This window comes from Chenopodium quinoa, unplaced genomic scaffold, assembly GCF_001683475.1.
Source record: "Chenopodium quinoa cultivar QQ74 unplaced genomic scaffold, ASM168347v1, whole genome shotgun sequence".
In the NCBI taxonomy this organism is placed as follows: Eukaryota; Viridiplantae; Streptophyta; class Magnoliopsida; order Caryophyllales; family Amaranthaceae; genus Chenopodium; species Chenopodium quinoa.
This window is the reverse complement of record NW_018743331.1, coordinates 6324788-6396876: the sequence shown is the minus strand read 5'-3', so window position 1 is coordinate 6396876 and position 72089 is coordinate 6324788. Positions and strand designations below refer to the sequence as shown.

Genomic DNA, 72089 nt, shown 5'->3' with positions numbered 1-72089 from the left:
TGAATAACTTGTTATAAATTTTTCATAAAAACTGTTAGAGATTGTTAATCGTGTTTGGTTTGTTCAATTTGTTTGGATATTTGTGATTATATGTTGGTTTAGTGTGATTGAAAAACTATTATTAATCTTGATGCATTGTTGGAGTATTGTTGAATTATTGTGGGCTTTTGTGAATTTGTGATCGATTGATTGCTTGTTTGTGTGCTTGAATTGATATACATTGATTGTTAATTGAACTCATGGCATCCTCATCTCATCAAAGAATAAATAGGCCTAGGAACACCTCTTCCAAAAGCCTCAGAACCCCTCCCGTTCCACAACCTCCTCCCGTACCACTTGTCAATATTCCACCCATTGAGACTTTTGGGATCGATTTTAAGGGTAATGAAGATTACATAAACAATTTTCTTCGCATTAGATCACGACCCTTAGTGCCTACACGGTTTTTTGACCAAGAGGCTATGGAAAGCTTAGGTATGGGAGGTGAGGTCAAACGCATTCTTAGCCGTCTAGGATGGGATGGATTCTTAGCCAAACATGCCAACACCTACTCCAATATCACCTACGAGTTCCTTTCTACCTTAGAAGTCCGTCGTAGACCGGATGGCCACACCCCTAGGGACGTTTCTTTCAACTTGTTTGGTGAACGTCACACCCTTACGGTGAGGGAAGTTAATGTCTTGTTAGGCTTCCCCACCTTCGGCCAAATAGGTAGGCCAAATTACAGTAGGTTGACTGGCTACAGTGACCTTAACATGTGGCGGGATTTGACTGGGCTAGATGACTACGACCCTAGCCATTCTAAGACCTCATGTATAGTTCACCCGGCCATGAGACTTATATGCCGACTCTTTTCCTGGACCCTTTTTGCTAGATGTAACACAGGAGGAGTTTTCTCGGCCAAGGAACTCTATTTTTCTATGGCATTTGCTTTGCCACCCCGACCCCACTAAGGCAGATGACATGATTAACCCTGGGGCATGGTTTTTAGATCACCTATATAATGTAGCCATGGGGTCCGGGGAGATTGCTATAGGTGGTATGCTTTCTTTGTTGGTTGTTGGCTATGTGTAGGACTGGGCAGGTATCGACCAGTACAGGGTTGGAGGCTTCACCACGTTGAGCTTTCAGAGCTTCCAGCAGATGTGTTGGGTAAAGAGGCGCCGCAATTCCCAAGGTTTTGTGTGGTTGGTCGGACGCCCCACTCTACCCCGACCGGTTCCTTATGCTTACCTCCCGAGGTTCGGGATCCCTCAGGTGGCTTAGAGGGATACATGGATTATCCCTCCTGACTTCATGTGGCCACAACAGAACAGCGAGGGAGTCCCACTTCCTATGGGGGAGGGAGTCCAGTTGCCTGGTGGTGAAGGGCATGCATATGGCGGTGAGGGGCATGCGCACATGGAGCAGGATGCTCCACATCAGGAGCCCCACGCGCCACCTACTTTGGAAGAATAGATAGCTTCCATGAGGGCCGATTTCAACCATGTCGTGCTAGGCATGGGTGACTTGAGGAGGGACGTCAATGAGACCCAGAGAGCGGTCACAAATCTGTCGATGTCCCATGATAGCATGGCAACCACTTTCGGCAACCTGCGAGATCAGCTTGCCGCCTTCCAGGCCGAGTTCTATGACATCGGGGGCATGATGCGACAACACTTCCAGGGCGCTCGTAGCACCGACCCGAGGTATGGCTTACCCCCAACCCTCCTGATTAGTAGGTTGTCTCCCTTTCCCCTTGTTTATTTGCACTGATATTTGCTTACATTGAGGACAATGTATGATTTAGCTTGGGGGAGGATTTGCTTTTCACCATTTATATACTAGTTTTATTTTAGCTTTTGGGTAGTTTATTTCTTTTTAGTGCTGATTAATATACCACGATATGACTATGCTTCTATGATAACAATCATATATGTGTGCTTTACGAAAAGAGTTTTTGAAAACCCATTCACTGATTTGCTTGGAATTGAGTTGGTTTGTGGCCAGGATGGTCTCCTCGCTCTACTTATGTGAATAGTTTGTGTACCCGGTGAGAGTCTTGAGCCTTATTTGACTGATTTCACTCTACCTCAGTCATGTTTCTTCTTGTGTGATTTAGATTATCCTTCATATAATCGAATTCTTGGTCTTGCTTTGTGACTATTTGAGACTTTATGATGCATGTCGGAAAAAGATGATTGAAATTTCCTTGTAGATATTAGAGCCTCCACATTTTAGGCCTCCATTTTTTTTCTTTGTTTTTATTTTTCATTCATCCATAGGTTGAACCAATTTGAGCTATGTCAACCCCTTCTTGATACCCTACATTTAAAGCTTTAGAGCTATTTTTCTAGGTTTATTTTGAAGGTGTTTTACATTTGTTAAAGCCCTATGAGAGTGAGTGATGTGAAAAAAATGAAATGATGTTTGGAAAAAAAATTGAGAAAAAGAAACAAAGAGAAAGAAGGGAGATTATGAGAAAGAAAAGAAAAAAAGAAAGGAAGAAACAAAAGAGGAAAAGAAATGTGGCCTTAAAGGCCTCTGAAATAATTGAGAGTTCTTCCATTTGTTTTTATTTATTTAATTCCTTTCTCTTTGTGAAAAAAAAAATTTTAAGGCAAAAAGAAAAGAAAGAAATAAAAGGGCTATGTTCATAATTGCATGGAGTTGGAGGAAATAAGGTTGGTTTGAACCCGACATTTGAATGTGTAGTGGGATTAGAATTTGTTTTATTTTGAGCACCACATTCCCAAATTACGTCGTCCAACCCTTATTTACCAAGCTTACCTTTTATGGATTTCATGATTTTCGTGTTTGCATCAATCATCAGAAGTGTAGAAAGTCACATTGCAAGCCTGAGGCCGGTTATGTGAAGTTGATATGCATGCTATGCTTAGGTTGAGTGATATCGTATTTCACCCCGTAAACACGTGAGCGTTTATTGTTTTATTTTTATTTTTCACAACTAAAGTGAGAACTATTCATGTTTGTGTGAGTTGGTATGGGGAGATGTGTGGTAAGATTGTTTGTCAAATCCAAGTATATGAGGTTTTTGGTGGTTTTTATGCATGTTGACTCTCGTTTTCGTTTTCCTAGTGATTTTAAACTTGATGGCACATTGTGATTGTTTGAGAGGTTATCTTTCTTCTCCCTTGTGATTTGTGGTTAAATGCTTGAGGACAAGCATTAGTTTAGCTTGGGGGAGTTTGATAATTCGTGTTTTGTGTATATTATTTGGTTTGTTTTTAGTTAGTTTTGTTAGTTTAGTTGAGTATTTGAGTCCATTTTGGCGTATTTTGCTCTAGTTTGGATAATCCGATGCTTTTATGGGTAGTTTTGTTGTTTTTGATGAATTTTAGGAATAATGGAGCTAATTTGGATGAATTGTGGATCCATGAAGTAAGTCAAAGCCCATGAAGTTCGGAGATTGAAAAAAAGTCAAGAAAATGGCATTTTAGAGGTAGGCACGTCCGTGCCTCCACATTAGGCACGTCCGTGCCTCTACGTTTGAAGCTGCGCCAAAGGGAGACCCTAGGAACGTCCGTGCCTAGCAGAAGAGGCACGTCCGTGCCTAGGTAAAGAAGCAGGCACGTCCGTGCCTGGAAGACAGACTCAGCAGCATTTTTATTTTTAGAGAGGCACGTCCGTGCCTCACACTAGGCACGTCCGTGCCTCCTGGAATTTCAGTGCGCCAAATTTAGGAGTTAAATCTTATCGTTTTGGGTTTGTTTAAAAACCCTTTTAGCCGTGTTTTTTTGGATTTTATTAGGGAATTAAGCCTTGCTTTTATTTTATTATTTTCTCTTTAAGAACTAGTTCTTCTTTATTTTTTTCCAAGTTTTTGTAAGTCAAGATTCAAGATTCAAGCTTTCTACTTTCAATTTTAATCAAGATTCGGTATTTATTTTTCATCCTTTGTTATTTAATTATGATTTTATTATTTATTATTGTTTTTGTTTCTTTAATCATGTGTGAGTAGATTCTTTAATTTAAGATCTAGTGTAGCCAAATTATTATTGATGCATGAATTAAATCTTTAAATTCTTTAATAACTTTAACAATTGAATTGCTAAATTGATTGTGATTATGCCAATGCTAGGTTAGACGTAACTATAGTATTGCGATTATTCCATTGTTTTTATCACAGCGAGAGTTGGGTATAAACGGATTTGAGTAAATTAATTTAGGGTTTGATTCATAACACGAGAGTAGTTATGTTTGATAATTGGGAAGTGAGAGTAACGTGTTTAATGTCTTTAATATGCATGATACCATGAGAATAGGATTGATTGTATGTAAGGGAAGCCATTGATACTCGAGAGAGATCCTTGGTAATTATTAGGGTTTACTTTACCCCGTTCAATTGAAATCGTATGTTAAGGGTAGAATTACAATTGCATCGATAATAGTTGTGGTGAAGCTAGATCTTGGATGTTTTTAATTGCTTGACTTAATCATCTTAATTAGTTTATTTTCGAATTTTTCCTATATTTTAGATCCTTAGTTATCGATTATATTTGATTTTTGGTTAGTAAAGATTCGAGTCTATTTAATTGTTTCCGAACCTTAGTCTCTTGGGATCCAACCCTTACTTGCCAGTCTACATTAGTATTGGTCTGTTAGGTTATTTTTGATAGGTACGCGACAATCCTACCATTTGTGCATAGAGTTGTGTGAATGTGAAATTAGTTTCCTATCAATGCAAAGAATGATTTGACATATTCCGAGTCGACTATTAAGTTGAGTGCTTGCTTTTCTTAAACACACGAGTGTTGTGAGTTTGGGAGGGCATTGTTCACAGTAAAGGGGTTGGATGGAGAGCGATCGGATACATTTTATATCCGCCACATAAATGAGAGTTGAGTGTGTGATCACTGGTCTTGAATTCTATATATGCTCTTGTGGTTCGCTGTATTTGACAATTGTTAGGAAGGATGAGTAGTTAGATGAATCTGATTGGTTAATTTTGTTTCATATTTGTTGGATTTGCCCTGAATCGGTAATGCTTGGTTTTAATTGATTTTTGGGGTGAAGTATGTTTTAATTATTCATTGATGAGCTCTTTGCTTTGGGACAAGCAAAAGTTTGGCTTGGGGGAGTTTGATGTATTCATTTTATATAGTATTTTATCCCCGTCCCGTGATCATAGTTAGGAGTATTTTTGGCTCTTTAGAGCCAATTTTATTACTAATATGCGTTTTCTAGTGTTTTCGTAGTTGTGGTATTATTCTACAGGAAACTGCAGATTTGGAACATTTTCCGGCATTTAATGGAGCCACCGCGAGCATTGGAGTTGAAACATATTTTTATGATCGTGTTTCAAAGCCCAAGACCGTAATTGATGATTCAATCCGGTGATTAAGGGCTCAATGAGGAAATTTGGAGCTTGGGCAATTCGATCCAAAAAGGATGACGAATTGGGCTAAGGTAACATGGCCCAAAAGACGAAGGAGAGTAAGCCCAAGCATCCGCCCGACTGGGCAGTGCCCTCACCCTGAGGCGCGCCCGGCCGGGCGAGAGGAGAAGGCCCGGGCACGCTTCGCCCGGATGCACGCCCGACCGGGCGCGAGGAAGCTTCATGACATACAAAAGGCGCGCCCGGCCTGGCGGCCCTTTGCCCGACCGGGCGCGTGTTTCTGAAGGGAATTTTTTATTATTTTTGTAATTTTTATCTTTGGTTTATTTTAGTAGGAGTATAAATACGTTTTTTAGTAAGCAATTAAGGGAGTTTTTTACGTTTTCCATTAGTTAGCCTAGTATTATTTTTCTCGAAGATTAGATTTTCAGCTTTTTATTGTTCTTGAGTACTTTCTCTCTCTAAACCTTTTGATCAATAAATTCCTTATTTTCCGTTAATTCTTGGTACGATTTCTTTCTCACTTTATTTTCCGTGATTTAATTAATTTGTTATTTTCATGCATTCTTGGATTATCATGTCTAGTTTAGATTCAATTATGTTAGAGTAGATTTCTATTCTAGGGTTGTGGGGATCCATGAATAATATGAAGGGGTAAATTATTATTGTGTATAAATTGTGGAGTGGAGTAAAGGGGGGTTAACTAGTAATATGAGATTGCCAAAAATAGAATAAAGTAAAATTGAGTCTTGCTTTCTAGACAGACCAAAACATAAAGCAAGTCAAACATTCGAGAATGGATGGAGTACTTGGATAGTAAGCTGGTAGTTAATTTTTCAAACACATTTGACAATTGGTTATAGCTAACTTATTTTTGTGCAAATTTGATTAATCGCTCTTAACAATAACCATAATAAGAGCCATATATTTAGCATCAGAACTACTTGAAAAAAAAACAACTCTATTGTTCTAATAACATAATTCATGATATTAATAATTTTTTTGGATCGGAACCACTTGAAGTACAATAATCATATGTTTTGGATTTTCTCTTTGGTAACCAAACTTAATTTTAATTCTCAATTGGTAACCCTGTGATTTTAGTTGTACTTGAAAAATGTGATATTAATAACTTTTTTCCGTTCTAAAAATTGGCTAAAAGGTTTGTTTTCAAACTAATTAAGGTTCTTAAAAAAATAAAATGACATAAGTTTCCTTTGAAAAAATTGTTATTCCTTCGTTTCTCATTGAAATCCTATTTCATTCAGGTTTTTAAAGAGACACAAATGAAAAACAATTTATAAAGGAAATAACCTTTATTAAGCCACATGTTCATGTATAACCGAAGGGTTTTGTTTGTTTGTTTTTCTTTTTTTTTTTTTTTTTTTGGTTAAAGAACCGAAGGGTTACCATCGAGAAATTCCCTTGTTTTCTTCAATAGCCTCACCAAATAACCAGGTTGTTTAGGTTGTTCAGGCTAACACATCCTTCACCAACCCAACATAATGTAACCCCTAATTATTCAAATCATCTATTACGATCTCTTAAGCTCAATTAAATAATTAGGTGTAGAACAAAGAGCTAACTCCTACTCAAGATTCAAGAAGCAAAAAAGGGATGATTACATATTTAGCACAAGAAACCTTTTTTTCTTCTTGGAGGGTTAGCATAAGAATAACCTCAACACCAACTAAAGAAGTATCCTCAAAACAAAAAGTAAAATTGCATCCCAGCTGATAGATCAATTCAAGAGCAGGAAAAATGTACACGTTAGAAAATAGGGAAAGAGGAGAGAGAAATTATATGAGATAGAGGCATACGGGTAAATAGGGAATTGAGTGGAGAGAACATAGGACAGCTATGGAAGCAATCACCTACCATAGACAAAACTAGATTGAGAGAATACTTACTATGTATATTGGTCCCAAGTATGCTAATTTGCAAAAGTGTTAGGATTTACCGTGATTTCACAACTAGAAAAACACTTAAAATGTGTGGGAACAAAACCTAAGAAATCTGATTACAAAACAATAATGTTATGTAATTAAACAAATACTTCGAAAGTATTACAGTCAAGTATTAATAACTAAGAAATTACAGAAATTTTCTAAAGAAAAACACTAATGTGAAGATTATCGAACTTGCCTTAACTCCAAACTGAAACAACCACACGTGAACATGAGAATTCTGATGTCCCTTGAGACTACAACCTTGATACACTGTCAAAGGCGTGTATACACTTTCCTAAGGAGATTAATTTCCCCCACACGGTGCTTGGGTTATTCCGGAAATTCTCTTTGAGATACAATTGGCAGCGATTTCGTTCTTAGCACAAAGAATCGAAACAAAGATGAATGATTCACAAAGAAGGCTAAAAAACAAGAAAATTTCTCACAAAAGTTTGCAAGAAGTTTGAGAGAAATTATGGAGAATCCTTAGGGAGAGTTTTCAGAGAATATTCTTCTGTATATAACCCTGTTCGAAAAATCAAGTCTTATAATAATAGACTCAACCGTCAGGAAATAACCGCAAGACAGGGTGGCGCGGGCGCGCCTCAATGTGGAGCGGGCGCTCCTACTTCAGGAGCGGGCGCTCCTCACCAAAACTACGAAATTTCCATAGGAAGGCAGAAGGGGGCGCGGTTTAGGCGCGACAAGCAGCGCGGGCGCGCCACCCTTGCCCTTCCAAAGTTCCAAATTCCAGAGAGGTACGCGGTTTAGGCGGCTCTCTGCACGGCCGCGCCTATCTTGCGCGGGCGCTCTTCATGGTGCGCGAGCGCACAACCATCAACACTCTAAATGTCTAAAAATCCTCCCCCATTTAGAGTGTTTCTTTAAAACATTCTCCAATTATATCAATTTAGCCACATCTCATGCTTCAATGTCAATGTCCCTTCGGATTGAATTGACACCTAGTACAACACACTTAACGATGATCATATCCCATGATTTCCATATGGAGTGAATCATACGGATATATCCAACCATTTGAAGGTGAAGTATACACAAGACAAATCAAATTAATCATCACTTGACACTTTTAAACAGCCATGTGTCCGTATCTTTCATAAGTTCATCAAAGTCTATATGTTCATCTAGACTTCTTGAAGCGGCTAAACTTCGAACTCATATAGGTAGGTTCTCATATACGTAATAGTGCCTTTATGATAAGACACCTTCATTTAGAGCTTCTCAACTCTAAATCTTTGAGAAATTTAAATAGACGTTACCTCGCACATCACAAGTATCATAGCAATATGGGTCATCATACATTGCTATCAAACAACAAAAATGCAATTCAACCACATTGAATCTAAGACTTGATGTTTCTTCAAGCGTTAGATTGGGTTTCACAAATTCGTGTTTTTGGACATAAACCCATTCCATTCATGGCAAATATGATGGAATGCTTTGGCATAGCCTTTGTAAAGCAATCCGCCAAATTTAACTTTGTTGGAACAAGTCAAGACTTATGACCCCATCATTGATAAGCTCTTTCACTAGGCTATGCCTAAGTGAAATATGCCGAGACTTTCCATTGTCACTTGACTATAAGCCTTTATCAACGCCGAATTGGTATCACAATGGATTGCCACCGGTGGCATTGGCTTTGGAAATAAAGGCAACTCTATCATGAGATTCCTCAACCACTCAGCTTCCTTACTAGCTGAAGCAAGAGCTATAAACTCCGCTTCCATAGTGGAATCCGCAATGCAAGTTTGTTTCTTGGAAGACCATGAAATGGAACCTCCCCCAAACATGAATACCCAACCACTTACAAAAGAGTCATCCTCTTTGTAAGTGATCCAACTTGCATCAGAATATCCTTCTAAAACTGAAGGAAATCCACTATAAGATAGACCATAGTCTAATGTACCCTTAAGGTACCTCAAGACCCTTCTTATTGCTAACCAATGCTGTGCACCCGGGTTACTAGCAAATCTACTTAGTTTCCCCACAGCCAATGCAATATCTGGTCTTGTACTAGTCATGGCATACATCAAGGATCCAATTATCCTTGAATATTCCAATTGGGAAACCGTTTTCCCCAAATTCTTAACTAATTTAACATTAGGTTCCATGGGGGTGTTCACGGGACACTTATCAAAAATATTAAACCGTTTGATCATTTTCTCAATGTAATGAGATTGACTTAGAATAAGTCTTCCATTGTCCCTAATGATCTTGATGCCCAAAATGACATCCGCCTCCCCCAAATCCTTCATCTGAAAAGATGAGGATAAGAATTCCTTAGTCAATTCTACTTGTTGTAGACTTGTACCAATGATAAGCATATCATCAACATATAGACAAATGATGACACCATGATCTTTGTCATCAAATTTGCTATATATACACTTATCAGCTTGATTCACTTTGAATCCAAAGGACAAAATCGTGTCATTAAATTTTCGATGCCACTGTTTTGGTGCTTGTTTAAGTCCATACAATGACTTAATCAATTTGCACACCTTATCTTCTTGTCCTTCCAAAACAAACCCTTTGGGTTGTTTCATATACACTTCTTCCTTTAGATCTCCATAAAGGAATGCCGTTTTGACATCCATTTGATGAATCACTAGATTATATACCGAAGCCATTGCAATCAATAACCTTATGGAGGTAATTCTTGCAACCGGTGCATAGGTATCGAAATAATCAACACCATGCTTTTGCCTAAAGCCTTGGATAACCAATCTGGCTTTAAATTTCACCATGGAGCTATCCGACCTCCTTTTCCTAGTGAAAATCCACTTGCAACCAAGAGGTTTGCAACCGGGAGGTAAATCCTCTATGACCCAAGTATTATTTCCCATGATGGAATCCATCTCATCATTTATAGCTTCCTTCCAAAATTCACTATCTTGGGAAGTTATGGCCTCGCTATAAGTCTTTGGGTCACTATCCACATTGAAACAATATGGAGTAGTAGAACTAAGGACATCCCTAGATCCTTCAACCAAATAAATTATGAAGTCATCTAGAGGATTCCTAATTTTCCTTTCCCTAGTACTTCTCCTCACTTGAGGAGTTTCAACATTCTCATTATCGAATTTACTTTCATGAGTTTCAAATTGATCATTCAACTCTACTATCTTCCTATCATTGGCACTAATCTGTAGATCTTTCGGTCTACTCATTGATGAAAACCGATTTTCATCAAAAATTGCATCTCTTGACTCAATAACCGAATGAGTCGATATATAGGCATTTTGTTCTATTACATAGAACCTAAAGGTTTTGCTATGCTCATCATAACCTATAAAAATGCAATCCAAACTCCTTTCACCGAGCTTTCTCTTCTTGTTGCCGGGCACTCTTACGATTGCCCTACAACCCCAAACCTTGAGATACTTCAAGTTTGGCTTTCTTTTGTACCAAAGTTCATAAGGAGTAGATTATTTTCCCTTAGTGGGAACCCGATTAAGAATGTGACATGTTGTCAACATTACTTCACCCCAGAACCCTTCACTCAAACCAAAGTAAGATAACATGGACATGCTGTTAACATTGCTTCACCCCAGAACCCTTCACTCAAACCAAAGTAAGATAACATGGAATTAACCATCTCTTCAAGAGTTCTATTTTTCCTTTCAGCTACACCATTTGATTGTGGTGCATAACCCGCTGTAGTCTCATGAATTATACCCAAAGATTGGAAATAAGCTGGATCATAATATTCCCCTCCCTTATCAGTTCTAATTCTCTTAATTAATGACTCTACTTGCAATTCTACTTCTCTTTTATAAATATCAAACTTGGTTAAAGCTTCATCTTTGGAATGCAAAAGATACACATAACAAAACCTAGAAAAATCATCTATAAATGTAATCATGTATCTTTTGTTCCCCAAAGAAGGAGTACTATGGAAATCACACAAGTCACTATGAATGAGTTCTAAAATATTAGAACTTCTCTCAACTCTCTTAAAAGGAGTTCTAGTGATCTTGTTCAACATGCAAGTAGAACATTTATTAGGAGAAATATCACAAGAAGGAATCAATTCTTGTTTGGACATAAAAAGCATTTTATTATAATTCACATGTCCTAATCTTGAATGCCATAAGTCAAACAAATTCAAATCAACATGATTATCATTGACATCAACATTCAAACATAAACCATCATCAAATACATACTTGTCTTTCAAAAAAAGTTTAAACAAACCATTATCCAAATAACAACGACCAACAAATGTTACACCCCTAATAATTATGCATCTATTAGCTTCAACTACTAGCTTATAGCCAAGACTATTCAGGGAAGGCCCGGATACAAGATTTCTACTAATTTCCGGAGCATACAAAACATTCCTAAGAATAATTGCAGACCCTGAACTAAACACAAGCTCAACTTGTCCTCTTCCTAGAACGACCTTGATGGTAGAGTTGTTCCCCATGTAGAGATCTTCTCCATCAACAACCTTTTGAAAGGTTTTGAACCAATGTTTACTTTTGCACACATGCCTTGAAGCCCCCGAATCAACCCACCATGAGTCATCATCCTGCACCATAAAAATTTTAGGATCCGTTGCATTTAAATCCAAACCGGAATTAAATTCAACCTCATGAATTGGATTACCTTTAGTGGGTGGGTCCTTGCTTTCATTAGCACGACCCTCCTTGGCTTTCTCCATCCTTTTCTTAAAAGAAAATCAGTCCTTCTTGCGGTGACCAACCTTACCGCATTCCCAACAAGCAAACTTGTTATTGTTTGCTTGCTTTTTGGACTTTCCCTTGAAAGAATTATTATTCGTCCTCTTTCCACTAGTAGATGCACTAGCTCTTCCCTCATCTACCATATTAACGGTAGATGTGATAGGATTACCATCCTTAGCTCCTTCCATGGCACGAATCCCTTCTTCAATTTGAAGATGGGTGGCCAAACCGGATAATGTCATGTCCTCTTTCTTGTGTTTCAAATCATGCTTCACATTTTTCCAACTAGGGGGTAATTTGTCTATTATGCTAGATACAACAAACAACTCATTCATAGAAATACCATGTTGTTCTAAGCTACCATAGATACGTTGCAATTCATGAAATTGGTCCATTATGGACCGACCATCAACAAACTTATAATTATTAAAATTTCTAATCAAGAATTTCTTACTTTAAGTGTCTTCCACCATGTATTTTCTCTCTAAGGACTCCCAAAGCTCCTTAGCCGATTCCACATTTTGGTAGACATCGAAGAGATCATCCTCCATTCCATTCAAAATATGACCACGACAAATGAAATCGTCGTTGTCCCATTTTCATCTTTCCCGAACGTTCTCCAAGGTCTCCTTCTCATGCTCACCCGGCCTTGGAGTACTTATAACATAGGCAACATTAAGAGATGTAAGAAGAAAATACATTTTCTTCTTCCACCTCCTAAATTCAACACCGTCAAACTTCTTGAGTTTGACAAAATTAGTTGTTAATTCCTTCACACTAGACATACTTGACAATTCTAAAATTAATCTCTTTAGATTGTTAGGATTTACAGTGATTTCACAACTAGAAAAACACTTAAAATGTGTGGGAAAAAAACCTAAGAAATATGATTACAAAACAATAATGTTATGTAATTAAACAAATACTTCGAAAGTATTACAGTCAAGTATTAATAACTAAGAAATTACAGAAATTTTCTAAAGAAAAACACTAATGTGAAGATTATCGAACTTGCCTTAACTCCAAACTGAAACAACCACACGTGAACATGAGAATTCCGATGTCCCTTGAGACTACAACCTTGATACACTGTCAAAGGCGTGTATACACTTTCCTAAAGAGATTAATTTCCCCCACACAGTGCTTGGGTTATTCCGGAAATTCTCTTTGAGATACAATTGGCAGCGATTTCGTTCTTAGCACAAAGAATCGAAAGAAAGATGAATGATTCACAAAGAAGGCTAAAAAACAAGAAGATTTCTCACAAAAGTTTGCAAGAAGTTTGAGAGAAATTATGGAGAATCCTTAGGGAGAGTTTTCAGAGAATATTCTTCTGTATATAACCCTGTTCGAAAAATAAAGTCTTATAATAATAGACTCAACCGTCAGGAAATAACCGCAAGAAAGGGTGGCACGGGCGCGCCTCAATGTGGAGCGGGCGCTCCTCACCAAAACTGCAAAATTTCCACAGGAAGGCAGAAGGGGCGCGGTTTAGGCGCGACCAGCAGTGCAGGCGCGCCACCCTTGCCCTTTCAAAGTTCTAAATTCCAGAGAAGTACGCGGTTTAGGCGCGCTCTCTGCGCGGGCGCTACTCATGGTGCGCGAACGCGCAACCATCAACACTGATAGATCAATTCAAGAGCAGGAAAAATGTACACGTTAGAAAATAGGGAAAGAGGAGAGAGAAATTATATGAGATAGAGGCATATGGGTAAAGAGGGAATTTAGTAGAGAGAACATAGGACAGCTATGGAAGCAATCACCTACCATAGACAAAACTAGATTGAGAGAATACTTACTATGTATATTGGTCCCAAGTATGCTAATTTGCAAAAGCTCATTCTTGCAGCATTTCAGTTTCTGGATTTCAATAGTGAAAGCCGGCATAGACCACGTAGTTATTATTTTACTAATCACCAAACACCGTTTATATAGTCTACTTACGGGCGTTACGGCTAGCAAACCTACTAACCAGCTTACTAGTTACTAGTAAAGTCTTCTAAGTGCTAATTGAATATACTACCTTCTTTTCTATGATATCAAATTGATAAACAAGGTCAAGAATTCAGTAATGTCAAAATCTATTAGGATGCCAAAGCTGATGGTTTTGTTGAACTTTTAGGCAGCAAAAATTCCTAAAGTTTTTATAAAAGGGTAGCTTGAAATTTTTGAGTCACCTACAAGAGGAGAATAGTAGGCAGAATGAACAAAGGTAAACAAGAAATGATCACTCACAAGTCACAAGAGTCATTTCTAACATTAACATTATGCTCTTACTTAATTTTCCTTTAGAGATACTTAACCCGAAACTTCATTACTCAAAGTCTACCAACACCACTTAAAAGTTAAATCCGGGTTTTCACATGTGAAGATGCTATGTTTAAATGCTGTAGAGCATACAACAAGAGTCCATTTTGTCCATGTACTAGGTTGTAGATATCAAACATGTTGGACGGTCTTAAAGATTTTCAGTTCCAATTATGCTCATGCATCAAATTTATGACCGAGACTTTGCATAATCACTTGTGCGTCAACAAAATCTAGGCAGGAAAGACACTTAGGCCTTGATTGGTTTGATGTAAAATGTTTTCATGGAAAACGATTTTCCCTTTTATTTCCAATTTCCTTTGTTAGGTTTGTGAAGGGGTGGAAAACAATATTCCCAACGGTGGAAAATTGCATCCTTAACGATAAAAAACATTTTCCTTTACAAAACAAGGGAAGCACATTTTCATCCCTCCTCCTTAGCTCCCTTTTAATTTCCTTTTATCTATCCTCACATTCCCATTCCTATTTTTGATTTTTCTTTAACTTTCCTCATATACAACCAAACTAAGGAAAACTAATTTGCAATTGTGCTTTTACTTGAAAATATATTTTTCCATAAAACTAATTTTCCATTGAAAATGTTTTACATTAAACCAAACAAGGCCTTAGTGAACGAACCATTAGTATAAAATCATGAATGCAGTTGTCTAATCTGCATTATGAAAACATTAACACGCTATTCTGCGCATTTACCAATAAATGGCACACATTATCTTTTTCTAACCAAATCATATTCTTTGTAAACCAAAATGACTTCCCTTTTTGATTCAGGGTTCACCATTCCCCTATTTAAACTAATTTCTATCGGGTTTATCTTCGCCGAATTTACAAGTGCCCATGGGCACACGTTAGACAAACTGTATTCAGTTATACAAACAATCCCACTTGTTAAAAATACAAAAGCAAAACTTTGATAGGTTTGAGGCAATTAAGCTTTAAACAAAGAGATTACTAGTATTGATTATCCAAAAACACAATAAAATTAAACAGCGATTAAAACATGAAATTCAAAAGAAAAAGGAGAGAGAATTATTACATGAGAGAGAAAATTGGCGTATGAGTAAAGTGGGATTTGAGCGGAAAGAAGAAGGAATAACTAACAATGGAAGTAATCCTCCGCCATCAATGCCAATTTTTGATGCCATAAGCTACTGCTTCACCACCATTTTATCACTTAATTTGTCCAAATTTTTGCTTAATATTTGCTTCAAAACCAATTAATTCTTCATCTTGGATAAAAATTAAAGCACATAGAATTTGGGGGTTTGGATTGTAATTGAAAGTATTTGCGTTTGGTGATTGGTGGTATCACTACTAGTGATGTGAAAGATGATAGATGAAGAAGAATGATGAAAAAGAACTAGGAAAGTTGTACTGTTTTGGACTTTTGGAGATATTGATTGATGACAAAAATAAGCTCATACCCCCTCGCCCATATGCCCATACCCAATCCAAACTCCCAAGGGGGATTCTGGCCTTCTGGAAGCATACCCGATTACTCTTCATACAACACGGGTTATTTTGGTTATTTTCTGTGAAATTTTATATTTCATCCCCATCCCCACCCCAATCCCCACGGCGGGTCCGAAAATTATCCTCATCCCCGCCCCGGTGGGTCTTACTCCAAAACCACCCCCGCCCCATCCCCGTCTCAGCCCCATACCCGCCAAATCCCCGCCCCATACCCGCCAAATTGAACCCAAAATCCTAACAATAAACTAATTGGATAATCTAATTTTTTTTAATCAAACTAATCATCAAAATAAACTAAACATCATCTATGAACGTAATATCCTAAAAACCAACTAATTGAAGAATCTAATTTTTCTAAAATCAACTAATCAAAATAAATTGATCATACATGGATTAATAACAGAAAAAATTAGATTGAAAAGAAGATAAAATTACCGAAAATATGAACTAATTTTGAACAATATATTAGTGAAACAATCAAAAAATTTTGAATATTTAAAAGCTAATCAGAAATATTCAAGGTGAAAATTCTGAATATTACCAATGATATACAACACATGAAATTCAACGAAGAAATTGGACGATAGAAAATAGCAGGAGTCGCCATCGTCAATGAAATCGAACTCTAAGGTGGAGTCGACGCTGGTGGTGAGGAGGTTTTGGTGAAGAATCGTCGATCGAATAGGTGACATTTGCTGTTTAAGAAGAGGAAAAGGAGGAAAGATCGTGGCCTTCGTGGGAATTTAGATGAGGAAGTGTTTGTGCAGAGAGGAGATGAGGAAGATGCATGTGGAGGAATTTAGATCGTGGGATCTTTAGAAAGGGATGGAAATGGAGGGGTGAGATTAAGGTTGGAGTTGGGTTTACTGATGTAGGCACACAAATAAAAGAGATGGTTTTAGGTTAAAATTGGCTCCATTTATTAAGTTAGATTTTTTTTTTCTCTAGAAGTCTAGTGTCTAGAGACTTCATTAGTCAGTAACTTTTTTTTTTTTTTTATTTTTTTTATTTGCTGAATGTTATTATATACATATGGGTCAGGTATAATGCGGGTATGGGGTGGGTCAAGCGGGGCGGGGCAAGTATGGGGTGGGTCAGGCGGGGCGGGTATTACATAAAATCCACCCCCGCCCCATCACCCATGGCGGGTATGGATTTTAGACCCATCCCCGCCCCACTGACATCCCTAGTCGTTGAGCTTGAAGCCTTGAAACGAGAGAATTTGAGGAGAAATTGAGAATGAAACTATGAAAGATTTGAGGAGAGAGAAAAAAAACGCCCCAAAACGGCTGATGAGAGCCTGAGACTAAAGGAGAGGTTTTATACTTAGGGTATTTATACTTAAGGTTTTATATATTTTTTGGGCTTCATCCGTGTAGGGCTAGGAATGGTAATCACTTAGGTAGGTATTTTTAGCTTTTTTTTATTTTATTTTTTATTTATTTTTTATTTTTTATAAAGACTTTTTTTAGGTCAGGTTCGGGTTGACCCGACCTGAACCCGACCAAATTTTGACCCAAAATTAATTTCGGGTTACGTGGGTCATTTTCGGGTTGAAATTTTCAACCTTAACCTAACCCATTTAATTTCAGGTCCGATTTATGTCAACCCATTTAAGCTTTCGGGTCGAAAATCTCAACCCAAACCCGCTATTTTCGGGTCGGGTTTTTGGGTCGGGTCAGCTTTTGACACCCTTGAAAGAGCTTTTAGCTTGGAAAAAAGTCTTTGAGCTAGGAAAGACAATTGGGCTAGGATTATTGGAAATTCAAGCAATCCTTAGATAGAGGTGTCAAAACTGAACCACCATAAAAAAACCATCTGTTTCGAACTGTAATCGATCCGATTTGATTTGAGAAATTGAAGACCCGAACCCGATCTGTAGCCGAACTGAACTCAACCCGAATCCGAATTTAGCCCGATTTGAACTTAACTCTGCACCGATTTGACCCGACTTGAACTCAACCCAAAACTGATTTGATCCGACTTGAACCCAAACAGAACTGGTTTGACCCAACCTGAACTCAATCCGAACCAAAATTGACCCGATCTCTAGTTTTAAAAAATTTACTTATTTAAATATTAAATTGGTAAACAACCAAAATTCAGCCAAACTGAAAAAAGTATCTGAATTAGAATTGACCGAATATTGAATCAACCTTAGTAGTCAAACCAACCTTAACATAACCAAAATCAATATAACCGGAACCAACCCGATCAAAAGTCATCCAACCCAAAATTAACCCGGTCAAACCCGTTTTAAACCCGATCTAAATTTCGAATTGAATATGAACCAATCTGAAATTGACCCGACCCAAACCCAATTTGGACCCGACAGATCTTGACCTGAATTGGACCCGACCCGAAAGTAACCCGATCCGACCCGAGGTAGGTTAACAGGGTAATTTTGAACGGAATATACCCGACCCGAACAGACCCGACCCGTCATGGATCAACCCAAACTCCATTCGGTTATCCGATCGAATTGACACTTCTATCCTTAAATCCACTCGCACCAAATAAAATGTCGATGTATATTGAAATCATCGGACTTTATTTGGGAAGATTATAAGGTGATGTCAGACCTTACCATTATCTTATCTATGTGAACTTATTAGTGTAAAAACCTGGTCTAGGTAGTGTCTTCACTAATTAATCTAATCTATCTATTATATACTACTAAAGGAGAAACCAAAAGCGACAGTTGGAAGTGTATTATTAAAAAATTTCCCTCCAGAATTATTTGCTTTAAAAAATTCTTCATTGCATAAAAAGAACGGTGATTTCACCAAATGTCATCGAGCTTTTTGAAAATTCATTAAATGCCATCGCGTTTTTCAAAATTTACCAAACGCAATGCCCTTAATGACTAACAGAGGTTAGCTCCGTTAGTCATTAAGTTTAATCAATAATAATGATATTTTTTAATCAATAATTATAATATTTTTTTCTTGATTTTTGTGACAAGAATTGCTCAGGCAAGGTTTTGGGGGTCATTTTGATCCTTTAAGGTTCCAAATGAAGCTCGAAATTGTCAAAAAAATAACGTAAATGCCTTGTTTTGCATGTCAAGGAATATCTCGATTTGCGTATTGTTATTTTATAACCATGAAATTGCTCAGATAAGGTTTGAGGGTTCATTATGAACTTTTATGGAAACAAATTAAGCTCGGAATTGGCAAAAAAAATAACGTAACTGCCCTATTTTGCATTTCGAGGAATATCTCGATTTGCGTGTTGTTATAACCAGAAAAATTGCTCGGGTACGGTTTTGAGGGTCTTTTTGATCCTTTATGGAGATAAATAAAACTCAAAACTGGAAAAAAAAAATAACGCAAATGCCTCGTTTTGTATGTCGACAAATATCTCGATTTGCGTGTCGTTATTTTTTAATTATGGAAAATGATCGGGTAAGGTTTTGGGGTCATTTTGACCCTTTATGGATCTAACTTAAGCTTATAATTGGGAAAAAAAATAACGTAAATGCCATGTTTTGCAATTTTCACGTTAAAAAAATAACAATCTGTACACGCAAAATGAGGCATTTACGTCATTTTTTTCCTAACTTCGAGCTTAATTTAAATCCATAAAGGGCCCAAACGTCCCCAAAAACTATACCTGAACAATTTTCATGGTTGAAAAATTATAACAATACACAAATCGAGATTTTCTTAACACGCAAAACGAGGCATTTATGTTAATTTTTTGCCAATTACGAGCTTATTTTAACTCATTAAGGGTCAAAGTATTCGCCAAAACCTTAACATAACATTTTTCGGCACGCAAATTGAAAAAAATAATATTATTTTTTATTAATTAAAATAATAATTAAAAAGAATCAATGATAAGGTGACATGTGTCATCATTAATCCTTGTGGCTAATGGAGCTAACGACCATTACTCATAAATGGCATTGGGCGGATTTTTGAAAAATTCGACGACATTTGGTGAATTTTTAAAAACGCTATGTCATTTGGTGAATTTTTAAAAAGCTCTTTAACATTTGGTGAAATCAAGTTTGTATCTAAACTAGCTTTTGGCCCGTACAATATCCCGGGTCATGAAAGTATATATAAAATCACAATTGTCATTAACTATTTGATTTAAAATGGGTTGGAAATATAGTAGTTTGATACTATAACCATAGCAAATTCAAGCATTCGCATGAACCAAACTCTAAAGAGATATTTAGTATAAGGTTAGTTAAAAAATAAAACTATAAGAAATAGGAAAAATTGATATTAATAATCCAAACTTTACTCTTTTTTCTTTTAATAATACCAACTTTGGATTATTTTGAAATAATCCTAACTTTAGGGGTTGTTTACTTTCTTCAATCCCAAACCGGTAAACAAAAGTCAATGACCTATTATATTAGGTTACTTGACACGTGTCAAGTCTTGATTAGTCCAAATAATTAAAAAAAATTGAAATAAATAAAAACAAAACCCAAAGAACAGAAAACACCAGCTCCCTCCCCTTCCCCACCATCCTACCTTAACACCAGCTTGCCGCCAGCCCGCTGCCCATTCCGCGCCGGCCCGTCGCCCTTCTACCACCGTACCCGTCTCCGATTTTCCCCCTCCCGAAACTTCAAACACTCTTGCTTAAATGAAGCAGCTTCATCTGCTGCCTTTATTGTCTGGTCGGCTAATTGAATTGGCTTTTTAAAGATTTATTTAACCAATCCACCATTTTTATACCTCAAATTCTCTCCTTTTTCAACTGGGTTTTCTATATTTTCAACAAAATTGAACTTGAATACAAGGTGTTCGACATTTTGCCGCAATGAACCCAGAAATTAAAAAATCTAAAAAATGTGAAGTGGGTTACAACTTACAAGTTAGTTGGCGATTTGGGTAGACGTGGGACACCCTTGAATCACTCCTAAATACAATTGGTTGGAAGAATAAATTCATAATTTTTTTTCTGGTGTTGGAAGAAATTGGGAACTATAGTGGTTGGTTATTAAAGTTTCTTCATTTCACATTTATTTAAACTCGGAAAAATTTCCCTTCAAAAAAAAAAACAAAACCCGAAAAATTGAAGTTCAGGGAATACTGAGGAGAGAGAAAATGGAGGGCGGTGGGGATGAGTTGCCACACCGGTGCAGGGGGAGAGGAGAAACCGGCGCAGGGAGAAGAAGAATAGCGGCAACCGGCCGGCGTCAAGGTTTCAGTGGTCGGGAGTTAAGGTTTGGCTGGTGGTTTTTTTTCATTTAATTTTGTTTTTTTAAAATTTTTTTAACCAATTCACTTACGACACGTGTCATTTAAAGAAATTTTTTTAAACAAAACCTATTCAACAGGTAACCGGTCACTGAGATTGAAGAAAGTAAACAATTCCCAAAGTTGGAATAATTCCTGACTAATCCAAAGTTGAGATTACTAAAAGAAAATGGAGCAAAATTGGGATTATTAATATCAATTTTTCCTAAGAAATAACATATAATACGTGTAACAAAAAATAGTGGCAAAGTATTAGTATAAGTTAATTATAGCTAAATAGTAAGGTAATATTATTAGGGTGGCTAAATAGACACAATTATAAGGAAAAATTGCCCATAATAATTAGACCTTTGTCTCATCCGCCCAAAATAATCCCAACATTCGATTATTTTTTAATAAACCGACCCTTAATGTCAATCCGCGTTAAATAGTCCCAAGTGACCTGTACCCGGTTAAGTAGGTAATTTTTTTTATTAAGTTTTTTTTTTACACGTGCCACAACGTGATTGGTCAAAAATAAGTTTTAATTTTAAATTTTTTAAAGAAATGATTATTACTAATTAACATTAATTAACCACTATAAAACTAACATTTTTAATAACAATTAAAATGTAAAAAAAATTAAAACCACCACCACCATCCCCAGCCACCTCCCCACCCCTATCATCGGCCCAGACCAGGCCCTTTGCCGCCGCGCCTAGACCCCAGCTCCTGTACGCCAGTCGCCGCCCCTCCTCAACCACCTTCGTCGCCTCTAAACTACCAGACCCATTACCGAAACAATGATGGTGTGTACGTTGACAAGGGCGAGGGGAGGGGGCCAAAATCGAGGGGACGGGTGAAAAAAGGACAAGGGAAGGGGAGGGTCGAAAACTTGGTGGTAGAAGGGGAGGGAGGTCAGGATCGAGATAGGGAAGGGTTTTTCTTAAGGGTGTTTGGTTGTTCGGGGGAGGGGGGAGGGGAGTCGGCGGTTCAAGAGGGAGGGGGAGGGTGGTCGGCGGCCATGGAGGTTGGTTGGCAAGTGGGGGTGGTTTTTTAAATTAATTAGGTAATTTTTTTTATATTTTCTTTGAAATTTTTTTTACCAATCAGATGTCGACATGTGTCATGTAAGGCCTTGTTTAATTCAACTTATTTTTTTACTTATTTTAGAAAATATAAGTTAAGTTAAGATCAGATCATCATTTTATGTGCAATTTTTTATCGCTAAATATCTTTAATTTCGTAATAAAAAAAGAATGAAAATTACATTTTAATAAAATACACTTTAATAAAATACACATTATTACAAATCTAACAAGACCCCACTTGATGTATTTTTTCTTCATGGATTGTCGTACACATACGGTCAAAGTTTGGTCAAATCAGAGAATCAGATCAGATTAATCAAACCAGATCAGATCAGATCATGTAGACACCTAAAAATGTCTCTCCGACTGTAACCCGATGATGAAGGTTGCCTTTCATTGCCATATGGTTCGGGTTTAGTATTGGAATAAAGGAGTACTTAATTTTATTTTAAAACCCATTTAATCTAACTTTTGTAGCCCACATTTATTTTAATCTTAAGCCCAATCCATTAGTTTTCATCTTTATTCTTATTTTCATTCGTAATCTTATTTTCCAACTCAATTTTTTAAATATTATCTAAATCATAAATTAATTTGAGTTTGAAATAATCTTCTAAAGGTCTAAACGCGTTCAAAATCGTATTGAAAAAGATGATTTTTTGTATACCAGGACGTACAAAGACTAATTTCAATAAAACTCAAAAAGATGTAATCTGGCGTGGCGACGTAGCCGAAGTTTGCATCGTGTCGCGCCAAGTTGCATTGCACCACAATACATCGTGTCGCGACGCATTGTATCGTGGCGCGATGCAAATCATCGCAACTCGATGATCCCGAGATGGCGCATGGTCTTTATGATTTAGGTGATTTAATTTTTATCTTTTTCCCGTCTATTTTTATATAAATACCGTGGCCATTCGTGGGTTACAGGCACTGTTTTCTGCTCGCATATTCTCTTATTCTCTAGACATCTCAATGTCTCTCTCATAATTTTTCAAAATTCCTCCTCCGAGTGCTCCTAGACATCAATACTTCACCCGAACCTCTATCGGCGGTCCACGGCGTGAAAGGTTGATCATAAACCTTGAGGGTTTCAATCTAAACTCGATTTAATTTGTTTTCTTTAATTAATTTAATTTATTATATTTCGAATTATTATTGAAGTTAATTACCGTTTATTCATGATGTAGTTGCAAGGTTTCGCAACCGAAGTAAGTAGCTAGATTTGATTATTCTTTTGTTTAATTAATTCTACAATGTTTACTCTTACTAGCATCATGTTTAGGATTGTTATTTTTAATTATTAGTATCATGTTTAGGCTTTATATTAATTTTGTTAGTATCATGCCTAGGATTTTATTAATAATTATATAATATCATGTTTAGGATGCTTTTAATTCGTTCTATAATTATTGAGTTGCTTTCAATATTTATATGTTTGCTTATTATTTAATCTATTTGATTATTCTATTTGTTTTGATCACCTATATAGCATGTTTAATTGGGAATATGTAATTGAAAATCACGCCTAATAAGATAATTTGGACAACCGGTTTAGGTTCCTAGTTATCTTGTTGCTAAATTCAAGTTGTCACGATAATTAGATTTGTGTATGCATTAAATATTCAACCGACCTAGATTAATTAGTTTGGAGTGAATTGAATATTGTTTTCATGTATGTCTTTTGGGTTGCAGTTAATACATGTCACTATAAGAATCGAGTAGAGGCCAATACGGGCAGCATTGAGTTCTTAACTCAATCTGTGCCATCATCCTGGAATATCTAGTTGTGGTTCAGTTTCACTATGGAGTTAGTAATATCATGGATTATGAATGGGGTGTAACCTTCATGAATCAAATTGTTGTCGCTTTCGGTTTTGTCCCTTTTTGTGGTTACCTTTAATAATCCATAAACGGTTGACAAGTTCCTTAAAAACTTGTTGGCGGCTCCCTACTTTTTTGTCCCTATCGTTATATGTCAAATCCAACTTCCTATGATTTCCAAACATATTCACCTATGCTCCACGTAGGCGCACTTTGTGTGACGCTTACAGATCAAATAAGCATAAAAAAAGGTGAACTCAACAGGCCCTAACATGCTATAACAAGTTAAATGACCGGTTGGGACCATTTAAAGCGGATTAACATTAAAGGTCGGATTATTAAAAAATAATCAAAAGGTGGGATTTATTTTGGGCGAATAAGGCAAAGATCGGATTATTCCGGGCAATTTTTTTCAATAATAATAAAGTCTAGACATTAAGCTATTTTTGTTTGAAATAAAAGGTTTTATGGACATGTCATGCCATTATTCATGTGGTGACAGGTCATGGTGAGGGAAAGATGACACATGGCAATATCATGGCTGCATTGAGTTTTAAGAATATTACTGTCTTTTTGATTCGTTCGATGCATGAGGTATTACTTTTAAATTATTTTTCTTAAAATGTATTGCTAATCTGTGTTATATGCGTCGGTGTTGTTTTGTAATAATTTCATTTGATCTTGTAAAATGAAAAAAATGAATATTTATTAAATCCCAAACTAAATTGAAATAAGTTAAAGGGAAATCCTTGAAAATTAATTACTTAAGAGAAACTATGCCAGTTGTGGTACCTATTTTTATTTTTTTACTAATTTAGATTAAAAGTCAAAATCCCGCGTAAGTCGATAATTTGACTAGACAAAAAGAAATTAGAGTTGCCACTCTATTATTCCCCGAATAGAGACAGTCTTTTATAAGATCGTTTCCAAATAGAAAACGAAATTCACTCCATTAGGTGAGGCACTATATAAGAATGATCTTGTGAATTAAAGATCTAGGTACGGGGTATCAATAAGTAAGATCGAACGTCTGGAACTCGTATCTTCCTCTGTTATAAAGAGCAGGCTCTTACTAATACGTTGTTACTTGGTTATGGTTATTCACATACTTTTTCTTAAATTAATAATACACAAAAACACTTAAATTTCCTGATCTTCAATCACATTCAAATGCAAAATAAAAAATAAATAAATAAATAAACCTTACGATATATGGTGGGCTTGAGCATTAAAGTTGCCCAATGTACCGTTCATCCTGGGATTTGAATCCACTACTGGATCAAAACCATATATAATTCTAGCAAATGTCCATCTAAACATGGTCTAAAAATTTCATACAAGGTTTTGAAAAGGGATTTTTTTTTTTTTGGGGGGGGGGGGGGGGGGTTCGATCCATATAGGATCATTTGAATGAAACTGAGCAATCTTGCTTTCAAGGTGGAGGTCAATCTATCAAGGTTGAGGAAGCCACTAGAATTAGTGACACCATAGAAAATTCTTTGAGGAGAATTTTTTTTTTATATAAGATGCGTTTCGATTGACGACTTTTGGATTGACCAACTTCTGTAAGTTGGGATTTAATGGCATTTGTTTGATACGAATTGAGAGGAATATGAAAGGAAATGTGTTGGGATAGTATGAAATTGCCCTATGCAAATTGGACATTCTATATGGCCTAAATCTAAATAATAGGTGATGAATTGAAAATTTTGATCATGCTAGACTACATAAACGATCTATCGGAGGCAATGAAACTTAAAAGTATAATTCTCCATGGAAAATAGGTCAACTTGTAACCCGTCATAATTAAATATTCAATTTTACCCTTTTGTTTAAATATAGGCCATAAACCATAAATCGAAAGATTTTATTTTATTACTAAGATGATACAAGCATGCATAGTCGTATTTTACTTAGTTAAAAATTAATTGTCTTCTTATTAAGAAATGCATAAGGAAACTTTTCTCTTCCGAACGATGATGGAGTTAAAGTTTAAATAAAAATTCTTTAAAAGGTATAAGATATTCTATTCTAAAATGAAATAATTTCTTTCTTAATTATAGTGCTCCTTTCATATAGTCATAGGATATAAAGAAAACTTAGAGGAAGATAAATCAGTTTAAAATGATACATATACGTTTTCTTTTTATGGGAGAGATTGATATTAATTTGAGGCATGAGTAATTTATATTTTCCTCACCTAGATTAATTCAAAAATATTTTAAGAAAATATTTATAATAAGTGAAAAAATAAGGTTATGATATAAATTATAATACTCATTTTTTTCTCCTTCTTGAAGCTCTTGAAAGTTTTATGCTTCCCCTGATATTTCAGACTTGATATCTTATGATCTATGTAATACTCCGTATTTATATAATATTTTATATATATAAATTAATTATTTTATTTATAAATTAAAATGGGATTCATTTCATTTTAAATGAATTATTTATTTAAATATAAAATAAGTGTGTATAAAATAATATGAGCTAAAAATTGGGGCAATAAAGTGTTTTAAATTGGTTCAACATCAATAAAAGTATTGGACTAACTTGTTAGGAGTAAAAGAGTTTTTAAGGGTCCAACAAGTTAGCCCCAAAGGAGAATTCAAGGAGGGATGAGATTAGTAATGACAGTTTTGTAAATAAGTATTTTTGTTTTAAAAGGCGATATAAATACCCTAAAAACTCAACAATTTCACACTTAAAAATCAAATTTGTCAAATTTTACAAAACTCCAAACTTTTTCTCTTATTTTTCTCTCTCCTTTTTCCTCTTTTTTACCTCTCTTTCTCACGCCTCTCTCCTCCTATCAACCACCGGCAACCACCAGTGCCACCACTGACCACCAGCCTTAGCCGGCGACCACCAGTCGGCCATCGTCTCTCTCCTCTCTTTTCGATTTTGGTACAAAAAAAAACTCTCTTTCTCCTAATTTAATTTCTAAGTTTGTTTTAATTAATTCAAGGCATGATTTTAATTATATTTTGATGTTGTTTTTGGGTAGTTGATGCTGTTAATTTATTCTTATAATTTTCAGATTTTAATTTGATTAAAAACCCCAATATACAAACCCTAGAATTTGGATATTGAATGTTTATGATTAGGCTTTGATTCTAGGTTGTTGTGGTTGTTAACTTAATGATTAGAACATGTTTTAAATGAGTTTTAAGACCTCAATTAATGCTGGAATTTAATTATACACACTACTTTTTAATTATTATGTTAGGGTTTGATTACCCATAAAAGGAAAAAGGTTCTTGATGATTTAAATGTGATTTTCTAGTTGATTAGTGATGTTTTATAATAAATAAGTATGCTAAAATTTTATTTAAGTCGTGAAAAGTAAGTCTTTTTGAAAGAGTTTTAAGTACCCACTTAAAGAAAAGGTTTTAAGCCTTTTAAACCATTAAATTGGGTTAATTAGTGAGGTTTAAAGTATATTATTGTTGCTGGAAATTTGTGAGAATAGAGGAATAATTATGGTTATGTATTTTTATTTGTAGGAAGCTTTGAGCTAGGTGATTTCTAGCGAGTGTGGCTGAGTTTAGGCATTATTCAAGGTACGTATGCGCATAGAAATATTTGTGTGTGCGTAATATCAAGTTAGGGAAGTAAAGTATGTTTCAAGTGATGAATTAGTAGCATGTTTGGTTGATTAAATGCTTGGATTGGATGTTGGTTGATCATGAATTATTATGCAAGCATGTGAATATGTTATTTGAGGCATGATACAGGTTGAATATATGTGAATCATGTAAGTATGTTTTATTTTTCAGTGTCAAGGAAGAATGAATTTAATAAGCAAGGCTTATGTATGTTTATAAGAGCTAAAGTTAAAATTTTTGAGCATGATTCATGATTTTATTCTCGCCCATATATTATTGGAGTTGAGTCAAGAAGTTAGTTTATTTATTTACTCACTCATGTAAGTTGAGATTGAGTCAAGGAAGTTTATGTTAAGGATTGATCTTCTCAAAGTAAATATCTTCTATTATTTTGTTACCTTGATTCTAGGAATATAAGTCAGTAATTTAGTCTATATAATTTAGCCTTAACCCCCTCCTTAATCCTAGTGATTGATTGATTGTAATCTTATACAGCCTAACTTATGCTAAAGCCCTTACCAGTTGTATACTAATATATGTAACCGTTTAATAAGAAATTACTACTTCTTTCATAACTCTTATATGGTATCAACCTACCGATCTCCTCCCTCTACTTAATTTTTCTTTCTTCTAAAACCAAATTGGCCAATTCAAACTCTATTCCTTCTTATCAAATTCCCAATGGGAATGACCCTGCCAAACCCTTCACTTTTCTCAATATCCAGACCACTATCAAACTCACCCCTGTAAACTACCTTTTCTGGAAAATTCAAATCAAAGCTGTACTCGTCGGCCATGATTTGTTTCAATACATTGATGGCTCCCTTCCATGCCCTCCTTCTATTATCACCTCTTCTAGTGGTGAAGAGGAACCCAACCTAGATCATGTTTTTTGGACTCGCCAAGATCGTCTTCTCTTTGGTGCTTTAATCGGCACATTATCACCAAACCTTGTTCCCTTGGTCTCTGAGGCTCGTACCTCCAAGCATCTGTGGGACATTCTCAAATGCACTTATGCTCTTCCTACTCGTGGCCACATCAAACAAGTCAAGGATCAACTAAATCGCATCACCAAGGGTGGTCAATTCATCACTGAATATATGCAATCTCTTAAAACTTGTGCCGATCGTTTAGCCTCATTGGGCAAGAAGCTTGAACACGAGGATTTAATTGATCGAGTCCTCTTTGGCCTTGATGACTCCTACAACTCAGTCATCAAATTGGTGATGCTAGGGATACACCCATCTCATTTGAGAAACTGCACGAGAAACTTATAAACAAGGAGCTCTCCTTGCAGCAAAGCTATACTGATCCCTCACTTCCTGCCACTGCCTTTGCAGCGTCAACAAGGCCTCACTTCCGTACCTACGGTAAAAACAACAATTGTACCAATACTACAGGTATTCTTCCAACTCCCAACAACCATACTAAGTAATCAAAACCTTTTCTCGGCAAATGCCAACGGTGCCGTGAACAGGGTCATGTTGTTGCTCATTGCAATTTTTTTAAACAACAGTTTCCTAATGCTACACCACCACCACACAACAACCGTCCAACTCCTATGCCACAAGCCAACACTGCCAATCTTGCTACATCATCCTCTTCCACCTGGATTCTTGATAGCGGTGCCTCCCACCATGTAACAGCAAACTTAAACAATCTCTCTATGCACACTCCATATGATGGGAGTGGAGAACTAGTTGTTGGTGACAGTAAAGGCCTAAAAATTAATCACTTTGGTTCTATAATCTTCTCAAATTCTCTAAAACTTAACAATGTTCTTGTTGTTCCTGCTATATCCAAAAATATTATTTCCATATCTCAATTATGTCAAGATAATAATATTTCTATCATTTTCTCATCCACTTCTTTTCTTGTGAAGGATCTGACAATGGAGGCATCTCTCTTCCAGGGGAAAATTAAGTCTGACATCTATGAAGTCCAAACCACTTCTCCTAAGGTCTACACAAGCACAACTACTAGTTCCCTTGATTGGCATCACCGATTAGGACATCCATCCCAATATGCCTTTAGGAAAATTATCTCTACAAATAAACTAAATGTATACAGGATCTCTACTCTAGAATGTAATTCTTGTGCTTGTAATACAAGTCATCGTCTTCCATTCTCTATATCTTCCATTACTTCTTCTGCTCCTCTCGAATATGTTTATACCGACCTACGGACTTCTCCAGTTTACTCTTATGATGGTTTCAAATATTACGTAATTTTTGAGGATCACTATACCAAATACATTTGGTTATATCATATTAAAAATAAATTCATCCGGTATAAAGCTCTTGTTGAAAAATACTTTCAATTACCCCTTAAAACTCTCTACTCGGATAATGGTGGTGAATATGAATCCCTTAAAACATTCCTCTCTATTGATGGTATCTCTCACTTAACTACACCTCCTCATATCCCTCAACACAATGGCTATTCCAAATGTCGTCATCGCCATGTTGTTGAAACATTTCTCTCCTTACTAACACACACCAACATGCCTCTTGAATATTGGACCCATGCTTGTTCCACTGCCACTTATTTAATTAATCGCCTACCGACTCCAACACTAAACAATGAATCGCCCTACTCTACATTGTTTGGTGTTCAACCCAACTATAGTAAACTAAGGATCTTTGGCTGCCTTTGTTACCCCTTTCATAAACCCTACAATTCTCATAAATTGGAACTAAAATCCAAACCATGTGTCTTTCTTGGGTATTTACCCACACAAAGGGCCTATTATTGTCTAGAATTAAACTCTCATCGTATCTACACTTCTAGGCATGTTCATTTCATAGAAAACAAATTCCCTTTCTCTGAGAAAAATATTTCTCTTCCTTCACATTCATCATTGGTCGAAAAATGGGCACATCTTACCTTACCCATTCTAACTCCTACACCAAACCCACCCCACTCCTCAAATAACCCCACTACCACTCCTTCTACTGCTGAAACATTAGACCACACACCTTCTTCCACTCCACCCACGCATGCCTCTCTCACACCTTCTCCTCCCTCATCACCACAAAATGTGAACCACCATGCACCTTCATCACCACAAATGGACACCCGACTTTAACATGGCATTAGGAAACCAATTGACAAATTGAATTTAAATGCAGAGGTTGTTGATATTGAGGTTCCGAAAAATATTACACAAGCTCTCAAAAGTCCAGTGTGGAGAAAAGCCATGGATGCCGAAATCAATGCTTTGATGAAAAATAAAACGTGGGATCTTGTTCCCTTCTCTCCTTCACAAAATGTAGTGGGGTACAAATGGATTTTTCGAATTAAGAAAGATAAAGACGGCAGTATCATTCAATACAAGGCTAGCTATGTTGCAAAGGGAGTTAATCAAAGGCCGGGAATCGACTATGGTGAAACATTTAGCCCTGTTGTAAAATCCACAACAGTCCCTCTTATTCTCTCCCTTGCCGTTAGCCAAAGTTAGCCTCTTCGCCAATTGGACATCAGTAATGCCTTTCTCCAAGGCACTTTAACTGATGATGTTTATACCATTCAACCACCGGGTTATAGTGATCCTAATTAATAATCCTACATATGTGTGCAAGCTAAACAAAGCCATTTACGGGTTAAAACAAGCACCGAGAGCATGGTATAATGAATTGCGCCAACATTTGATTCACTTGGGATTTTAGAAAACTATCTCTGACTCCTCTTTGTTCACTCTCCACAAAAATGGTAACATCATTTATTTAATTGTCTACGTTGAAAATATTATTGTGACAAGCAATACATCATCATTCATGGAATCTTTTATTCAACAACTTGCTGCTCGTTTCTCCTTAAAAGACTTGGGTGATCTCTCATACTTTCTAGGAGTTGAAGTCATGCCCCATACAAATGGTCTTTTCTTAAGTCAAAAGAAGTATATTAATGAAATTTTGTGCAAAGCCAACATGGATGATGCCAGACCAGTTGCCACACCCATTGTCATGGATCCTCCTTTGTCCATTCATGGAGAGCCACTGCCGGATCCTACAAAATGCCGCCAACTCATTGGTAGTCTTCAATATCTTGGTCTAACACATCCCGACGTTGCCTTCACAGTCAATAAGTAAGCCAAATATATGCAAAGACCAACTGATCAACATATGCAAGCATTACATCGCCTCCTACGGTACCTCAGTGGCACATCCAACATGGGTTTAACTTGGCATAAAAACTCTCCTCTTACTATCCATGCTTTCTCCGACTCTGATTGGGCTAGAGATAAGGATGATTATATCTCCACAACAGCATATATTGTTTACTTAGACAAGAACCCAATCTCTTGGTCATCAAGAAAACAACGCTCAAGAGCAAGGTCCTCCTCTAAGGTCGAGTATCGAGCCGTGGAAAATGCTACGGCTGAAATCTTATGGGTGCGAAATTTGTTTAAGGAACTTGGTCATAAAGTTACAACAACTCCAGTCATCTATTGTGACATTGCCGGAGCCACTTATGTAAGTGCAAACCCGGTGTTTCACTCTAAAAAGAAACACTTAGCTCTTGATTATCACTTTGTAAAGGAGAATGTTCAAAGTGGTCAGCTCCTAGTTTCTTACATTTCAACCAAATGACCAACTTGCAGATGCTCTTACCAAGCCATTACCAAGATAAACTTTCACTACTCTAACAAGCAAAATCGGGCTCTCATCTTGGCCGCCCGTTTTGAAGGGGCGTGTTAAGGATTGATCTTCTCAAAGTAAATATCTTCTATTATTTTGTTAATATTCTCTACCTTGATTCTAGGTATATTAGTCAGTAATTTACTCTATATAATTTAGCCTTAATCCCCTCCTTAATCTTAGTGATTGATTGATTGTAATCATGTATAACCTAACTTAAGCCAAAGCCCTTACCATTTGTATACTATATATATATATATATATATATATATATATATATATATATATATATATATGTATGTATGTAATCGTTTAATGAGAAATTACAACTTCTTTCATAACTCTTATGTGTTGATTATTGTTATGTTTGTTCTTGATTGAATGGTTGGAGTCATCACAAGTTAATTTGGTAAATCACGTAAAGTGTAAGAGGATACGCACCAAAACTCTTAGAACGTATTCACCATGAGTATGAACATATGGGGGGAGTTATGTGACTTTATATTTGATCATAGCTTCTACAAGAGTACAGGACGTTGTACTTTCTTTTATTATTAATGCGCTGGAATTCCGTCACAAGTGTGACATAGTAGGTGCCAATTGGGGTAGCTCCCTAATTAGAAGCTCCATATTTTAAAGAGCTATTTTTAAGGAAGAAAACTTGTTCGATGCGTAATCCAAAGCTATTTATTAATAATTAATATTGTTAGTTAGGAGTCAAAGGTAAGTTAACTTGTGAATTGTATGGCGAGCATGTTTTATTTATTATTGTTTGGATGATCATGTTAGTGTGGTGCATATGTACTCAGCTTTTGTTGTTTCGTACTTTTGTATTTGTGTTTGGTTTTATTTTGGATTGGCCCTACTATGACCCATTGATATGGTGAGTAGAGAGGTTAAAAAAAAGATAAAGTGACAGGTACTTGAAGCATGAAGGGAATGAGTGTAGAAAGTTACTTGTTATGCTTTCTTAGTTTTATATTATGAATTATTGATTTATTAATTATGGACTAACATTGTTATAGTTTTTTAAATTGGTTTTGAAGGGCCATGTTTATATTGGTTCCAACTTGTAGATGTTTTATTTTACTTATATTTTGAGGTGTGAACTCAAGTTATTTATTTAATTTTGAAAAGTTGATTTTTAAGTTAGACTTTTGTTGTATGACTTTGAAAATAGTCTTAGCCGTTATCACGGTGGCAATAATATTTTGGTTATTTCCTAAAATGAGTTTTATTTAGAGTAAAAAGAGTATTTTAAAAGAAGGAAGTTTCCAGGGTATTACAATCTAGTGGTTAGATTTGGGCATATGATATGTCTTTGGAAGGCCTATATGTCTTCTATAATAACATATTAAAAATTAGAATCCATCTAACGGTTACATTATGAGAGATAGAATTTTCTTTAAAATCTCTCTAGTTTGGGATGTTCATGGGAAATGGGGTGGTAATGGTCAAAATACTTCGAAAATGCCATATTCCTTTTAAAGGTATATTAATGACATATATATATATATGTATATATATATATATGTATGTATATATATGTATATATATATATATGTATATATATATATATATATGTATATGTATATGTATATATGTATATGTATATGTATATATGTATATGCATATGTATATATGTATATGCATATGTATATATGTATATGTATATATGTATATGTATATGTGTATATATATATATACATATACATATACATATATATATATATATATACATATACATATATATATATACACACACACACACACATATATATATATATATATATATATATATATGTATAAGTGCTCTACATAAAATTCTCATTTTTAGAAGCTATTTGATATGTTATATAAAAATAATACTCTTGGTTGGAAAGAGCAGTCTTGAACCAAGTTAGTGTTAATACTCTACTAGGTTAAACCCGTGTGATGCACGGTTTAAATAAAATCTATTTTTGTAATTTGTACATTTTAAAAATAAATGATAAATATAAATAAGAATTATGCACTTTGTACAAAAATATTTTAAATTTTATAGTTTTAGATTTAATCAAAATTATGATACAATACATGTTCAACGCTGCCTAATACATATTTTAATGTAGGAATCCATTTATTAGTGTGCTATTTACAATTGTTTGAATTTTTAAAGATAAATTAATAGGTTGTAGTAGTAATGTCGAAGGTTCTAATATTCAAATTAAAATATGGTAGATATACCCAAAAAAAATGACATCATTCTTGTATTTAGGCGGGAAAAAATTTATTTTTTGAGTGACACGTAGACAGTGATGATGTCAGCAATGTTTTGTTTTAGTAATAGTTAATAGATTTTGTAAAAATTATAAAAAATAAAGGTTACACATACACAAGGTGTATGTGAACCCAACATACACCTGTGTTGTGTCAGCATTTCATTGGTTAACATTTTGGGTCCTAAAAAATATATTTTCTAAAATTTCACTTGAATTTCAATTCAAAATTCAAATGAAATTTGGCTTTTCAATGCACATTAATGGCACCCACTTTCTCCAACTACCCCCACCTTATCTCCTCTTATTTCGTCAGTCAAATTATTTTTTTTGTTCTAATTTTCAATTCTCTTTTCTCTATCATCAATGGTTCTTCATGTTCATCTATTCTTCTCTTTTTTTTTCTAGATATGTTTGTGAAAATAATTATATGTATATTATTTCATGCATATATATTTTCCTAGTTTGTGTTTCTTAACTATATTCCAAATATCAATCTTCTACCTACAATTGAACTCTTGAAATCAGTTTATAATGTTTAATATTCTGGATTTGAATTTTTTCTCTCTCCCCTCTTCTAATGTTCTCCTTCTTGGTCATGTTTTTGATGTTATTTTATATTTTTTTTTCCCTGATTGTCTCGGCACTTTATTTGTTTTTATTAATGTGTCACAAATCTAATTTTCAGGTTTTTATATTCCGTGCCGAAAATTTTATCTAACAATTTGTTCCATTTTTTTAAGATTTTTTTTTGTCGAACAATTTTTTTTTAGAAAATGAATGTAAATTTGTAACATTTTTCTGTTATTGATTTGTATTAATTTGAAATATCTGATATTAGCCTTCCATCTTATTCAATCTTCAACATTTTGTATTATAGATTTCTAATAATATTTCCTGTCATTTTCCATTATATGATTTATTTCTCTTCATCCAAATTCGATTGTGATGTAAATTGAAATATCAATATTTCCAATTGATTTTTAATAAAGTTATGAAAGATAATATTTCGTTCATGAAAAATGAAATATCGTTAATTCAAATGTTCTTCAGTTTTTCCTTATTTTCAACATCAAAGTTTTGTAAGTTAGATTATTTTTTAGTAACACAAGATCGGAGTTGTAGTAATCACAATGATAAAACATTAACCTCATTGATTTATCCCAGTAGCCGATTAGTAAGAAACTAAGATGGACACTTTAGTAATCATAATGACAAAACATTAACCTACTTAATTTATCATGGTAATAGATTAGTAAGAATTGAAGCTTCTGGTTTAGAACCAAACATCATGCTTAATGCAGGAAACTTTTGTAGTATGTTATATGTTTATTAAAATAGAAAATAAACCAGTGCAAAACAAAATTATATTAAAGTTTAATTTATTAATAAAAATAACATGTTCAGACGATTGGAATTTTGTAATATGTGTAGTAAGTAGTAACAATTATAATTTAAATAGTATTCTAAATCTATTTTACAGTTTGAAAAAAAAAAGCCTAGCGTTCCTTCTCATGGCCCAGTCTTGTTTACATTAAGTAATTTAAGTGTCGAATTGTTAACATGGTGAATATCCCGTAATCTTGGTTATTAATGCAGCAATGGAAATGCTTTTATGGATGTTATCCCGAGTTCGAATCTTGGTTACTATTACTACATGTTATCCACTCATGTATATAATTTTTTTGAACTTTTTACAGTATATATATCTAGTAGTAGAAAAAATCAGGTTTATGTTTTTTATATGTTACAAATTGATATTTTTAGTAACCATCCACTATTTGTTTTAATCACTTAGAAGTTGTGATTCCAAATCCTAATGTATATGGCCTATATGCTATAGACAAAATGGTGTAATATTGAAAACGATAGAATAGATGAATAAGAACAATTATATAATATACTTCTTCCATTTCTTTTTAGTTGACCCGTTTCTTTAGTCATGTTTGTCAATGCACAATTTCAATCATTAATATCTTTAATTACCTATAAGAAAAAATTATGAAAAGTTGATATTTTGAAAATATATATCGTGACGAATCTAACAAGATTCCACATGACTATATTTTTCATTACGTATAAAGCACAAAACACAGTCAAAGAGGACTGTGTGAATAGTGCTAAAGTCAAAACGTGTCAACTAAAAAAACGGAGGTAGTAGTTTCTGTATCATAATATTGAAGACGATAAAATTGATGGTAAATAGTTTATAACTTTCTATCTTAATATGTTGTATGACATTATAACTTCATATTAAAATATTATTAGAATAATCTCATAAACTATTTTTTGTATTTCAATAAATATTTTTTTAACATTGAACATTATTCACATGTTGAATGTACAATTTTAGTTACTTATCCAGCATTGACTACAACTTTGTTGGCTAATTTTTACCGACATTTTAATGTAATTTTAATCCACATACTAAATTGGTACACAATTATGAATCAATGGGTATCTGAATCTATTTAACGTATATGATACATTGTAATAGCATTGCGGATCGGATGTGTAAGGTAACAAGTTAGTAAGAACGCATGCCATACTTTTTAGTAACAGATAACAATTGTTTAATTTGTATTCTAAATGTATATATGTTTAACCCTAAAAAATTGATTAGAACCCTTTGAAGTTATTATTCCATATATATATGTTAATCGACGGAATTTATGTGAGTTAATATAATAAATATAGGAGAAAATACAAGTTTATCACCTTGATAACACATGAGTTTTTTTATCACGGTGGCAAATTTGTAAATAAATATCAAAAATAAAACACTGTTCATGGAAGAACCGCTAGTGGTGTTAGCGGTTTTACCATGAACAGTGCTTTTTTGCACTATTCATGGTAGAACCGCTAACACAATTAGAGGTTCTACGATGAATAGTGCAAAAAAAAAAACACTATTCATGGTAAAATCGCTAATGGTGTTAGCGGTTTTACCATGAACAGTTTTTTTTTTTTTTTTTTTTTTTTGCATTTATTTACAAATTTGTCATTTGATAAACAACTCATGTTTAGGTGATAAACCGGGCATGCCTCTAAATATAGCATTTTGTGCTAACAATAGAACAATGACCATAACAATTATATGAAAGAAGCCTTTCGCTAAAAATAATTAACAAATTTTAAAAGATCCCATATAATATGATTGCAATGTTGGTTTTTTTTTCTCCAAGAATTAGATGAACAAGTAACTATAAAACATAATTAAAATTTTAAAATTTATCGTTTACTGGCGATCTTTTAAGTTAAAATTATCATTTATTAATGATCTTTGTCAAAATTTAGACTAGTTCCATAGTAAGGTATGTTTGATGTATTTGTAGTAACATTACCATTTTATTTATTATGTACAAATGTACTTTAGTTTACAATGATGCACTGTACTCTAATGATTTAATTTTTGTAATTGTTTGCAAGTTGTCTTTATCACGCAACTGGTTTCTTTATACACTTTTTTATTTCATCCTTTGGTAAGTTTGTATCCTTTGGTCATTTTGTAAAACAAGTTAGTTTGTTTTTTGGTGATCACGAGGGGCGAGAAGAACAAAGCCTAGAGCAAACTAAGAGTAAGGAAAAACAATCAATAAACTAAAACAAAAACAAAACAAAAACAAAACAACTACATTTTAGTATCCTGTGGCAAGTTTGTATCTTTCGGAAAATCCATACCCTATAACTGATAACGATTTTAATTTTCTTGTTAAGCACTAAATAATTTGCTAAATACGTAAACATAATACTTGTCGTGTTAACAACTATGTAACTAGAACAAAATACTTATTGTGTCAACAATTAGCTTAGAACTAGTTTATAAACTATTATTAATTTTCAATAAATATTATTTATTTAGGGTACAGATTAAAAAAAAACATATCGACTTTACTAACACCAATACATGATACTACTATTTACTGAGTATTATGTTTATTTATTTGATACTGAAAAATTAATGATTTTTTTAAAAAAATATTAATAACTAGAGCTGGATACATTTCTTATCAGGTACTGCTTTTCAGTTTGTAATACTAAAAAATAATTTTTTTTTACTAAAGTAATATGAAACCTTTTAACACCACGTAAAGTAACATAACTCAATAACTATTATTATGCGTCGAACCCATAATTTTGGATTAAACTAGAATACAGTTTCTTTGTCCGATCCCCAAAACTGTAAAATCTACACTACTAGAGTTGAATAAAATCCAAAAACCCTATAACATTCAGAATAAACAAACTCTAATAGTTATAACTGGAATATAAAGACCACACCATTATATCCAATAAAACTTCAATGTATACCTTGTTCAATTTGAATGTAGTAATTTTCTTCTTCTTCAAAAAAAAAAAAAAATTAGAACGTAGTAATTATGGAGTAAAGTACAAAACTGTCGAACATACAAGACTCATTATGTACCGTATTAATTTATTATGAGTATGAGGTATTTAACTTTAAACTCCATCAATTTAAAAAAAAAATTACACCACATTTCTTATTGGCGTTAATGGCTGCCATCTTTTCACTGTTCTTCTCCAGCCAGATATGGAGATATATGAGATTATCCTTTAATTTTTAAATTCAGAGTGGATGATATTAATTGATAGATGTGCCTAACCATTAATGCATAATTAGTGCTTAACAAAATCATCCCGCCTCAAGTAGCCCATGGAGCCAAACTGCCTAATTATTCCCCCCCCCTGTTTTCCCTCTCTTTTATTTTGCTTCTGATGATGTGGCGTAATCTCATTGGCAGTGTATGTAGGCTCCACATACGCCATGTGTATGTGTAGCAGCTCTCATCCTATGAGGACGTGTGACCCCAAGTTAGAAAGCTTAGAGAACCTACTTTCTAGATAGCCAATGTGATTTTTCATATCCCATAATAGAATTGGTCGAAATTGGTAAAAGGCCAGACCTGTAATCAGAAATTGAATATATTGATGACCCTTAATGTTTGATTTTTTGTGGATAGGTTAGAACTCATTTTTATGAAATTCCAAGTCTCATACTCTTATACATATATGAACTTACTATGAATTTTTATTTTTTTTTATGGAAAACGATTTATATAATTAAAATTAAAATGACCAAAAAAAGAACTTTGCAAAAATTTCATCATTCATTCTTTAGAGTTTCCTTATGTAATTTTCCAATTATCGTTGCTTCCATTTCATATCCTAAAAGATGGTACGGTGATACATTCAAGAGTTACAACCAACAATCAAACCACGTATACTTACTCTCAAACTCACTTGCATTCGGTCAAATTCTATTTGGTTTAATTTCCAAATTAGAAAACCGACACGTACAGTGCCCTTGGAGGTTATGGAACACACAAAAGGAGAAAATTTAGTAAATGTATTCAAGGTATGTAAGCTTGAGCGAAGAAAGGAGCAATGATGAAGAAGATGATGCAAGGCCTAAGAAGCCGCCGGCAGGAAGAAAAGTTAGGATGTTTGACTTGGAGAAAAAGATGGGTGAGATATAGAAGAGAAGAGGCGCCAATATCGAAGAAAAGAGTAGGTTTAGGCCATGAAGTGGCTAGCTTGTTGATTACTAGTAGCCCTCTCGCGCGCGTTGCGCGCAATAGTTCAGCATGTGAATTTTTGTCGTAATTATTGGTTTAAATATTTATTATTCTTATGATGAGTTTAAAGTAATTTGTCGTGATTTCAAGATTTTTTAAAAATATGTAATGTCATGAGGGTAAATGGTAATATTTGTATTTATTTCTAAGTAAAGTAGGCATAATCAGATAATAGAAATACATAATTGGTAAGTAGAACTATATTGTGAAGACAAGCTAACCTTGAAAATAGAAGCACTATATATACGATAGCATAGTGTCCTTGGTTTTTTCTTCTACCCTCTCATTAACGCTGGACTAATGTCAAAGAATGTAGCATTTTTAAATTAAAATTGATACAATCTTTTTTATGTATAGCTCAAGCCGTCTTTAATAAGTAGCAATACAACCGGACTATATGAACAATTTGGAGGTGTGAGTTGAAGAGATAATTTAGTAGTGTAAAAGACTACAATTGATTGTTTCTATAATTTGGTGTACAAGTTTCTACCATTATTCTCTCCCCTCTTTAGAAAAAACTAATTAGTATGATAATAATTGTCAAATTACACATGATTCATAAATCATAACTGATAATACTTGAAAAATAAATCAGAGATGACGGCTACAATCACCGATTTCTCAACAAAATGAACAAACCTCATCCTTGCTCACAAAATGACCTCTTCACCAACTTGGTTGTCCAACCAACTATCTCCCTATATATTTAAGCAAATCAACACCCAAAAAGGAAAAGGAAAACACCAAGCCATAAGAAATTAAATCAATACTAAAGTTTCGTACTTGATATTTGAAGAGAAGTAAAAGGAAAAGGACTGATGAAACCTAAATCCTCATAAATAACCTCATCGAATCCAACATCTCTTAAGTTTTTGGAACGAATGAATACATCATCAGTATATATGCTAATAGTAAGAAAATCTGATTTCGGAGATGGGGCATTGAGAATAAAATCATAGAGATCATATCCCCTCTGCTTAATATATGCAGCAAATTCAAGCGATTTCATGATGGGTGTATGTATATCAGCATTCCTGCAGTAATCAATTATTAAAACTCTCCCATCGGGTTTCAACCATTTGTAAAACAACGCTAATAGCTTTATACTGAAAAATAAAACAGAGTAGCACAATTATAATGCTAAAAATTAAGTTGCTACTGGTGATGTATGCAATAAACAAAAGGCTGGTAAGCATGAACATAAATTACCATAATATAAAGAATGGTGTTATTTTTACCCCAAACAAATGGTATCACGGCTATAGATCACATCAAAAGTATCGTTAGGTAAGTTATCATTTTACAATCAGCTGCCTTAAACTCAAATGCACAATTGTATCCAACAACATGCTTACCAACTATGGAGATCATATTGGTGGAGAGATCAATGCCAATGAGATCAACGTTGAACTTCTTTGCCACGTAGAAATCAACTCTACCTATGCCACGACCAACATCCATAACTTCGACACAAATTCTTTTGAGATTTCTGTCTAGAGTTGATGGCCAGGTTTCCCCAGGCTTCCTCTACCTCTACCTGTCTACTTCTCAATCGACTTTTTTGGTTTTGAAAATTTTAGAAAGTATCATATTACTTTCTCCTCCCCTTCTCCCTTCCCCCCACCCCCCCCCCCCCTCCCTTCCTCCCTTCTCACTTCCTTTTTCTCTATGGGCTCTATCTCCTTCTGTTACTCATTTTTACAGATTGTGAATCTTAGAAGGTCTCTTCCTAGTTGTTATCCATCAATTTATCTATTAATCTTTCCAAGCCCTCATTTCCTCACTCCCTTTCTTTTTAACCTCACTCATATTTTATGGTTTTTGTAATTTTTAGTAAGTCTCTACCTACTTGCTCCCTTTGCTCCCTCTCTCAGTGTACCACTTTCCTTTCCTCCTCCCTTCATTATCACTGCTATTTCCCCAGATATCTCTTTCAAGCTCTTCTTTTCACTCCACCCGTCTTCTATGTTTTTCACAAATTTTATGTATTATTAAAGGTATGTTTCAACAAAGAATATCATCCAAAGAAAATTCAATTGACTTTTATGGTGTGGCAAATTTTAGAAAGCATTATATTACTTGCTTCTCCTCCCTTCTCATTTCCTTTTCCTCTACGGGCTCTATCTCCTTGTGTTACTCGTTTTTATATGGATCGCGAATTTTAAAGGGCCTCTTTCTACTTGATATCCATCAATCTATCTATTTATCTTTCCAAGCCCTTATTTTCTCACTCCCTTTCTCTTTCCCAACTCATATTTTCTGGATTTTGTAATTTTTAGTAATCCCTTCCTACTTGCTCCCTCCTTCACTGTACCACTTCCCTTTCCTCCCCTCTTCTCTAGAAGTCACTGCTATCTCCCAGATTTTTCTCTCAAACTTTTTTTTTTTTTTACATTGCGCTCGGCGTATTATATTTTCTAGTTATGATTTAACAAAGAAAATAATTATGATAGTTCAACATCAAAGTGACAACACCAACTTCAACACTCCAATAATACAAACAAGGATCAAGTAGCATAACACTAATTTAAAACTAAAACCAATCTTCAATCAAAATTAGACATTCGTAATTAGCTACCTTGTTTATCTAAGACCATCTCCAATGGTGAGACTTGAGTGAGTTTTTTTAGGAGAGAGAGAGTATTTTTTGCAAAGGATAAGTTTAGATACTCAACTTTGAGTCTCATTTGACAAAAAATGTGGGCCTTTATCAATATTATAATATATTATGTAATTTATTTAAGTTTTTTTTTTTAATTAAAAAAAAACTTACAATATGGATTTGGTGGGCCATAAATTGAAAGTCAAGAATCAAACCCTAAGTTGAATTGTGTGGTTGAGAAATTGAATTGAAAAGGGAGGTTTCAGTATTGGAGCGAAACAACTCAGCCAGAAGTCGTCAGCCATTTTCAACAACAAAAAAGCTTGGATTTTTCGTGGATTCTGACAGAAACAACAGCAAGATTCCAAAAGAGGTACCTTTCGAACCCTTTAAAGTAGTTTTCAGCAACTATTGAAGTTAATTATGCCATTTTCATGAGGAATGTAGGGTAATTTGGGAATAAAGTAGGAACCCTAAAACCAGTAAAATTGGGTGTGATTTACTTTGTGTACTGTGTGAACTTGTAATTAAAGTAGAATGTGATTAATTTAAGTATGAATTGGTGTAATTGGTTAATTATTTACTTTAATTCATTGATTTTGGTGACCTGTTGACTGGTTTGTCCTTGTTTTGGTTTAAAATATGTTTGCTTTTGTTGATTAAAGTAGTGCGTTTGATTGTTTAATTGGGGTAAGATATGTTGGATTTTGTTGACTTGCTTTGCATCTGTTTATTGGGTAGATAAATGGCCAACAACCAAGAAGGATTAATTGATATAGTATTCAGAGTTGGGGTGGCTTTTGTTACCAAAAGAGTGTCAAAAACAAAACATTTGCTTTACTGGTGTGGTGGGTTATATTATTGGAGGAGGGATGTGGTAGTGGATAAGATAGATGTACATTATTTGAGGGAAGTTGTTGTGCATGGGTTTGTGAATTATAATGTCCATGTCCCTCCAAACTGCAGACTATGGTATAAACAAAGAGGGAGGACCTTTAACACAGGGAGAAGGGAAATAGTAAATGAAGAGGAAGTGAAGGGGCTGTTAGAGGCAGTCAATGGGGAAAGGTATGTGGAAGCTTTTGTGACTGCAGATGAACCCTTAAGGCCCATACATGAGGCCTAGTCCACTCCAAAAAAGGCTGAGAGAAAGGGGAAGAAAAGTTCAGGAAAGACTGTACTAGTTAGGAAGAGCCTAAGACTTAACAAAACTGACCTTGAGGTGAGTCAAAGGGAAGATTCTCCTAAACCTAGATCTAGACAGGATAAGGGTAAGGGGATAGGAAAGAGTGAAGGGGTTTCTGCTAAGAGTGAGGGGGGTTTCTGGTAGAGGGAAGTTATTGGATAAGGGGATAGGTAAAGCTAAGTTTGAAAGGGTTTCTGGTAGTGGGAAGGTGTTGGATAAGGGGAAGGGGAAAAGAAATATGTAGCTAAAGGATTGGTTTTTGATGATAATAGTGAAGGCAGTGAATCTGGGAGTGAGGAGGGGTATTCTTCTAGTGATAGGAGTGACATTGACATAACTTGGGAGCTTGGTGAAGAGGAGTATGATAGTGGGGATGAAAGGTGGTTTATACAGAATTCTGAAGAGATTTTGGAGAAGGTAACAAGAAGTCTTGGGAAGCAGTTGGATGTACATGATCAGGGGGTTGTAAAGGATCCTAGGTCAAGGTTGAATGAGAACTTGGATGTGAGTGAGGTTCAACTGCAGGAAGAAATTGAGGGAGAATCAGATGAGCTAAGGAGCTTGGATGGTTCATCAGATAAAGAGGACAACAGTCCTTGGTTTAATGAGAAAACTGACTTTATTAACACCACTAACAGGCCATTTCCGACGGAAAAATTCCGTCGGAAACACCCTGAATTCCGTTGGAAACCCGTTTTCGATGGAATTTCCGTCAAAATCGGTTGTCGGAAAAGGTTTTGTAGGCAAAATAACCTTTTCTGACGGAATTTTGTTTAGTCGGAAGAGGAATTCCGGCACCGAAAAAGTCCGTCGGAAATTTCCGATGGACACAAATCCGCTGGAAAATTTCGACGGAAATTCCGCCGGAAACTGATTTAATGAAATTAAAAAAAAAACCACGCCGCGCCACCACGGGCATGGCTATCACCACCACCAACCCCTAACTAATCCTAACCCCAACATCAGACCACCACCACTCCACCAGCCCCTAACTAAACCTAACCCTAAGCCCAGACCATCAGACTGCCACTCTCCCCACCCTAACTCTAAACCCACCTAAGCCCATAGCCACCACAAACCCAGCGCCACCCACCACCACCACCACCGAACCCTAAACCAGTCCCACATAACCCAAACCCTGACCGAACCTTAACCAAAACCCCACCAAACCCATACCCATATCCACCCACCTAAACACCCAAACCCGACCCCATCAAACGCCCAACACCACCCCATCAAACACCCAACACCACCCACAACCCAGATCCCTACCCGCCACACTAACTAGGCCACCTCACCAAAACCTGTAAACACACTAACCTACCTCACCACCCACCAAAACCTGTAACCCACCTCACCAGCCACCAGAGCCCCAACCTAAACCAGATTCCCACCCACCACGACCCCCATCCCAACCCACCAACACCCCCATCCAAACCAGATCCATTCAAAAAAACTAGCTCAATCCCACCCTAACCCTTACCTTGAACACAACCACCCACCACCACCGCAATTCAACCACACATCACCATAAAATTTTTAAGAAAATCTCAATAAACAAAATAAGAGAAAGAGAAAAGAGAACTTACCTTGAATTCCATCAAAACCTCGAAATTGGCTTGAATTTGGGTTTTAAAGGTCAAATTCGACCATGAAAACTCTAGATCTAGAGTTTTCATGGTCGAATTTGACATGAAAAACCTTATTTTGTTCAAATAATTACAACCCTAGTCGATTTTTCACGCGTGAGGTGTTGCGAGTGGGGGTTGCGGGTTGCGGGTTTAGGCTTGGGCTTACGGAGAAGAGGACGAGAGAAGAGAGGAACGAGAAGAGGAACGAGAAGAGGACGAGAGAAGAGAGGAAGGAGAAGAGGAAGGGAAGAGGAGAGAGAAGAGAGAATCAGAGAAGAGGACTAGAGGAGAGAGGATCAAAGAAGAAGAAGACAGAGGCGGAAGAGAGAAGGAGAAGAGGAGAGAGAAAGAGAAATGAGAAATGAAAGGGGGAGGGGGATAGTTCCGTTTTAATTAGGGTTTGTTTTTTTTTTTGTTTTTTTTTTAAAAAAAAACCATAATTTCGTCGGAAAGGGTTTAAATTCCGTCGGAAATTAATTATTTTTCAACGGAAAATCCGTCAAAAACTAAGTATTTTCCGACGGATTTCCGACGAAAAATCTAAATTCGTCGGAAATTTCCGACGGAATTCAAATCCATCGAAATTTCGTTTTTTCGACGGATTTTCGTGTCCATCGGAAATTGACCTTTTTCTAGTAGTGTAAGCCTATTGTACTTGTTAGTAGGCTTAAGTTCAGCAATGTTTTAGTTTAAGAAAATCTCTAAGAGTGCATGCCATAGAGAATAGGTATGAATACTACTTTTTACACAATGATAGTAGTAGGATTACTATTCAGTGTAGGAATAGATGTGGTTGTAAGTTTGACACAAAGACAAGTAGGATGCCTTTGTGTATATGCAAGGGTGGAGTGAAGTGCAATTTCAAGATCCATGCTACGAAGTTAGTTAGACAACAGACTTGGAAAATAAAAAGCATGAGTTGAAAGCATAGATGTGTGAGAAGCATGGAGAACAAGAAGGTCACTGCAGAGTTCATTGCAGAGAGGTACCTTAAGGAGTTCAGAAGTAACCCAACCTGGAAGATTAAGCAGATCAGGGATAGGGTGCTGCAAGACCTGGGGGTTCAAGTGACCTACTTTAAGGCTTGTATGGCAAGATGTAGAGCTAAGTTGATAATTATTGGTTCAGCAAGAGAGCAATATGCAAGGGTCTGGGATTATGGGAAGACTATAATGAAATACAACCTAGGGTATGGTTGTAATGTGGTGGTAGATGGCATTGAGCAGCCCGAGCCTCCCTTGTTTATGAGAATGTATGTTTGTTTGAGGCCTTTGAAAGATGGTTTCTTGAAGGGTTGTAGGCCAATCATTGGAGTGGATATATGTCTTCCACTTGAAAGGAGCTTACCCAGGGCAGATTTTAGTTGTAGTGTCCAAAGATAGAAATAACAGCATTTACCCTGTTGCTTGGGCAACTTGTGATGTTGAAAACAGGGAAAATTGGGTTTGGTTCCTTAAATCACTGATGCATAGCCTTGGGAGTGCAAATGGGTCAGGCTTCACCTTTATGTCAGACAGGCAGAAGGTAAAATTGTCTTGTTTTTTTTTCTAGTCTTTAATGTGTCCTGTTCTTTATTTTGTGAAGTATGATAAATGTATTTGGATGCTGTTAAACAGGGACTAGTTGAAGCTCTAGATCAAGTTGTGCCAAATGCAGAAACAAGGTTTTGTGTTAGGCATATTTGGGCAAATTTCAAGCTGAAGTTCACTGGATCAGTTTTCAAGGAGCTTTTTTGGAGTGTTGCAAGAGCAACAACACATGTAAGTCTGTAGCTTAGATTATTTTGAACAAATTAAACTATGAAATTAAACTGGATTCATTGAGCTTAGATTGTTTTAAACTGGAACACTGTTCTTGTTGTGTGTGTAGCTTAGATTGTTATGAACAAATTTAAGAGCTTGACTAGAACACTGTTCTTGTTGTGTTTGTAGCTTGAGTACGAAATACCAATGCCTTTTATATTTACTATCAGATTAAGGAGATTGATGAGGAGGCTTATGATTACTTGAACAATATCCCCACTCAACACTAGTGCAGACATGCATTCAGTGACAATTGCAGGTCCAACATGTTACTAAACAATATGTGTGAGACTTTCAATGCAGTTATTAGATATGCAAGAGACAAACCTATCCTCACCCAAATGGAATGGATGAGGAGGTACATGATGAGGAGAAACAATAAGAAGTGGGAGGACTCCAAGGAAATCACAAGCAACTTGACTCCATATGTTCATAAGCCGTTTCAAAGGATGAGCTATGTGTCTAAGAATTGCATTGTTCAAGCTGCTAGGGATGACACTTATGAAGTGCAGTTGAAGGATGACCAGGTTCTAGTTGACTTGGGAAATGGGACTTGTTCCTGCAATCATTGGCAGCTTACAGGCATCCCATGTGTTCATGCCTTTGCATGCATAATGGATCAAAGAAGTGATGTTGAGCAATATGGGTCCACCCCTATTACAGTATGGCCACCTACATAGCAACATATGAGCCTGCAATTCAACCAATGTCAAGGCCAAAGCATTGGGACAGAGTTAACATGAGAGAGCCTCAGCCACCAGCCTAGGTGCAGCCTGGAAGGCCCAAATTGAAGAAAAGAAAGCTGGACCCTGGTGAAGGAACTTCTGTAGAAGGGGCGAAGCAGGGAGGAAAGAAAAGGAAAAAACAATGCAGGAATTGTGGTGGATTTGGCCACTATGCCAAGACTTGCAAGCTCCCAACTGTACCTGGACCAACTGAGCAAAGATCTGCAGGGAGACCCCCTTTAAACTCACCATGGGTAGTTGAGCAGAGGATGAAGAGTGAGATCAGATCAGAGCTGCTAAGAAGGTATTCTTTGGTACTCGTTCAATTTTCTTTTTTTCTTTTTATTTTGTGATGCAATTAGATGTTGAAACTTGTTTTTTCCTCTGTTAACCACAGAGTGCAGTAGGGGCTGGTCCAAACAGCATTGGGAACAAGACTTTTCCCCAAGAGTAACCAGGCTGTGAACCACTCAGCAGGAGGAAAGGTTCAAATAGTCAACAAGCCCAGCCAAGGTCCAACCAACATAGCACCCCCTCTTCCAGTCAACCTGAACCTAGAAACAGAGACACAGTGCAACATACTGGAGTGCAGACAAGGAGAGCTAAGCTGCAGACTTTCAAACATGCAAATTTGACTCAATGAACTAGGTGTTGTTTCCTTTTTCTGAACTAGACTTTTAGGTTGTTATTTTGAACATTAGCATGCAGTAGACTAAGTGTAACACTTAGAGGTTGTTTTTTGAACTCATACTTTTGGTGTTAAGCTTTGTAAGCTTATTTTGATCAAGTCATACTCTGGTGTTAGGCTTTAAAAACCTATTTTGTTAAGCAATGCAAGTAATTTGCTCATTTGGTTTCAATATAATTTCAGATTACTAAGTAGTTGCTTTAATCATTCCATCCAAAATATTGTATACAATACATTGCAAAAGTGGTTCAATGCCACTTATAAACCATTACAAAAGCATTACTAGTATTGTTCATGCCTAAGGAAAAATTACATTTTAAGCATTACAAACCCCTCAATAACTACCATCACTAACATGACTAAACTAATCCCAAAAGCAACACACAGAACAGAGTGCTCTGATCCTCCATTTCTTCCATGCATCTCTCTGTTCATCTTCTTCCTGTATGAGTTTAAAGCCTTGCATTTCATCTTCAGGTTGTCCACTTCATTGAGCAAACACCTCATCTGTCCACCAAGATCATCAACTTCCCTTTTATAGTCAGTAATTTCTCCCTTCAACAGCTTCTTGTCCAACAACAAATTGTTGATCACCTCTGTTTGCCAGGCTGTCCCATCAGGTTCATCCACCCATTCAAATACTTTACAACCCCTGCTTTCAGTTACAGTATCATAGAACTTGCATGTTCTGAACTTTCGACCAGGGTTCTCCCTTGTCCAACTGGTAAGCTTCGCAAAAGGAACACCACACTTGCACTTCTTCTCCCTTGAAGGAGAGGAACTTGTGAAAGACATCTCCTGCATCAATATGTCATCCACAATAAGCAAAATCATTCCTACTATTAAAATCTATACAAATGAACCAAGGAAATTAAACAATCAGTCCTAAAAATCAAAACCCCCAATTTATTTTTGCGATGAACCCTAAGTTCATTTTTTCGCAAATATGAGGACAATTAACACACATACTTCATGAAATAAGTACGAATTATATGATTACTTACACATGCGAACTGAATTATGCACTTAATTCAACAACATAGATTGATTTACATAACATTTAAGAAAGATAAATTAGGGTTTTCTATAGTGGTATTGACGCAATTACCTGATTTCAAATCTTCCTCCCCCGAACAATGATGCTTAAATCAAACAATTTGGGCAATTTGATTGTTGAATTCGCAAAATTTGAACCCTAATTTTGTGTAAACAGATCAACAATTGAATGATTGTGAAGGATATCGCAACTATATAAAAGACTTTGAAAAAAATAGTTGTTGCAGTGGGCCCAACTAACAGTTACTCTAACGTTGTAACCATTTAGGTGGTGAAACCAAAATTTTAATTTTTAAGTGGTGTTATAATAAAACTTTGAAATTTTGTGGTGTTATAATCAAAATTTTGTGTTTTTTCTGGTGTTATTTTCTAAAATTTCCTAATTATTATGTACAAAAAATTTTATTTTTTAAATTGATATTGTTTTATTCCCTTTTCGTTAGGGTTTGTTTGTCGTAGTTTTTTTTGTTTTCAGTTTTCTGTTTCCGCAAACATCCACATTTTTAAAAGCTGATATGTCTTGCACTCTTACCTGCTCACTTGCTCTATTAGTTTTTTTTGTAAATTTCTGAACAAAGGGGTTGGAGTTACGCTGCATTGAGAAAGTCTTAGCTGAAGCTGGTCTAGCCAAGGAAGATATCAATTATATAAATGCACATGCTACATCAAGTCCAAATGGTTTTCGAAACTCGATTGGTTGGTCATATTAACTCGAACCTTGAACATATTAACTCAAACCTTGTGTATTTGATGAGTCATGTGTTGCAATATTTTACAAATAATGCATTCATGCTGGAAAACATATATTGGAAATGCACTTAGTTTACAATCCTTAAATTTGTACGTGAAAACGAACATATAATATCTGAAATCATGTTCATGCTTCTCTACACCTACCTTGATTTCTAATATCTAACCTTGCATTTCTAGAAGGCATATATATAGATGGCAGAATGAAGTGCGTAATGTGATGCTTTTACATAAAGGCATGCTCTGCTCAATATGAGGGAAAGTTAAATGCAGCCTTAGGAGGACTTGCTTCTGGATGGAGCAGATTTATTGTCACTCACTCTATTTGCCACTTTATACCGCTCCTCAAGATATCAATATCCGCTACATAAATAAAACTGATGCTCGTTGTTTTGTTCATGTACAAGTGTAATAGAATGGGTTTTGATACTCATAGAATTTTCATTCCAATAAGTTACTGATGAATCTTTAGACTTTTCCATCATTGTCATTCATGCTCAATGCTCATGTGCGCTCTCTCATTCTTTACTTGACGGGAACAAGTGCTGCACTTATTTGATGCATCTGCTGTCATGTTGGGTAGATTTAGATTCAATACTGGTGTCAAATACTGCATTTTTTTCTATCTTCTGAATTCATAACTGAAACAAAGGTGTTAGTTTCAATGTAAAGAGTTGATTTGATGGGGTTCAAGGGTAGAACACTAAAACTGATGGCTAGTTGATTATAGGATCATTATTTTCATATATTGAGATTCAAAGTTATGTGAGAAATAATCTAAGCTAGTAGCTTGACATTATTTTGTACGAGACAGTATCACATTATTTTTCTATTAAGGTTGGTTTTGTTTTGTGGAATCCTAGCTTATTGGGTTTGCTTCTTTGTGAGATTGAAGCCGTTTCTCATCGGTAGCTTAGTCTTTTGAGTTGGGAGTTTAGGTTGTTTTAAAATTTTGGAGTTTATTGTACGTTTTGAGTCAATCTGTATCTAAAGCCAGGTTCTCATTGTAGTCTTATTAATTCTTGTATTTCAAGTATATTGCAATAAAAGGGATGATTGGGATGGTATGCTTGTTGCCTTTTCTAATCTGTCTAAAAAAAATATGTCAAACTGCTTAGCATGTTCATTTCAAGTATATTGCAATCTTAGGGGTAGCATGAAATTTGAACTTGGTGAAGAAATCGAAATTTTTAATACTTCCTCAGTTTCTATTTAGTTTACACATTCAATTTAGACACACGTATTTAGGAGAGCATAGAGAATGAAAAAGAATGATAAAGCAAGTAGTATACACTAAGAAAGCAAGGTATAAAACTTATCTACAAAGATAACATATTAACTAAAAATAAACTTCCTAAAAAGGAACATATATCAACTAAAAATAACGGAGGATAGTATTTTGACAAGGCATTTTAAAAAGGTAATGATATAATGTCACTTAATGGAATACAGGCTTTACAGCTGAATGAGTAGGAAGTTAGATCACAAAATACAGTAGCACAATCAGTATTCAGTATTGTGCTCCCATGAAAACTTAAAACTTTGCCCACGACGTCAATATTTAATTAATTATACTGCACAAACTATAAAAATAAACTAAAATGAAGGAATAAATCAATTTATCATCGAATAAATTCATTCATTAATCAATTTATGATGCATCATTACAAAACGAAATCATGAATTTACATGACGTCAAAATTAGACTGCACTTACATTGTAGACTCATAACATATGTGTACTAGGGAGAAAAATAAAATAAGTTCTTTTCAAAATTCCTATTATTTTTTTCTATAAATAACACGAAAATAAATAAAAAAACTAGTAACAGAATATTGAGCATTCTAAGCTACCTTTCATTTCTTATGAGCCTTTTTTACCTTGCTCTTAATGGAAAGTGCACTTGCAACACTCCTCCCTTCGAGCTTTTTTGTCAACTTAACAACACTACGCATACCCCTTCTAGCAGCAGCCCGGTGCTCGGGTCTACGGCTGAGCATCTTACGGTCCAGTGGCCAGTATGCATACGGCTCAAATTTGCCCTTCTTTTTCAAATCTCCACGAGCCTTCTTACTAGCATACTCATTACCAGTATAGGCCCATCCTGACTCAGATGTTTTCCTGCGCTTCTGGTCAGCCTTCTTTGATTTAGAAGAAACAAAGCTTCGAACATCAGTTTTATCTTCATCATATTCATAATTATCATCATAATATTTCTCACTCTTGGGTTTTCCTTCCTCACGAATTATTAGTCGTCCATCCTCATCAAACTCGGGCTCATCTTCTGAATCAAGCTTCCTTTTCAGATTTCCACCAGAACGAAGAGCTAGCCTTGTTTTACGCTGGTCCAGAAGATCAAGTGGTTCATCTTCTAGGTCAACTTCTAATAAGCTCCTTCCAGACCTCGTTTTCCTTGACCTAAGAGAAATTTATTAAACTAAGGTACATAAAGGGAATCTCTCTAAGTTATAAATTATTTAAATACTTTACATATCCTTCCATTTTATTGGACCTGAATAAATCAAGAGAAACTCCAGTCCTCCATCCTCAGAGGTGGCAAACAGGTCGCAGTCATGCCATGTCTGGCTATATTCGAGTCTATTGAATATTAGGTACTCTCTTTGTTTTTTTTTATAAGCTAAAGTTGGAATTAACACTATTCATATGTCATCATTGACTTAATTTTTTTTACCAACAATAAATATGAGCATATAATATATTCATCATAATGCATGTCTACTTTTATAAATTAATTTTTATATAATTTTCACTAATCTCTTATTAAATATATTAATGGTCAAAGTAGTATCTTGGCAAATGTGCAAATCCAACTCTAGTTTATAAGAGAGGGAATATTATAGAATAAATGAATTTTGGCTGGGTCTTTCCAAGTCAGGTAATTTGGGTATTGTTGTTTGTCAGGTCAACTGACCCAAATGAAAGAGAAACCAATTCAGTGCAAGGCCAACAGAACAGCAGAAAAAGTAAACAGTGCATACTTCAGTACCTAATACATAAAAGATGAATTGACTAATAAAATGCAAGATACCTTGATGAAGGCGCTTTTGATTTTAACTTGGAAGATGATCTGCTCCGTCGACCAACAGATGTCCCAGCATCCATATCATCCCCATCACTAAATTCTTCATCAAAGTCAGAAAATATCTTTGTGTGACCCCATCCACTTTGCCTGCAAAGTGCAGTCACACACTCACTCGTTAATCACAACACAAGTTGGCATAAACCAACAGTGTCAAATAAAAGAGCAATCTTTACAATTCCTATTAAAGGAAAAAATGGTTAAGTTCTCAACTGTAACCAGCATGCAATAACATCTACTCTATACTTGTATCACTGTAGCTAGTATTCATGTTAGACATGGGTATGTCTCAGTATCAAATTCAGCCATTTATAAATTCCATACTTTTGGTACAAAATGAAATGTGATTTGTCCATACATAATAACATCTGCTACTATTTGTTATTCAAGTAAGATCTCGTGTTTGTGTTAGACATGAGTATCTGTCAAAGTAAAATATTCAGCCATTTTCAAATTTCCATGTTTTTGGTCCAAGTGTTTAGGATGTGACATAGGTACTTGAGGTGAAATGAAGCATCCAGGTGACAAAATATTTGTTAGAGAAAGAGTGTACATAGCATTTGGCATTTCCCACATACCTTCTAATAATTTGCTTTCGAGCTAGAGTTATGTTACACATGCATTTTCCAGAGAAGGATAAAAAATATAGCAATTGAAAATTCCCAAATATTGACAAGACATGTCAGAGTAAATTTCAACCCGTAAGCACGCAAGCAATATGAAAAAAACAAAGATGGAATAACTTAAACCTGGACGTAGTTGCTCTTGACAGGTAGGAACTTGTCTCAGAATTGGATGCCAACTTCCTTTCTTTCCGCTCTTTTATCTGGAGAGAACCAACAAGTAAGCAATCACAGACAAAAGAACAAAGGTCAGGTAATACACAGCAACTAAAAGAAAAGATTAAAAATTATATTCAACTTCTCACCTTGCGAATATTAGTAAGAAGTTTCATATGATCTTCTGGCATTACAGCCTTAATAGCATCAAGGCCACATTTCTTGACAAGCATCTCCAACAAGTGTTTAACCTAGCAATAGGCGTGAAACCAAACTTAAGAAGAGAGAGAGATGTTGATATAAGCTACTACAGTAATTCCTTTGATTTCGAAAGATCAATGTCGATACAATTCTCATCTGAAGAATAAATGCTTTAGAAGTAAAAAATTCCATTGAAACAGAATAAATGAAGAATTACAGTACATGGACTGAAAACCCAGCAGGATCCTCACTCCTCAAGGGACCCAAGGGTACAGTTCCTTAAATACACAATTTCGCCGGGGGTGAAGGGGAGGCCAGGTGGCAAATTTTGCTAGCTTACGTGTACATATGACGATGAAACTAGAGGAAAAGAGGTGGAGAGGACCCTAACAGCCCTATTTATCATAAATTCGAATGTACAGATCCAATATTTGACTCAATTACACTACACATCTACCACAGCCAGGGTTAGGAGAAAGAAGGATAAGTTCAGTGTCTTTTCTGGTCAAACCTAAGGGCATATACTGCTGCTGACCAACTAAAGCTAGGTGAGCCAACGAGCTAGTTTCAGAGTTAGCGGATACCTAAAATGAATGAAAAAGAAAAAGAAAACAAAGTAATAGTGCCAAGAACACGAGCACATGACCCAAATACGCTAAAAAAGGCTAAAAGGAAATGAAAGTCTCATAGCAACAGTAGGCCACAAACCTTAGCTTTGAAATGCTTCATGGAGCCATCCTGCCGTACTAAAATACCATCAACCATGCCTTTCAGGTAAATTTGCAGGATCTCAGATGGTGATTTTGCAACCAAAACCTTAAGTAGACCCAAATTAGCCTGAAGCAACACAACCATTCAACATAAATATCCCTACGAATAAAATTACAAAAAAAAAATTAAAAAAAAAAAATCAATGGTCAGTTAAACAGGACATACTTTAATGATCTCCTTGTCCTCCCTCTCAAGAAGTAAAAGTGAAGGGGAAAACAGATCGCATGCACCAGAAAGACAATCGGAAAATTCATAAGCCAAGCGAGCCAACCCTTTCACAGTTGCACTGATCATATGCGAACAATCGCTGGCAAGGCCTGCAGCTACCTGTTCAAATGAAAGAGCCCTAAAATCATTTCGAAGTTATATAGGAAAACAAGTCTATTTTTTAGTCAGATATATGTCACAAATGTAAACTCTTTTTTATGAAAAATTGTAACTTTCCTTTACCACACAACTCTCCCTTTTTCACGATGTAGGAAGTATGAGATACTCACTACTCAACTTTCCCGAGAAACTTCTGCCCCACACATCTTTTAAAAAAATTATTTTGATATACCTTCCAAAAATATCAAAATATTACCCAAGAAAATTATATACACAGTATTTACATTAAACCCTTCTCTAATAGTACAATATAAAACTCTTATTGATTGTTTCATCAAGATGAGCGAAGAGAAGTCCAGCTGAGATCCATGGTGTTTTCTTTGTTGTTGTCATTGAGATCTATGCAAAAGCACTTGCAGGTGGAGACCATGTTTAGGGTTGAAGGATTCGAAGAAAGTAGAATATTGTGAAGAAGATAGATAAAATGGCAGTGTTAGATATTGAAGTGGGAAAGGGGGATTTTACTGAGAGTTAAGGATTGATTAGATCAATTCAGATTTTTTTTTTTCTGCTTTTGCTGCATTGTTATCATCTTGATTTCATTTTTTATTTATTTTTGTAACTTGTTTTAAAGTTAAATACGATTTTTTTTTGTTTAAAAAAATTAAAAAATAAATAAAATCAAGCCAAGCCCCATCGGTTCCGCGACTGGTTCACTATATTTAACCCAATTTGACCGGTTCCGAGACTGGTTCAAAATTTTCGGACCCGGTCCTGACCGGTTACCCCAAGTAGATACTTCCATAGAGCGGATCTTAAGATGAAACTAGCCATATGATGAGTATAAAACAAAATAAACAAAATGAGGTACTCCAAAAACTGATAAGAGAAGCAACGAAACTACATACTTTCTCAAAGACTTGGAATAAGTTCTTCTTTTCCCCTCCTTGCTCCTTCTTTTTCCCTCCCTTCTCCTCGTCACAAGCATGACCAATTTGGACTAGAATATCATAAGCCCGATTTCTGGTTTTCTTATTAACCTGCAAATAATTTCAAAATTGGCATTCAACCTATGAATTCTACTGAAGAAAATGACTGAACAAAGTGCAAAGATACTAGGAAGACATGCCATCAGAAAAAAGTAAAAATTATACTCCCTCCGTTTTTTTAAGTGAGTGTTTCTCATGTGCACGTATGCCAATACAAAAAATTAATCAAACATATCTTTAATAATCAATAACTAAACATTATAACAATTGAATATTAATAATCTATTCATTGAGATGATTCCAATCCACAAGACTATTTTTTCTTATGTGTAAATCACTAACATTAGTAAAAGTAGTTAGGTAAACTGTGCAAAAAGTCAAAACGTTTCACTTAAAAATACAGAGGAAGTATATATGCAGTCCACCTAAGCCAATAATCAATGCAATCAAATTTGGCATTCAACCTATGAATTCTACTTCAGAAAATGACAGAACAAGTGCAAAGATACTAGGAAGATATGCCATCAGGAAAAAGAGAAAGAACAACTATATATGCAGTCCATCAAAGCCGATATACAATGCAATCATAGGTTAACTCCTCATACCTCAGCCAGAATAATTCAAAGAAAATTATGAGCAAAGCAAAACTAGAAAAATTAAAATATATATAAAAAAAATATAAAAAAAATATAAAAAAATAAAAAAAAAAGTAAAAATAATAACCCTCAAACAGTCAAACCACAAACAAAAATGAGAAAGGTTTTGTGGGACAGATGGAAATTATGATAGTACACAAAAAAAAAAAAAAAAAAAAAAAAAAAAAAAATCAGAAAGGAGTAAAGACCATACAAAAATTGTAATTCCAAAAATGCAATTTCAAAAAAAAAAAAAACATACCTCTTTCAGCGCAAGTACAATTTCAACTATGAAAGGACTGATTTTATCCCATCCTGCTTCATCCTATTGAATAGAAATATGACAACTTATTTTGATTAATATAATTTACTCCATCCATCTCCAAAGTTTCTTCACATGTGGGTTTAGCATGGAAATAATACTGGTAAAATTAAAGTACCAGAAGTGAATAGAAAGGTGGGGGGGAAAAAAGACAAGTGAAAGTAGTGAGAAGGAAAGAGAAAAAGGATTTATGTTATGGAGAGGATACATATTAAGTATTATGGGATTGTCATCTTCAACCCAAATTGTAGTATTATAGAATTTGGACAGCTGATCAAGGAAAATGTGAAGTATTTCGAGGATGGAGGGAATACATATAGCTAGCATGTAGAGTTTAAGGAAAACAAATCAAACCTTGATCACATGGACAATAACAAAATACAAACAGTCAAGCCTATGACGTTTGGCTGAGAAATGGCATTTAGACCGCACTTCACTCATCAACTTGAGAAGTTCTTCAATCTTCCTTGAAATAAACCCATCCGAATTCTACCAGCAAACAACCCAAGTCAAATGAACAGTTAAAAACTGACTAGAAAAAGATCATTATATAGCGCAAAGAATTGTACTTTCATTCTAAACCATTACAAACTCTGCTTACTTCAACCGTAACAATAGTAAATAGAAGAAAAAATAAATTATCTCCCTATTAATCAAAAACAAATGCTAAAACCATCATCTACCTCTTAGCCAATGATAGACCCACTTCAAAATGCTAATTAATGGGCACTTTTCATTTTTGAAGCATAAAATCCTCAATATTGTGGCGGATTGAATAAATTAAATCTGTAAAGAGGTTAAATTCACCTTGAGAATCATTGAAAGAACCTTGTACGCCTTCTTTTGGATCAAGCCATCGACATCCTGCAGCTCATTATATCAAAGATGCATCAAACATACCTCACAACCATAGCTCAAAGAAAACTACAGTGAATATAATGAGATGATCATATATATTGGTGAATCACAAACCTCCAGTGCTGGAATTATGGTAGAAAACAAGATATCAGTATCCTGAGGACCCAAACCAGGCAAAAGTGAAACAGCCAGATCAAAATGCTGAGCTCTGCCAATATAAAAAGAAGTAATGAGGAATTATCATTATAAACATAGAAGAAACCGTAAACATAACACATTGGTAGCAGCAAACATGGAAAATTCACCTTTTGGGTTTAACACAAAAGACATACTACTAACAGAAAAGACAACTAACACACCTCTTGCAAGAAAATGAATTATCACCGGATGAAAAGTCAATCTCCATTGCATCTCTTTTATTGCCATCATCAGTGAACTTCAAAAGTTGTTTCATTTCTTTCCTAAGTAATTTTGACACAGTATCTTCACCCGCTATTGATGCGAATTCACCTATTGTAGACTAGAATCAAACCAGAGCTGAAGTAAGTTTCAAGAAGCATTAAAAAAAAATTATCAGCAAACAAATTAAAGAGCAACGAATACTTGCATATGTCATTTGGTATACCAAGACTGGACTATAGTTTGTACCACAAATCAATTATTACTGGTCCAAGAAAGAAATTTTAACTTCAAGAAGAGGATTCTAGGTTCCAACTACATCAAAAGAAGGCATCACTATCCTTAGAAAACATATGAACCCATGAGGAGAATAGCAGCAGTATATAGCAGATTAATATTTTTTCTAAACAGGTTAAAAATATAATAAGTGAACTATCATTCATCAGTTTAGCCACTGGCAGAGTCAAGTGAAGCAGCCAGCAACCCATAGGGCCATAGCAGACAGTTAATTTGACAAGGACAGCCAGGAAATATTAATCCAATACCATAATTTCCTACTTCCCAACATTTATACCAACTTTTATTAGATTTATCCCCATACTGATGAAAACATCTAGGATCTGTATTCTAAGTTTGCCTACAACATTAAAATTATCACTGTTTTAACACAACACTGAAATGCAAGTCAGTATACCTCAATATTAACAATGTGTTCGGGATCCAATTTAATGGAAAAATAGAGAAGTAAACCTATGGATATCTGTGCAACAGTAAAACCAGAGGAATACATGGAAATCTTCAATGATAACTTTTTTGGTTTGTTATCATGGAAAACTGTGGAAAATTGAGAATCCTTCAGCTATGGTATTGATTTGCTTAGTTTTCCATAGTTGTTCCAACACTTTTGAAGGAAAAACCATTCAAAAAAATGGGCAACTAAAAGATTTTCCCACATTGGCTTAGATTTACACCTCCATAACTTCTCACAACCAAACATTGTAAAACTAAGAAATTCTCAGAAACATACACATCCACTCAGACTTCCTCCTTAAAGTTTGATCCCCTAAAACACTGGCATGGAGTCAGTCATTGAGGCAGAATGAATTTTTCAAGCGGGGAAGGGGAATGGAGAGGAGAGAGACATATAAACCGTAAGGGAGACAGAAAATGTCTTCAAGTATCCCAAATCTACAAGATAAAGGGATCAAATGAAATTCTAATAGATGCTTCACATACATAAAGGTTCAACAACTCTTTTACTGAACATCACAGAAACACAAATTCACCAGTACGTGAGGCAGGACACCCTCTTAATACAGTTCCAAAGCATAACAATTTTCGCTACATTTTTTAGCGGACAATATATAAAAAGGCACGCCCCTAGGCGCTAGGGGTCTTTCTCTAGGCAAGGTGATTTCAATGAAGCTCACCGAGGTGCAATGAGGAGCACAACTTTTTTTTGCCACCGAATGTTTTATTTCTATCAAGTGTGCTTCAACTCAATGGGGTACAAAAAGGCACAACATGATCCCTATCGCCTCAGTGCACATTTGAGTTAATTTTATAGATTGTTAAAGAAATCAAGGGTATTGACTAGGGGTAGTGGAATCTAATAATAAGAGGTGGTGATTGATGGTGGAGGAAGAGATGGGAATTTATACACTCGTTTTGGGAAAAATACAAAGGTATTAAGGCTGGGGCTCACTGTGCTCACAAAGCCCATCATACCTAATCATGGCTGAGCATTAGATTATAATTGAAACAAAATCAATCAATCAATGTAGACCAACAACTAGACAATACAGAACTTTTTTTGTCTAGATAGCCTGACAATGCAAAAAAATAAACAAATAAACTGGAGCAAGAAAAAAAAAATCATAAACATATACCTGCAACATTCAACAGGGTTGATATTGAATAAATATATAATAAAGAAAAACAATCGACATGAGTTATGACAAACAAAAATGAAGTCACTCTACCCGAATCAGCAAGCAGACACGGCTAACACTATATAACAGATAGAAACTTATGACTGTAGCATGAAAAAGAACATAGAATTGTACCAGCAAGCTTCCACCAGGATCATTTGTGGAGTTCAGGAAAGCATTGAATAAAACTAACAAGAAATTACGAGCAGAAGATCTCAGCACTCCCAAATTAGCAGAAGCCACCTCTTGATTGTAAAAACCAATAGCTCTCTCAATGGGAGCATTTAGTTTATCGCTGGGTACATAATTGTTTCCTTCTAGAATACACTTATTCTGTTGTATGAGGATTTGCAAACTGGAGCAAATAATTCCTTGAAGATCAGGCTCTTTATACAAAGCATTGCATAAAACTTCCTCAAGAAGTTTGAAGCTTTCAGCAGTGTCCAAAGGGTAATTGCAAAATGAAGGCAATAAGGTCCACACTTGGTATACAATCCTGTCTGTATATCTTGATGCCTGGACTTGCCCCTCTAACTTAAGCTGGTAAAGTACTTTCGTTTATCAATGATACGAGAAAAAAAGTATAAAATATTGATGAAAATTATGTAGAGTATTTATAAAGGCTAAGTAGCAAGACTAAAAGTACCTTTTTAGATTTTTGCTTAAGGTTTTCAACCATACCCAGCAATGACTCGACATAGAACCTCATACGTCCACCAACTGTATACTGTTTTAGAATTGGGAAAAGCCAACCATTAATATCAGACAGAGTGTCAGCTTCCAAATTCAGTGGCAAAATGCATAAAAAGACTTCAGGTCCCACTGCCGCAAGTGCTGATCCAATGCAATCTTGCAACTGTACATGAGAACAAGCATCACAAGTCAGAGGTAGATTGAAGGTAAGAAAACATTAAATAGAAGGGGAATAGGAAAGGGAAGGGAAAAGTATTGCTATGACACAGTTTCCATAAAGCATTAGTTGTATATGCCATATCCATATCAACCATTAGAATCTAAAAAGGATATATAGTTTGAGTAATTGTGTACACTACAGCACAAACTATCAAACCATATACAACAATTTGTTGGGAAAACCAAGCATTCTTGCCTTCTTGGGAGATATGGCAGAGGTAAACCCAGGCATTTTTGGGGTCAAAGAATTTCTTACCCAGTTGAATTTCAGTTAGGACCACATCTGAGACAAGACTGGTAACAATCAAATCATGAAAGTTCAAAAAAGCTCTTCTTTGCATGAGGAACTTTTCTTGATAAGAGGAGAACCGCTCACATTGAAACACTTTCTAACTATGTGGTGAGGTCAGCAGGCCTTACTAGGACACTTAGCAGATAAAACTGGATTTTAGTAATAAGCATTAAAGATAAGATAGCAAATGCTTTGGGCAAGAACCATTGATAGCTTGCAAAATAATGAAGTATGTAACAACATTTGCCTGAGATTTCATGACGATACAAAAATTTTCTCAGCTTTCTATTCTGATCAATTAGGTTACTGTGAACAACAATGATCCTGACTGTAAATATATGACATCCCTCTTTATACCTTGTTTTAAGGAAAGCTTCAGCAGAACAGTATACAATATGAAAATGACTAAAATGGTATCACCAACTTTCATGGGGATTGAGCTATAAGTGAAAAGGCAACCTTTTTCCTCTCTGGGAAATCTTCCTCGCTTTCCTTTTCAATGCTTGCCAAGCTCTCCAGGCTGCCTCTTAGAAGGACAGAAGAGAAAGTACCTAAAAACAGTAACCCAAAAATAAATACACCCTACATGAGATAGAATGTAGGTAAAGAAAGCAACCTCTGAAAGTCTGAAATAAGCACATCTTTATGATTACCTAGTTTGTCAAACATCAAAGAGACAATCTGGAAGGCCATGTCCCACTCGCTACGATATCTGTTGTCGAGAAAACTTCCAATAGTAGCACAAATTTTCTCAATAATAGACGGTGCAGACTTTCTGTTGTTGAAGTCTAAATTACTGTTTGCTCGGTCAACACCTTTCTTTATTAGGTCTTCATCAACACAAGCTTGTATCAGATTCTTTAATGACTCGGTCGCAGCAAATTTAGCTTCCTCGAACCCAGATCCAAAAATATCTGCCAGGTAGGCCAGTAGAATGCCATGAAACGGCATGGTAAAATATCACTGAAATAATTTTGCTTGACATGCAGAAATATGGAAGAGGGAGAAAAAACAACCTTGCAAAGCATTTAGTACAAGTGGAAGCTTATCAACGCAGATCTGCCTGTTGAGATTGTAAACCTTCCTCATACCGACATCCAACAGACGAGCAGTAACATTCATGCCATCAGCTGACGTTTCATCCACTTGAACTGAAGTAGCCAAAGCGCTTAGAAGGTCTACCAAATCTTCGGGTTTAACTTCCACACTAGGGTCAAGGCAAAGGACATACAAACTATCTGTTATACGCCTTGTGACAAGGGGCTTACGCACTCCCAATAGGGTTTTGTAGTACTTCAGGATGGATGTTTTGTATTTCATAGAAATATAAGGCAGACAATCTTTAAGAGCCTCAAGGACATGCAAAATCTCCTGGGCTATCTCAGCAGGGGCACCTTTTGATGCTCCAGCAAGAAGCACCAATTTCTGAAACATGCTAGTGAATCCTTCACTTGCAGGTGCCAACAGTGGACATCTCTGGAAGCTTTGTAATACATCTCGAATACAAATATGCGATTGCTTCCTCACCTTTACAGTTCAAAGAAATAATTCTATCAAAAAAAAAACTTACATCTACATATTCTAAAGACTGAAACGAATACACCAATAGTAACCGAGCAAGGTCATAACATAGGATGATTCTCTTCACCGACACAGATGAGAAAATTAATGCTGATCATTAACTAAACCCCAGGCCATGGCCAAAGTAAGAGTGTACGATTATGCGTCACATGTAAAAAAAAAAAAAAAAAAAAAAAAAAAAAAACTTACAGATCATACAAGATATTTGGTCGTTAAAAGAAAGTCATTTTATGCGTTATCACACAAACGGACTACCTTTTAAGTTTTATTTTCAAGCTTCCTAAAAGAAAAGGGCCATTTGATTACACTATACTAAATCCTATGCAAATTTTAAGCTCCTCAACATCAAGACATTGGCAGCGATTGCAGCAATCCAGTTATTTAAACCTTCACCTCACACCCAATCTAATTTTCGGATACAACAAAGGCAGTTCTGCACTGCACAGAGATTGCAGCAATCCAGTCTAACTTTCTCCTCCTTCCAATCATAATCTTTTTCATATATCTTTTTTGTTCCGAAACAATAAAAAGCTACGTGCAATCAAATGACATGCTCAATAAATTAAGCAATGCCGGAAATTTTACATCAGTACAAGAGCATGATTAATAAAATTATCAAGCAAACCACACACACCAACTAAACATAATTTGAGAGCTTAAATATTATAAAAGCAGTATGTTTCAATACCATTTGATGTTAAATTTCCTAATTCAACAGAACAGATAAAAACTAATTAATTAAACAACAAAAATCCAACCTTCAAAATTAAAAACACGTGATTTCGCAAACTTCGTACCTTACTATCCGAATGAGTGACGAATGCAAGAAGAAACCCATAATATTGACTAACATCAGACCAATTTAAAGAATCCCTAATAACCAGCAACCCAGAAACACAGCTCAACCCAGCCACAACACCATCAGTCGACAAACAACTACCGCCTTGTAAAACCCTAATCAACAAATCCAACAACAACACCTTCCTCTTCCTAAGACTCCCAACAGGAATCCTCGGCATTATCAAACTCATCAAAGTAAGAAGTGCCTCAACATTGTGGTCGGGTGACGTGGAGGAAGAATCAGAGGAGACACAAAGTCGGTCAAGGGAAGAAACAATGGAACCAAAGTACGCCGCAGGTAAGAGAGGAACGTTGTTGTCTTTGAGACCTTGCGACATTGTTCCGATAACATTGCAGAGATTGAGGTGTTGTTCGTTATTGGATTTTCCGAATTGCGAGATGATTGAGGTGCAGAAATCTTCATTTTGCTCTTCAATTGGGTTGAATTCTTCAATTGGGTCGAATTCTTGAAGGTCTAAACCTTCAATTTCCATATCCATGGCGGATGAAATTGGGGAAGAAGACGGTTTTAAACCCTAGAATTGATTGGTAGTGATGATGAAATGCTAGGGTTTTGGAGGGTTTTAGGTGGCTGTGGCAAAGGGTAGCGCTTAGCCTAGCAACGTGCTGGACCAGCACACCATTTTTTTTTAATATTAAATGCTCTTGGCGGGCCCCAGTCTTGTATTGATGTATATTTTGTACGTATGAAGTTGTATGTTCCAAATTTATACATCGTTGCACGATTCTCAAGACCATTACAATTGGTTGGTTAGTTATTTTGCAAATGTGTTTGATTTAATTCATTCAGAGACAGAGATGAGAATCTAGGGTTCTTCATTCAATCTCCATCTTATTGAGTTGAGCTACTCCATCTTTCATTGGTTTACTTTCTCGTTCAATCGCCATCTTCTTCAGCCCCCCAACTTATTGTCTCCTATTGTTGTTTGAATAATGAAGGGTTTTTGGGATTAAAGATGAAGGTCTAAATTGGTAATTGGAGTAAAACCGCGTCAATTGTGAGCGAATTTAAGAAATTGAGGTGGAGTAACGACGATTAGGTCTTTCGACATCTACGCAATGGAGCTGATTGAGAGTGATTGAGGCTAGAACTAAATTGGCGGGAATTAGGTATGTTCATTGACTCTATAGTTGGGATTAAATTTGATTCTTGGATTTGTGCATATTTGGAATTGGGGTTTGGTTGAAAGTAATGACATTTACAATTGTTATTTTGGATTTGTAACATTTATTTGATTAGTTAGTGACACAAATGACAATATTATTTATAACAAATGACAATATAAGACAATGTAGGTTACTTGACATTATAGGTTACCTGACACAAATGACAATATTATTTACAATTGTAATTGGCATTAATTTTGCAATTAATATTTTATCTAAAATGACAATATAAGACATACAAATGCCATTAAAGTTGGAAATTAAAGTAACTATGATAATTTTAATATTAGTAGAATTATTGTGATACATATGAGTTGTTTTTATACATACACTAGATTAGTGCCCGTGCGATACGCAGTGGTGATAATATTTTTTCCCGATGAAATAATAAGGTAAAAAGTATTAAAACTAAAATTGAGAGAAAATAAAATATTATTACTGATTAGTTATGTTGAAAATATTTTTAAAATAATATACATCATATTACATTAATGATACATGTTATTCTCAATAAAACTATACAATGTAGATGCTGCATGACTTTTTAGTTATGAATTAATTTAGTTCCAAAAAAAACAAAAAAAAAACTATAGAATGTACTTCCAAAAAAGCTAAGTAGAATAATAAAAAAATAAAAAATAAAAAATAAAAAAAAAATTTAAGTTGACATCATATATTGTATTGGCGGAAATTTTTTTAATGATAGCTTGACATATGTCTAAAATGATCGATGTAAGCATGTTTTAATAATAAAGGAAAAAAAGTTATAAGTTGGTAAAATTATTACACAAATATTGAACAGAAAACTAACTCAATTATTATTGTTTCATAAGATTTCAAATCAACACCATGAATAAAAATGTTTTTTTTCATTGAACCTCACTATCTTGTAACTATATATATAATGGTAATTTAAATGTTAATATTGTATTTTAGGCTCCTTTATTTTATACTCTCCACCATATTTAAAAGGTCTCAAAATATTGTGTAACTATTTTTGTGGATTGCTAAACATCGCCTACAAATTACCAACTAAAGCCCACAAATTTTCATTGAATTGACAATATTGCCCTTGACCTAACAAAACACTCTCTCATCACAAAAAAAAAAAATCGGTGCCACTTTCATTCTACGTTTTTAAAAAAAAAAATTTAAAGTCCGGCAATGTCGAGGCGGCAAGGCAAGGAATTGGCGGCGGCGGCGGCGGAGGGAAGGAGGTCTCACAGTGGAAAGGTAGGTTTTTTTCCGTAAAAAAAATAAAAAAAAAAAAAAAAAAACCGCCGTGGCAAGGTGGGGCGCATGGGGAGGACGCCACGGCGGTGGTGGTGGCGCCTGAATCAAACGCCGGAACCACGGCCATGGCGTCTGGATCTAGCGCCGCCACCATCGGTATGGCGTCCTAGCCAAGCGCCGCCACCACAGGAATGGCGTCCTAGCCAGGCGCCGCCACCAGCGGTCTGGCGTCCTAGCCAGGCGCCGCCACCCATGGTCTGGCTTCCCAGCCATGCGCCCCCTTTTTTTTTCTTTTTTGTTTTTTTTAAGTAATTTTCTTTGGGTTTTTGTTTTTTTATGGTTTTTTTTTAAAGTCGGATTTTTTTAATTTTGTTTATTTTTTTGAAAATCATAATTTTTTTATGTTTTTGTTTTTTGTTTTTTCCACTAATTTTTTTTTTTGAAAATAAAATTTTGTTTGTGTTTTATGTTTTTTTAAGTTTTTTTCAATTTTGTTGTATTTTTTTTACGTTTATACTTCCTTTACATTTCTTTGTATGTTTGTTTTGTACAATTTTTTTTTATATTTGTTATTGCAATTTGTTAGTATGTTTCTCTGTTTAGTTGATACATTTTCGTTTAGGTTATTTATTTTTTTTCTTTTATGTTTATATAAATTTTGTATGTGTTGGTTTTTTTTTCTTTGTTTGTGTATATTTTATTCTGTAATTTATTTTAAGTGTTCTGTTAATTTCTTTTTCAGGGTAGTTTGCTAGTATTTTTTTAGTTCATTTGATTTGGTTTTTGGTAGTTATTTTTCTTATAATTTTTTTTAATGTGTATTCATTTTTTAATTTTTTAAAGGTGTCGCATTTTCGTCATGGTGCGGGGAAGAATTTAGACCTTATTAGGTCTGGAAACTACTCGATGGAGAGCTCGGGGCCCAGACATCTTAGATCCCGTGGTATTTCGGCCTCAGCTTGTAGAGAACGGGTTCACCATCGGGATGAAGATGATGAGGAGGAGGAGGAGGAGGAGGAAGAGGACGCATATGAGGATGTGAACGATGGGAGTGGACCATATGATGATTACGGTCCATTCAGTTAGAGGCTAGATGACATGTACGAGACGCATGTGCGTAAGGGTAGGGATGGTAGGTTTGTGAGTAGATCTGGCACATCATCTGCATCCACCGTGTCTGGGGCAAGCAGAAAACGGTCGAGGGCCGTTAATGATTCTTGGGTGGTTAAGGGTGCGGTGCCTGGGGGGACCTGTTGACGGGAGTGTGATTCCTAGCTTTCTAGGACACATAGCTACCCGTATCTGGGAGGACCAGGAGAGGGGTTTGGTGACGGGCATTTTGAAATGCCAAACCCGGGAAAAGACTTATAGCGTTTTGAGCAGATGGGCTGAGGCTTGGCCGGTGTAGAGCGAGATGTTCGAGTGACTGCAGGGCACTGGGGTGAATCACCTTCCTGCCACCATGCACGATAAGATTGATTGGACGCTGATCACGGCTTTCGTTGAGCGATGGCAGCCGGATACAAACTCTTTCCACCTTCCATTCGGTGAGATGACGATCATGTTGCACGACGTCGAGGCCATTATTGGGATTCGCGCAGAGGGTAAACGCCTTTCTGTTGTGACTGATGAGGATCAGGCAGATTTGCTGGCGGAGCTGTTGGCGGTGGACAGGGCTGCGCTGTACATCGGGGCACAAAATTAAAAACATAATTATGTATAACAGTATTCATACACATACAAAATTAAAACATAATCATTTATAAAAGTATTCATACACATACAAAATTAAAACATAATTATGTGTAAAAGTATTCATACACAAACAAAATTATAACATAATTAATTTTTTTGTAAATTATTAACACAATCTAATTTCCACATACAAAATTATAAAATAAATTTATTAGAAAATATGTAAAACATTATTTCAAGTTATACATTTTTTTTTTACAATTTAAATTTCTCAAATCTATTAACAAAAAAAAACAAAACATTAAAAATCTAATTTCCACATACAAAATTATAAAATAAATTTATTAACAAATATTTAAAACATAATTACAAATAAAACATTTTCTATTTTTTTTTTAGAATTTATAAACAAAAAAAAAACAAAAAAAACTTATAAACAAAAAAAAAATAAACAAAAAAATAAAAATAAAAATAAAGGCAGCGGCGCCTGGCAGGACCACCACCACCATGGCAGTGGCGCATGGCCAGGACGCCGCCACGGTGGGAGTGGCGCCTGGCTAAGACGCTAGGACCGTGGGTGTGGCGCCTAGCCTGGAAGCCGCCACCACGATTCCGGCGTCCTGGCCAAGCGCCACCTCCACGGTGCCGGCGTCCTAGCCAGGCGCCACCGCCATGGCGTCGGCGTCCTGGCCATGCGCCCCAACCATGACGTTGGTGGTCCATGCTCACGCCTCCGACGATGTTTTACCTCGTTTTGCTGCGACGACGACAGCTCTTCGGCGTCCCTCGGCTCTCCGGTCTCCCGCGCGGACCCAACACGGCTCCACATTTTTCGATGTCAGAATTTTTTGTTTTATGGTAAGATTTCACAAATGGCCAAAAGTGCCAAACTAAGTGTCTTTTTCAATTCGATTTTTCTATGTCAGAGTTTTTCGTTTTTGGTAAGATTCCACAAATGGCCAAAACTGTCAAATCAAGTGTCTTTTTTAATTTGATTTTTCGACGTCATAATATTTCGTTTTGGGTAAGAATTCACAAATGGGCAAAAGTGTCAAACCAAGTATATTTTGCGGGCTTTATGTAGTAAATTGTGGGCGATGTTTAACAAATTCCCTATTTTTAAGTAAATAGAATACGAAATAAAAAGAAATACAATTATTATAAAGATAATATATAAGATTATGAATAGTATTATTATATTTGCATTATAGAAATTTTCCAAAAATAAAAGATTTTTGCTAAATAGGAAGGGGGGTTTTGGACGGAAAAAACAGCACCAAGAAGTGACACGTGTCATTCCTGGTATCTGTTTTAGTATTATGTTATTAATGGCTTGACATGATGCATGTGATAGATTAATTGTTAAAGATTAACTGTTAAGGATGTGATATTGCATGATTTAAAAGATGTGAAATTGCATAACATGTTGTTAAATGATGTGGAAAAAAAATATTTAAGGTTGAGGCAATGATGATAAGTTTAGAGGTTACAGAAAATATTTGTTTATCATTGTCCCATAATGAGGAAGGTGGTATAATGGGTTTGATAAACTTTGAGGAAGGGGAAGGGGATGGTAATATTAGTGAATTATGTCCATATGAAGGTGGAGTAATCTGAACATAGTTAAAATAGACCCTCTTGAAGTATAATGTTTTTGTCAAGCAGGAAGGGTTTGGTGTGGTTCTTAGCAGAGTGCATACAAGACTCTGAAAGATGGTCGCAAGGTTAAACATGTTGTTACATGGAAATGTGAGTGTGCAAGGTTGCCAGATACCCAAAGGAGGATCGGTGGTAAAGGATTATCTAGGGAGTTGGAAGGGGAGCCGGTTGCAACAAAAAAATCGAAAAAATGTGGTTGCGAAGCTGGGATGTATGCAAGTTTAAAGGAACATGGTAAGTGGGAGATAGTACGAGTGGAGTTGAAGCATGAACCCCATAAGGTATCACCTTCAAAATCAATGTTGGTGACAAAATATAGGTTGGAGGAGTTGGGAAAGATGTGGTATGTGAGGCGTAAACTGCATTTTAGAAACGATGAGGGCGATGCCTGCTGCTACAATGCACAAGTGGTTAGCTAGTGAGAGGAATGGGGTTGAGAATATGCCCTTTACTAAGAAGGATGTGAATAATTTGATATCAAGGGAGAAGAAGTTGAAATTGAAGGATGGGGACAGCAATGCCATGATGAATTATTTCCAAATGATGTAAAAGAACAACAAGAAATTCTACCACATACATCGGTTGGATACCAATGGGGTATTGCAAGATGTGTTTTGGGTTGATGCGCGTAGCAGAGCTGCACGTGAGGATTTTAGTGATGTAGTGTGTTTTGATACGACATTTTTTATGAATAAGTACGACTTGCCCTTTGCAAATATTGTTAGGGTAAACCACCATGGCCAAACAATATTACTTGGATGCGCTCTCATATCCCACGAGGACACTGAAACCTTTACGTATGTATTTTGTTATGCTTTATATACCTCTTTATTATATATTTTTTTTCAAATGTTATACATGACAAGATTTTGCATTTTATTTATATATAGTAGTTACTTATTAAATATAGTGTATATATGTGTTAACAAGTGGTTGTTCTCCACTTGGCTAGATGTTGTTGGTGGTAAACCTCTCGTTGCTATCTTGACGGATCAAGATCCTGCTATGTGCAAAGCTTTGAAAGTAGTGATGCCACAAACAAGACATAAATGGTGTTTGTGGCACATCATAGAGAAATTTGGGAGCAAGCTACGCAAGTGTAGAGGGTATGCTTGTTGGGTTTCGTAGTGTCCGACACTACGCGGAATGAAACCCTCCCAAAATCCGCACACAAATTAATGTAACTAATCATGCATATTAACAATCACATAATTGATTAACTAGGAGAGAGAAAGAAGAAAAGACGATCTTACCCTTGACGCGTGCTTCACTCTCTCTAGGAGCTCGTACTTGAAAGCACTAGCTCCGCAAGTGCGTAAGCCTCCGACGGCTCGCACCCTCGAGACCCAACCCGAACGGTCCCTACCCCAATGGTTAGTCGAGGCTAGACCAAGAACTTAGAGTATTAGAATTAAGGTATTCTCTTCTTGGAGATCCCTTAAAATTCTCAACTCAAGTGTCCCTTCCCAATCCCAAATGATGGGTATTTATAGGGAAGGGAGCCTTGAATTCCAATCTCCCATTAATGTGGGAGAGTTGGTTAAAATGCACTTTATTCAATTTATTTTAATTCAAAAACAATTTAAAATGTAAGTGAATCAACAAACGCCAAGTGGCAAGAGGTGAGCAAGGGGATTAGGTGAGGACCACAAGTGGGGGGGGGACCAAACACCCCTTGCTCCCCAAGCAACCCACCAACAAACTGTGTGCCACACGCCTCCACTCAGCACGCACTAGCTGGCGCTCGAGCTTGGGCACCAAGGCACGCCCAGTTGGTGGCCTGGAACCTTAGCTGGGCCTTCCAGCTCGCCAGCGCATGCGAGCAGCCCAGCACGCATGCCTCGCTTGCTAGGGGGCTGCTGCTGGGTGCATCCCTCGCTAGCGATGCCCAGCGTGCTATGCTAGCAGCTGGTGCGTT

The 72089-nt window shown here is 35.7% G+C and overlaps 3 protein-coding genes across 3 annotated transcripts; 1 reads left to right on the top strand and 2 right to left on the bottom strand.

Annotated features, from left to right (window-relative positions):
• Nucleotides 1–31300: 31300 nt before the first annotated feature.
• On the top strand, nt 31301–31615 carry LOC110737582 (uncharacterized mitochondrial protein AtMg00810-like). The gene has a single exon (XM_021917919.1). It carries the CDS (start codon nt 31301–31303, stop codon nt 31613–31615), a length of 315 nt encoding a protein of 104 aa, XP_021773611.1.
• Nucleotides 31616–48962: 17347 nt separating this feature from the next.
• LOC110737581 lies at nt 48963–49487 on the bottom strand. Its single transcript, XM_021917918.1, has one exon. The coding sequence runs from the start codon at nt 49485–49487 to the stop codon at nt 48963–48965; it is 525 nt and encodes a 174-aa protein (XP_021773610.1).
• A 2574-nt stretch (nt 49488–52061) lies between these two features.
• Nucleotides 52062–65021, bottom strand: LOC110737842 (RRP12-like protein). Its single transcript, XM_021918188.1, has 18 exons — nt 64354–65021; nt 62992–63502; nt 62629–62889; nt 62435–62526; nt 61418–61627; nt 60907–61311; nt 58801–58961; nt 58556–58649; nt 58391–58447; nt 57938–58072; nt 57524–57586; nt 56546–56677; nt 55476–55637; nt 55248–55376; nt 54488–54589; nt 54309–54385; nt 53509–53649; nt 52062–52877 (listed from the first exon to the last, which is right to left on the bottom strand). Exons 1-18 carry the CDS (start codon nt 64894–64896, stop codon nt 52316–52318), a joined length of 3837 nt encoding a protein of 1278 aa, XP_021773880.1. The 5' UTR covers nt 64897–65021; the 3' UTR covers nt 52062–52315.
• Nucleotides 65022–72089: the final 7068 nt, after the last annotated feature.

Bases quoted from the DNA above. Each gene is read 5' to 3' on its own strand.
- LOC110737582 (XM_021917919.1), top strand. From the start codon at position 31,301: ATGGAATCTTTTATTCAACAACTTGCTGCTCGTTTCTCCTTAAAAGAC.
- LOC110737581 (XM_021917918.1), bottom strand. From the start codon at position 49,487: ATGATTTTGCTTATTGTGGATGACATATTGATGCAGGAGATGTCTTTC.
- LOC110737842 (XM_021918188.1), bottom strand. From the start codon at position 64,896: ATGGATATGGAAATTGAAGGTTTAGACCTTCAAGAATTCGACCCAATT. The intron at 55,638-56,545 runs GTATGTAGTTTC...TCATTTGAACAG, and splicing joins TATTCCAAGTCTTTGAGAAA to GTAGCTGCAGGCCTTGCCAG. The intron at 53,650-54,308 runs GTTTAAGTTATT...TGCACTTTGCAG, and splicing joins TCAAGAGCAACTACGTCCAG to GCAAAGTGGATGGGGTCACA.